General features: G+C 34.5%; 2 protein-coding genes across 2 annotated transcripts; one reads left to right on the top strand and one right to left on the bottom strand.

Moving 5' to 3' along the window:
- Positions 1–32,645: 32,645 nt before the first annotated feature.
- On the bottom strand, positions 32,646–33,263 carry LOC127095096 (uncharacterized). Its single transcript, XM_051033833.1, has one exon. It carries the CDS (start codon positions 33,261–33,263, stop codon positions 32,646–32,648), a length of 618 nt encoding a protein of 205 aa, XP_050889790.1.
- Positions 33,264–37,756: 4,493 nt separating this feature from the next.
- Positions 37,757–39,984, top strand: LOC127093140 (benzyl alcohol O-benzoyltransferase). The gene is made up of 2 exons (XM_051032042.1): positions 37,757–38,289; positions 38,928–39,984. The coding sequence occupies exons 1-2, from the start codon at positions 37,852–37,854 to the stop codon at positions 39,870–39,872; spliced, it is 1,383 nt and encodes a 460-aa protein (XP_050887999.1). The 5' UTR covers positions 37,757–37,851; the 3' UTR covers positions 39,873–39,984.
- The last annotated feature ends 32,105 nt before the right edge of the window (positions 39,985–72,089 follow it).

The following is a 72,089-nucleotide window of genomic DNA, read 5'->3' as shown; positions in this document are numbered from 1 at the left end:
ATATCAATCTGTCGTTTCCGGATCCGTATATTTTTAAGAATGACATATGATACAACAACTGTTTCATAATAATAATAATAATAATAATAATAATAATAATAATAATAATAATAATAATAATAATAATAATAATAATAATAATATCTAAAAATAATAATACTACCATCCAATCTTTATTATTTCTTTTAGTGGAAAATCTTCATAGTTGCATTATATTATTATCTTAGGTTTAGTTACAAAACAAAATATTAGGTTAGATTTAATAGAAGAAAGCTGACTGACTTTTACGGTGACAAATGAATATTCAAATTTTAACTCAAAAAGAGAATGTACACACGAATATTTAATATTCAGCACGTCTCAAGTAAAATTATTTTTAAGAAAAGCTGAAAATTCAAACTAAAATAATTTGAAGCGAGTGGTTAGTAATGACCAGGAAGATTCTTGAGTGACTGTGACTGGTTGTTGAGAGTATTTATTTTTTAGTGATGTGTATATCCATTGACTATGAGTTCTTAATTCTGCAATTATATTGGAATCTATACAATTAAATATATTGTAACAATTACTTGAAAAAAGAATTGTACAATTATGACCATTGACCTCTCACTTAGATGTAAATCGTTATCATCTAAAAAGAAACAAACATTGGTTGGACTCCTTTAAAGAATTTTATATAAAAATATTGTAAAAAATAATAAAGTTTATTATTTCATATAACTACTAATAATCAACTATATATCCATTAAAATAAATTATCATCAAACTTTTTAATATATTTTAAAAAATAATTATAATATCAAAATAGCATATTTATAATTAATAAATATTAAAAAACTTTAAATCGTCTCATTTTGCCACCTCATTCATTTATTTATTTTTAAAGTTTTAAAATTTTAAATTTTTCTCACATTTATTTTTCTCAGTTTTATTTTAATTTTTTCTTTCTTCATTTTTTTTCTATTTTATTTTTTAAATATAAATAATAAAATTTGAACTTCTTTTTAATTTAATGAAGAATAACATATAAAAATCATGAATTTTAAAAACATAAATTTTATTTAAAATAAAAATATAATTATTATATATAAAAAATATTTATAATTTATATGATTATTATTTATTTTATAATTAAGTAACTCATTTAAAATTAACGTGTGTATTTAAATATATTTTATACTATATTAAAATGAATAACATTTAATAACAATACACACAATTAACTTTTTATTTCACGGATTACTATCAGGATAATACCTATTTTATTTTAGTCAATAATTATTTTTATTTGAGACAAATTTTTATTTTTGTAAAAAACAATTCTTTCACCATCTTATGGAATTTTTTACATGATTATTTAATACAATTGAGTTTATATAATTATTATTCATTTTAAAATTAAGTAATACATTATAAATTAACATGTGTATCTAAAAATATTTTATACTATATCAAATTGAATATAACTCAATAATGATACACACCACTAGCTTTTTATTTCACTAATCATTATCCAAATAATATCTATTTTATTTTAACCAATAATTATTAGATATAAAATAAAAAATTCATTAAATTATTTTTAAAATTTTAAATTTATATATATATTTAAATATATTTTATATCACATTAAATAAATTTACCCATGCGGACGTACTGTATCTTACTAGTAATATTATATAAAAGTTGTTACATATTTTAAATACTTTTAACTTAACTTATGTATTTTATAACACCAACAAATACATCAATATATTAATTTAAAATAACTTTAACAATAAAATTCACTAGTAGAGTTATGTTTTTTAAAAAAACAAGCACCCACGCATTCACATATATTGACTAACGGTACAAGAAATGTCTATTTAATTTATTTTGAGTACTTGTGAGCTATCCTCTCTATATCTATACTTTTTTTCTTGTCTTGGTACTATTCTCATTTACGTCCCCTAAGTTGAGATAGGTGTATGGATAAATTAAAATAAGTGTGTTTTTTTAAGCTACTTTTCTACAACACATGCTCTTGACCCAGAACCTGTGTGTTTCAAAAGTTGTTTCGGAGAATTTGCCCGACCACCCTTTGCTCATACTTGGTGCCTCCAAATGCTGTGTTTTTAATATATTGTCTTTATATATTAAAAATATATGTTACTATTTATTTATAATATTCTGAATTTTTTAAAAAGTTGTGCGTTTTATTAGATTTTTCGACAAAGCTATCAAATTTTTTCAAGTAGGTATATAACTTTATTTACAATTTAAGTTTAATACTCGATTTTTCGAAGAAAAAAAATATGCATTATTACTAGCATTTTAAATTTTTTATGATTTTTTATCGGATATTTTGAAAATTTAGATATAAAGTCATGTTTTTCGTGCAGTTTGACAGAATATTTTGAAAAATTCGATAAAAATACATATATTTCTATCGGTTACTTTGAAAAGTTAGATAAAATTGCATACATTCATACCAAAGTAAAAAAATTGTAGAAGAAAATGTTGAGATGGCTAACCAAATATGATTTCCAAATTTTTAAAAATTTTTTTCCAGTGAGGACTATAGGATTGAACTCGACAATTGCTTTTATGCAACGTGACAGAGCTGCAATAAGGCTCGTGACAGAGTTGCAATGTAACATAACTTAACACATGAATGTTAACATAACTTAACACAGATAATTAAATAATTTAACAAAACAATAATATATATAACAAAGTGCACTTAAGTAAACAATAAGCTACGTTTTTTCACGCCACCCCTTTTCAGTTTCCGCGTCAAGAAAAGAACATGACGAAACACTTCAATGATGGAAATATATTTAATGCTCGTGTTCCATGTAACCCTCCAAACTGCTTTCAGGATAATCGGCTGACCCCACAAACTAACACGGGTCTTTTCAGTATGCTTTTGTCCTCACTCACACGCTTTCTGGAAAACTTCTCATAAGGTCACTCATCCAAATACTACTCCAAATCAAACATGCTTAACTATGTAGTTCTTATTTGTTAGGCTATCGGAAAAAAAAGGCGTATCTTGTTGGTATATATAGTACCAATCAATCTTTATAAGCTTTCCTTCAACCATGAAGTCTCATACCTTCACAACCTCAAGATCCCTCTCATTATGATATGAATTCAGGTTTTGCCTAGAAGCTGCCAAGAGTCACTCATTGTCATGCCTTGTACAATCCTTATCGACCTCGGGTGTTACATGCCCACTAGCTTGTGCTGGTTTCGTCTGTGAACCACATTGTACTAGAAAAGGTTTGCTCTAATACCATTTATAACGCATCATAATGCTTTCAGGATAACCGAATGACCCCACAATCCAACATGAGTCTTTCTCAACATGATTTTGTCCCCACTCACACTCTTTCTGAGAAACTCCCAAAAGACCACCCATCCAAATACTACTCCAAGTCAAGCACGCTTAACTATGGAGTTATTATTCGTATGGCTACCGAAAAGAAGATGCATCTTATTGGTATAGGTAATACCAATTAATCCTTATAAGTATTCATTCAACCATGCAGTCTCATACCTTCACAACCTCAAGATCCCTCTCATTCCGATGTGAATTCAAGTTTTGCCTAGAAGCTGCCAGGAGTCGCTCGTTGTCTTGCCTTATACACCGGGGAACACTCCTCGGCCTCATCGGCCTCAGGTGTTACATGTCCACCAGATTCTACTTGGTTCGTCCCCAAACCACATCGTATTGGGTGAGCTTTACTATGATATCATTTGTAACACCTCAGACTGCTTTCAAGATAAATAACTTACCCCACAATCCAACACAGATATTTTTAGTATGCTTTTGTCCTCACTCACACGCTTTTTGAGAAACTTCCCAAAAGGTCACTCATCCAAATACTACTCCAAGTTAAGAACACTTAACTATGAAGTTCTTATTTGTTAGGCTACCAAAAAAACGATGCATCTTGTTGGTATAGGTAATATCAATCAATCATTATAAGTCTTCTTTCAACCATGCAGTCCCATACTGCACAGCCTCAAGATCCATCTCATTCCGATGTGAATTCGAAAGCTGGAAGGAGTCCCTAATTGTTGTGCATTGTGCACTGGTAACCACTCCCCGCACTCATCGGCCTTGGGTGTTACATTCCTTATTACTCTTTGAAAAAACCAAAGCAGTACATGTAAGCCGACACATGTGCAACTATTCTCAAGGGTCGGTCATGACTACTATAGACTCCCCCGACATCAAGAGTGTCCGACGAATAATGGGGGAAACTGTTCCGTGCTAACCAAAGGCCTATGATTCAACTCCCCGCACCGACCAAAGGCCCAATAATGCTAGGTCCACTTGTTCAACATGCTCCACCAAATCCAATATATAAATATCTTCACAAATGGCTTTGAAGTACACAATTTATAATTTCCACTACCATTACGGTTATCTAAAACCATAAACTGACTTAGGCGTTAGAGTGCTAACCATGTCGGTACCCCTCCCCCCTGAACGACCGTATCAGAGATTAGCAACGCCTATTCAGGATCGACATCGATCAACGACTTCAGGATCGACATCGATCAACGACGTTGATTCAAGAACAACACTTCAAATCAAAGAAGCATTGTGATTGTAACTTCCAAGGTATCATATCGCAAAATCATTTACGAAGTTTCGTTCCACCGTAGTTTCCGTGATCTCCTCCATGTCTGGCTCCACAACCGAATAATAATCATTTTAAGATCTTTAATTATTCTAAAGTAGAATTGATTCTACCTCAAAAATTATTTCTACTTAAAATTATAATTTATAGATTTTTAATTTAAACATGACTTTTATATTAAAATTTATTGTTGAATTCAATTTTACTCCCTTTTAATCAAAATCAAATTTACATAAAAGATTTCAATACAAATAACTCTACATTCAATCCCTTTTAACCAAAATCAATGTTACAACGTCAATTCCTTAAAAAAATCATTTTTTTTTTACGTAGAACTATAAACATATACTAAATTGATTAACTCTCCAAAAACAATTTTAAGCCAGTATCTTCTCCGTTAACTAAATTCGATTCTCAACATTTTTATTCACACATATAAGTAATATTTATTTTATTGTGCTATCAAGTCTATACGCCAATGTTTTTATAGTTTTTTAATAAGTTGATTTTGAATTTTCAACCATCAAATTTTAGATGAAAATAATTGTATACACATTTTATTTTAAAAATATTGATAATCTTTCAAAATTTTAATGTAATATTTCAACATAAATTAAAATTTAAGTAATATCTATAATAAAAATAATATTTAATTTTCAATACATATATTAAAATATATTTTGATAATCATAGGTATTAAAAGCAATTTTAATCCAAATTGTTCAATCAATTTAAATTGTTAAAAAATACCATTTAATTCACTTTTAATCAAAATTAATTTATTGAAGATCAATTATGTAAGAATTAATTGTTATTATCATAGAACCAAACTCACGCATATTATATGTTTGATTTCCATTTTAGAAGAGTCAAAAAAAATTTTAAAGGTTTAAAATTTATTTTGACTTATTTAATAATCTAAAATAGAATTGATTATGCTTCAATAATTAACTTTACTTGAAGATATAATTTTTAATTTCTAAAATATAAATGTAACTTTTCTATTAAAATTTATAATTAAAGTTATTTTTACATAAATATATTTAAACACAAATAATTTTACCTCTAATTCATTTTTAACCGAAATCAATTATCAGCGCAAATAGTTGATAACTTCCCTAAACAAAACAAAATGTGTTATGATATAATATTAGATTGAAGACAATTGGTTTGCTAACAAATTCAAAAATTATCATGTTCAGTTCATTTAAAAAATTGCTTTGTTATGGAACCAAATTATTCATTGAACAGTGAAATGGAATCTTGGTGTGGCATGACAAGTTTTGAATGTGACAAGGAGCGACTAACTTACCTACAAGATTAATACTTCAATGATAAAATTAGTGGAAGAATGAAAAATGATACGAGAGAGAGAATGTATTTGAATACTTAAATGATGCTGCGCTTTAAAGTTGTTCTATCCATCTAAGATTTTGGTTTTGTTACTTGTCCCCATGAGTATCTTTCATGATTTATTCTTTTATTAATTGAGTTTCCTCTAAATTAGATTGATGTACATATCTTGGAATTAAGTACACAATTCATTAGGTTGTGTTTTGCATGCATTAAATCAAACTCTTAGATAAAAGTTGATGCAAGTTGATTCAAGACAAATTTGTCAAATATTTGAATCAAGATATGCATAAATGAATTATTAATATCATACTAGTTTTAGATTCAATCAAACACTTTATTCTTCTTAAAATATCAACATTTTAAAGTGTTATTCAAATCATAATTATGCATGATTTGAATCAATGATTTTTTTAAAACAAATGAAAATAGTATATATATATATATATATATATATATATATATATATATATATATATATATATATATATATATATATATATATATATATATATATATATATATATATATATATATAATCAAGAGTATACATAAATAGCAGGCAAATAGGCAATAAGCTGCCACGCTACCCTTTTTTGGATGGAAAACTCAATCCTCTTATTTATTTGAAGCGTCTTTGAGAGCTTCCTACTCCATAGTAAAACCTCAGGTTCTTTGTCCTTAGTCCTCAATCATCAATGAATGTAAAAAATATGATTTATCATTGCTAGTGTAATTCGAATCACAAGTTTCCCGGATTCGAATCAAACTAAAGGTTTAAGGTTTATTTAGATCAAAATATCATTTCAAAATCTAGGTTTTAATTTTGTCGGCCTAATGTGAATCGCATGATTCATTGACTCGAATAACTGATTCAAATCAATGATTCAATCAAATGGACAAATTTCGAGTTGTAAGTTCGTGATTCAAATAATTTCCTCATTTGACTTGAATCATACCCATTGCTCTTGACTCAAATCAAAATGGCATTTTTACTCATTTTTAGTGTTATATCTCAAGCGCACACATAAATCATTTGTGTCATTTTTCCACAAGAATGATGATATCATAATATCATAACTTAGAAAGTTGTTTAAAACTAGTTTTAGCTTCTAAAATACATCTTTTCACAATTTTAGATTGTATCTAAATTTATCTTCAACCTATAAAATGATTACCATGAGTTGGTTGCTTCTTATTTCTTAGGAGTGTGAGATACATCATATAGGAGGTTTATTCGTAGTTAATTTTTGTGAAGCTTTTGAGTTGCCGACAACGATTCATATTGTATAGTGTTACTGGGATTGACGATCCAACAGGAGCAACAAGAAATGATTTCTTCTGGACTTAAGACTTTGATAGAACTGATAAAAGGTTGTTGTGGAATGAAGTTAGGATTTTATATTCCTTTAGATATGTGAAGAGCTCTTGTGAAAAAGAGTCTTTCCTTGAACTTGGCTAGGGTTTTGATGAACACAAATACATCAATAAAAGAAGAAAAATATAAAGTTAATAATATCCTTAAGTATTTAAGAAGGACTAAGGACTCATTCTTGATATATGGAGGTCAGAAAAAGCTTGCTGTAATTAGATACACCGATGCTAGCTTCTAGACAGATAAGGATGACTTTAGATTGCAATCTGGTTATGTATTCTGCTTAAACGGTGGTGATGTGAGCTAGAAAAGTTCAAAGCAAAATACAGTTGTTGATTTTACAACCGAGGTCGAATATATTGTTGCCTCAAGTGCATCAAAGGAAGCTATTTGGATCAAAAAGTTCATTAGTGAACTTTGCATAGTTCCTAGCATTGTGGATCCCATTGATCTCTATTATGATAACAATGGTGTTATCGCACAAGCTAAGGAGCCTTGATCTCACCAACGATCCAAACACATACTTAGGCGTTATCACCTCATTCGCGGGATAATAGATAGAGGAGATGTGAAAATATGCAGAGTACCTACACTTGACAATATTGTTGACCCACTGACAAAGCCTCTTGCGCAGCAGAAGCGTGATGACCATACTAGACCTATGGGTATTAGGGGTATGCCTAATTGGCTCTAGTGCTAGTGGGAGATTGTTGGTGTAATCCCTAGAGGCCAATATTTTTGGTACTTGTATCGAATTATTTATTAATAATAAAAGACTTTTTCTTTATTATGTTTGTTTAATAAAGTCTCTGGAATAGTTAGTCCATTTAATGTAATAAGTGTGACTTAATCATGAGATCCCATTAAACATAAACACATTATTCTTAAAGTATCCATAGTCGAGCTTTGTTATGAAGTGGGATAATATTAGAGCATTAAGACTATTATGTATATAGACTGATGATCACATCTCATGGATCATGGATAAGGAGTTATCAAGTCTTAAACATAGGTATGAATATTAGGAGTAATATTTATACTAGATTGACCCGCTATGAGAATACTACATAGAATGTTATGCAAAGTGTCATAAGTTATTCTCATGGTGATAGTGGTGTATACCACCCTTCGACCTGAAACCACTATGGATCCTAGATGTAGAGTCGGGTGTTTTATTGTTGATCAAACATTATCGTAATTGGATGACCAGAAAGACAGTTGATGGGTACTCCATGAAGCATGTTGAGGGACATGAGTGACCTAGATGGAGTTTTCTCATCCTGTGTAACAAGATAAATATCTAAAGGCCCAATATTGAAATGGACAAGGATGACACGGTCTATGCCTTGTGTTCAATATAGACATAAGGGCAAAAAGGATAATTGTACACACAAGTATTATCACAAAAAAGGGATTTGTCAGATCACATGACATTTTCGTGTCTTGGGTAGCAGTGATGTGTTGCTAGATACCGCTCACTGTTTATCATGTTAAATTCGTGATTTAATATAATTACTAATATCGTAAAAACCTATAGGGTGACACACAAAGGACGAATTGATGAGAGACAGAGTAAATAAGGAACACCGTAAGATACTGTGCACTTAAGTGAATTATAGAACATCGTAAGGTACGGTGCACTTAAGTAGAATACGAAATGTGGTAAGGTACCACGCGCTTAAGTGATTTTCGGTATGCCATAAAATATGGGCCACATACACTTAAGTGGTCTTTTTAGCTTGCAACCCACACGAGTGGTTCTACAAATAAAACCCTTGTGCAGAAGCATTTCACTTGATGAAATTTCATTTCTCTTTCTCTCTCTCTCTCTCTCTCTCTCTCTCTCTCTCTCACACACACACACACACACACACACACACTCAAAGTCTTCATTCGTAGCAGCTAACACTGAGACTGAAGGAATCCGTTCATGTGGATTGAGTAAAGGCATTGTCACCATTCAACACTCGTGATCACTCCTTAGATCTGCACCAAAGGTTTCAATTGCCACAAGAGGTAACAATTTCTATCACTGATCATGTCCATTCGTAAGGATCACTAAAGGATTTTTTTTAATTTCCGTTGCGTCTTGGATCACAATTTTCCTTCATCTACACCAGTGTTACTGTCAATCCACTTGCACTTAAATAAATGCACTTTAAAAGAAACATATTCAATCAGCAAAATCTCTTCAATGACCCCAAATTATGCTCTAGATGCTAGTACAAGATTATTATCTTTGGAACTACAAAAGTACATGGATTCAACCTCAACCATAACCCCACTATTTTGAACGGTGCTACGATCATCCTTTGATTTTGTATAGAATGAATACTTAGAAATTTCGCATGAACTTCAACTAATTACATTAAACTTAGGCATATGTGACAACCATTTGCAAAGATATAATGCACTACGCTCTTTAGAAATACTTTCACTAAACCAATTTAGGAAAGTTTCATTATGCTCTATTAACAACCAATTTTCATTCATCTGGGGGAATTTTTCCTTTAAAAGACTTTTGTGGGTGGTCAAGTAAGGTTGATCTTCAGTAAGGTTATTCAATATATGCAAATGTTCTTGAAGAACTACTTCTCGGGAAAATGTCTTAACATTTAAATCTTGAATACCTCTACCATCATAAAATCTATCATGACGAGACTTAGGAATTCCTATAAAGCAAGCTTCTGGACGGTGATGATTCTTTGTATACCCTTTAAAAATATTCATGTAACGCTCTACCGGATACATCCACCGTAAATAAACTAGACCACAAATTCTAATCTCCCTTACTAGATGAAAAACTAAGTTAACCATAATGTCAAAGAATGATGGAGGGAAAAACATCTCTAATTGGCACAAGATAACTGTAACTTTGTGTTTCAAGTCATCTAAATTTCTAGGATCAATAACTTTACTACATATAAAATTGAAGAATAAGTACAATTTAGTTATAGTTACCCTTACATTTCTTGGTAAAATGCCACAGATAGCCACTGGTAGAAGTTGTTGCATCAAGACATGACAATCATGGGATTTCAAATCAACTAATTTGTGATCGTTCTCTGACACAAGTTTCTTCACATTTGATGAATATCATTGGGGAACTTTGATACCCTGCAAACAATCGCAAAAACTTTTTTTCTTTTTTAGAAAGAATGTGACATGCTGGGAGAAAATAGGTTCCATTTCCTACTTCTTTTGGGGCTAACTCTTGATGTATACCCATCACATCCATATCTTTGCGGGATTTCTTAGTATCTTTTGTCTTGCCTTTAATGTTGAGAAGTGTTCCAATCAGACTATTACATACATTTTTCTCCACATGCATCACATCAAGACAATATTTTACATCAAGACTAGACAAGTATGGAAGATCAAATAATACCGACCTCGTTTTCCAAATATTTTTCTCCACGGACTTTTTTGTTTCTTTCCAAAGACAACCTTAATGTGTTGTTTTTTCTATAAACTTCCTTCCCAGTTAAGGGCTTTAGAGCGATATCAACATCCTGCTCTCCATTAAAAGCCTTCCAGAATCTACGATATGGATGATTATGTCTTAAATATTTTTTATGCCCAAGATAAACTGTTTTTTTTTCATTTTTTAATTGGTGGTAACATGTATCAACTTCACATATAGAACACGCTTTATGTCTTTTGACGTTGTATCCAGAAAAATTATCGTATGCAAGAAAGTCATTGATTGTACAAAACAACATGACACACAACTTAAAGTTGTCACTTATATACACATCATAAACATCAATACCTTTCTCCCACAAAAGTCTTAAATCTTCAATCAATGGCATTAAATAAACTTCATTTTTATTCTCTGGTTGTTTTGGACCCGAAATCATCACCGATAGCATTATATACTTGCACTTCATGCACATCCATCGAGATAGGTTGTAAAGTTTGAGAAGAACATGTCATGACGTATGGTTAGTACTCAAATTACAAAAAGGGTTCATTCCGTTGGTGGAAAGTCCAAACCTAAGGTTCCTCGGTTCAAGGGGAAAATATGGATATACAAGGAATCAATTTTCTTCCATTGCAATAAATCAGCTACTGGAGAACTTTTCCATCACACACTCTTTCATCTGCATGCCATCTAGTATTCTTTGTGTGACTAACATTAGCAAACAATCTCTTGAACCTTGGAATTATTTGTAGGTAGCACATCACCTTGGAAGGAACTCCCTTGCTAGTTACACCATCATCGCCACTAACATCATTGTCCTTCTTCTTGTAGCATGACACCCCGCACCTCGGGCACTCCTTCAAGTTTTCAAAATATTTCCTATAAATATGCAATCATTACAGCATGCATGTATTTTGACACAGTCCAAACCCATTGGTACAATATCTTCTTGGATTTATAAGTACGATTCAACAGCGTGTTACCTTCGGGAAGCATTTCTTTTAATAATTCAAGAAATTCAGTGAAAATTTTATCCGTCCATCCATCTATTTTCTTAAGATTAAATAGTCTTAACACAATTGACTATCTTGTAAAAAATTTACATCCCGGATACAACGAATCTTCCATGTTTCTTTGCAATGTATCTACCACATTAGCATTCTTGAAAATATCAACTCCAATATCACGAGTGATGTCTTCTAGAGTATCATTCATAACTTTATCATCTTCAACTGTATGTGAAAAAAGGTCTATTTTTTGTCGCTTCACCATGCCATACTCATTTCGTGTATTTTTGAATAATTCCATCATAATCATAATGATTGAATATAACATCCCTATGATATTTTTTCGTATTAAAGCAGTATTTACAAGGACACCAAAAAATCTCATTATTGTCAGGAAGGGTTTTTTCCGCGAAATCAAGATATTGTTTCACTCCATTCTCATACTCTTGACTTAATCTATTGGCTTTCATCAAACTATGATCCATAATCACATAAAACTTCTGGAAAATAAAAATAAAAATAATACACAACCAACAAAAATAAAGTTTCTCAACAACAACAACAGTAATGGAGAATAACAAGAACAACAATAATGGACCAAAGCAACAACAATAATAACATACCAAAATATAATGGTGAGCGAGTCTTTTTGTTCGCTAGGGCTCAATGTTCTTTCATTGATTGGAGAAGAAGTGTTCTTTCGCTAGTGCTCGAGAAGTGAATGAGGTAGACACTAAGGGAATAAAAAATATAAAGAGAATAAAAAAAACAGTGATGGAGAATAACAAGAACAATAGTAATTGACCAAAGCAACAACAAGAACAACAACAATAATAATAACATACCGGAGAATAATGGTGAGAGAGTTTTTTCGTTCACTAGGTCTCCTTGAAAAATAAATGTTCTTTCGTTGGCTGAAGAAGAAGTGTTCTTTCGCTAGAGCTCGAGAAGTGAATGAGGTAGACACTGAGGAAATAAAAAATATAAAGAGAATAACAAAAAACAACGGTACTGGAGAATAACAAGAACAACAGTAAGGACCAAAGCAACAACAAGAACAACAACAACAATAATAAACATATCCGAGAATAATTGTGAGAGAGTTTTTTGGTTCGCTAGGACTCCTTAAAGAATAAGTGTTCTTTCGCTGGTTGGAGAAGAAGTGTATTTTCGCTAGAGCTCGAGAAGTGAATGAGATAGACACTAAGTGAATAAAAAATCTAAAGAAATATATTTATCGCAGTTATACTAAAAACTAAGGTAACATATCCGACGTAAAATCTATAAAAAATAAATGCATCTTTTTTGTTCCAAAGAGAATAAGAATTAAAGAGTATTTATCTAGGTTTTAATGAAAACTGAGGTAACATATCTAACGTAAAATCTATAAAAATTAAATACGTCTTTTTAATTCCATATAAAACATAAAACTGCAGGAGTTGAGAATTCAATCTCAAATCTTAAACATAAAATATCGGTTTTTTCATGAAACCGAGATAATAGATTAATTATTATTTTTTAAATAAAATAAGACGCTCTCATTATATAATTTTATTTTGTTTATGGTCAAAACCTCGCCGTAATCAATGTTATTTGTTGTACTGTTATTTCTTGTGGTGTATGCACAGGAAGAAACGTTCTTAATAGTTTTAGAAATGTTAAGCACAAAGAGACCATAATCACAATATCATTTCCCAACAGAATTATTTTTATTTATCTGTCATTATAGTCTGGTTAGATTCAAATTACACTTTATTCCCGTTCTTTCTCAATAAAGACATTGAAATAAAATTTGATCTTATACTAGGTACATAAAGTACATCATCGAGAGTACGGGACTTTTCCAATGTAAACTTTAGAAGAACTTTTCATTAAAATTGTTGTTACCGTAATACCTCAAACCACCACGTGAGAACCATCATAAACAATCATGAACGTGCAAATTAATTATGAAAGCACCTGCAAAATAATAAATTGTAGAATAATATTGTCTCACATTGTTCTTAAGAATATATATTTAGATAATATAAAATAATTTTATATTTGGCAAACGAGCATGTCCTCAATTTAAATCTACTCTGCAAAATCTCGTAAATAAGTAAGACGGAGCAGGACGAACATAGTTGAGAATTCAGACCTAAAATCTAGATCAGTTTTATGTATGACTGAATGGAAAAAGGTCATAGACACTGTATCATTTAAGCTTAGGATCATGAACTGATAGGACTTCCGACAACCAAAAAATCAACAAGAATGGTGAAGAATTGAGGGAGAATCGAAGAGATGAAAATTCTGAAAAATCACCTTCAATGGAGCTTCAGATTGGCATGATCTTGCTTTCAATTATGCCTGGCCTTGTTTCAGATGCTTGATGGAAGTGAAATAGATCAAAGAAAAGGATGGACTCTTGGAGTTTCAATCTCAAAACAGATGGAGAATTGAAACTCGATTTACAAAGAAAATCCTCAAGTTTATCCTTCAATGGTGAGGGTTTGGGTTTGTTGATTCAAAGCTTAGGCATGAGGTCCTTAATTCTGAGCAATGAGGGTCTTATTTATAGGCCATGAGATTGATTTTTGCACACTTCCAAATTTGGCAAATTTTGAAATTCTCATTTTCATGGTTGCATGGGCGTGTGTTAAGCCCATAAGATGATGTAATCTGATCCAAAGTTGAATGTGCACCATGCTAAAATCATGTTAGAAGTCTGTAGCGGTGAATTCATGACCATTAAGCTATGGATAAGTTAGACGTCAATAAAACTAGAGTCGTCACCGCGCTTTTATTGTTCCCAAGGGAAAAGGAAAAAGTACGAACAAAACCCAAAAAGATAAGAAGTTTTCAAATCAAAACTAATAAAATGCCAGAGATTACAGGTAAGGGGGTTGGTTACACAGAGGGAAAGTGTTAGCATCCAAAGTATCTTAGGTACTCCTAGTGAGCCCTTTTTTGTGTGCATATGTGTTTTTGTATAAAATGATGTTTGCAATAAATAGAGTGGAGGGATGAGAAAAGAATTCAGTAATTATATTTTTTGTGTTTGACAAGACCTTCGGACTTGTGCCTACGTACCAACATAAAATGAGGGATCAAAACCTCGTAGTTCGTGGTAACAATTTCAAAGTGAGTGCGTTGCTTTTAACAAAATTTTAAGTTTAACAATGGCACAAGAGTCCTAAAATGGTTTGAATGAGTGTTTGTTCTTTTCGGCTTTTGAAAATTTTAAGTCAAGTATAGTTAAGTTTATTTACAAGTTTATTTAAAAAAAGAAGTTTGAAAATGCAATTGCATAAGACCAAAGTTTCTAATTTGCAATATGGTTAAAGTTTAGAAAACAAACACAAGCAAAGAAGATTTTTAAAAATGGGGGAGATATTTTGAAATTAAAGAAGTGCGGGAGGAGATGAAGAGACTAATCCTAAGCATAAATTTAAAAGTTGAGAGTTGAAAAGATCTTACCAATGGGTTGCAATCCAATAGACAAGAATGTCATATAGAAACCTAAAATTCCCTTGGACTTTAGAATCAAGCAACAAACAATATACCAATAACAAGTTGGAGAACAAGGCATCAAATAAAGATAGCCACATCCAAGCTTATCAACTCCATGATCTTCTTCAAAAATTGCCCATATATCAGATGACTTCAAAAGATGGCATTAGACATAAGTTCAAGATAACAGCTTCACAATGATCATGTTGCAGATGAACTCAAATGAATCTTCAATTTTGTATCAGATAAAGGTTCACTTCACAAGTACTTGGTTTCATGAAAGTTGGCATTGGCCAAGTCCTTTGCATAGGGAGTGTTGCCTAAATTCTAAGTCCTATAGTCTCAAATCAAACCAACAGTCTACACAAAATGTTTTTTAGGGTTTTTGTTCTTATTATGTACATTAAGCATAAAAGACCACACAAACAAGCAAGTATATAAAAACACAATATATCACAAAATATGGTCCAAGTGGACAAAGGGAAAATGACATTAAAGTAAACAACTTGAATGGTATGAATAATGGAAAATGGATAAATCTTAAAAATTAAAGTGATTTGAAAGTAAATAACTTGAAATTAAATGTTAGTTGTTAGTTGATTAGAAGTTAGTATTGCTTTTGCTTTGTCTTTGTTTAAGTCATTCTTTGGAGAACACTCAGCCCACTTATCATAAGCATGGATCCTTGAACCAAGACATCTTCCAAAGGAAGGAAAAAAGACTAAGTTTCCATACAATACCATGAAAGAGGGGAGACTTACAATCTCACTAACTAGAATGCTATGCCTTTTGTGTCACAAATTTAGCGCTATGTTAAGCAATCGTAATTGGACTTATGCATAAGTCACAACTTTTTGAGGTCGGGGAATATAATTTTGGTGTTAATACATGTTAGAGACATAGTCTGATGAACTATGCTCTTGAAACATGCGACAAACAAAAATAATATGCAAAATGGGGAACCTGATCCAACCCATACTTACGTTGATTTTGCAATAAACTAGCCTTAAGACATAGAGATATCATAGGTCCATGACATGAATGGATAAAGAAGGGGAATGAGATGAAGAGGGAGGGGGAATGGATTGAACACAAATTGGTCAAAGGAGTATTTTTACCAAATTAAGATCATTCATTCATTTTGTGAGATGAAATATACATTCCATCAATCCCCTAAATCTAATTATCTTAACCTATCAAAGTCAAATCAACCTTGACCAAGTCCCAACAACACAAGTCAAACTCACAAAGTCAATTAAAATGGCTCTACACAATTGATTTGGCATTTAAACAATTAAAAATAATAAAAATATGCAGTAAATTAAATTATGGTTGGTCAATTTCCTAAAACCTCATCAAAACACCAAATAAATAGCCATGAGATTTATCATAGGTCAAACAAGGTCAAAGGACCTTGGAGAAAAAATTTCATAATTTTTGGAAACTTAAAAGTATTTTTAAACAATTAAAAATATTCACAAAATCAATTAAATCATGAAAAATATTAATAACGATCCAAAAAATAATTTTAATTCATAAAATGAAAGAGTATTTTATTTAAAAAAATTGGTGAAACTCTCATATTTTTTGGATCAATATTAAATTTAATATGAATTAATGAAAATAAAAAAATAAAATGAAAATCAATTAATTTGAAAAAATGTGGACCACTTGATCTCCCTCATTAATTGAGGTGGCAGATCAAGTGGACCAAAACACGCATTTCATCGTGCACTTGAGTCAGCGCGCCACCCGGTTGGTATTCAAAAGGAACGCTCACGATTAAAATAAAATAACTTGATCTTGTGGCTCAAAACCTATCCAGCTCATCACCGGAGCAAACCTACGGTCGTCTTCTCAAGCGACCTTGGCCGGACTGGTTCTCTCATCGCCATCACAAAAATGAAAAAGAAGGACACGATCTTAAAGTAGAAATGACACTGATCACGAATCTGGCATCAGTTCATCCTAACTCCAAGTATATTGAGAGATACATGGAGTTGAAATTTGAGGTACATGAACTGAGTTGCTTTGATTTGACCTCAAAGCAACTCAATCTTCTTGCCTACAAAGGTAGGACTTTAGACAACCAAGGATCCAAGAGAATTGATGAGAATTGAGACAGAATCAAAGAGAAGAAAAAATTGGAAAATACCTTCAATGTTGTGCAGAACTCGATCTCTCTTACTTCAATTCTTGCTTGATCTCACTCAGGAAGCTTGCAGGAGTGGCTTAGGATTGAAACAAATCTTTGGATCCCTGGAGTTTTTAATCTCCAAATAGTGAGATTCAAACTCAATTTTCAAAAGAAAATTCTCAGGTTTTCCTTTCAATGGTGAGGGTTTGAAGTGTTGGGGCAAAGCTGGCGCGCAAGGGCCTTAATTCTGATGCAAGGGACTCTTATTTATAGCTGAAGCAAGTGATATTTGCACCTTCAAAGTTGTTTCCAAATTTGGCAATCAAGTGATGCATGCTTGCATGGATGTGTACAGGCCCATGAAGCTACTCAATTAAGTGCATAATCACATGTAATTGAATCTGAAAGTGAATTGAAATGCAAGGAAAAAGTGTGCAGTTGTTTTAAGTTGATCATTGCCAAATGATGATGTCATGTTCAAACCATGCGCAGATCAATCAAACCTTGTCCAAAATGGATGAATTTGGACTCTTTGGAAAGGTGAGATCAAGAGGAGTAACTCTTATGTTGAACACTTTTTCATTTGAAGCTTGTATCATGATGAATTTTGAGGTGGAAGTTTGGAAATTTCAACATGTCAAAAAAAATTCTAAGTTTTAAGCCATATGTTCACTTATTCCACCTTGGCTAACTTTTTATGTGAGATTCAAATGAGAAAAGTGTCTTCATCAAAGTTGTAGCTCTTTCAAAATCCTTCAAAATGGTCACAAAAGTCGACCTCATTTGGATTTGTTATGAATGAAATATGAATTTTTGAAGTTGAGGAAAATCACTTGTTCAATGGTATTGGTCCAAAATGACCTATAACGTATCCTCATATCACATGCTCATAAAAGTTGAATTAGCTCTTCCTTTAAACATCAAAGTTGAATTAGACACCTTGGATTTGATTGTGCAACTTGGAAATCTTTCATATCATAAATATTGAGCAAGCTATGGCCTTGGGAAGTTGACCTCCAAATTAGGGTTTAGACAAAATTACCTATAATCTTTCAACATAAAAACTGACTTTCCAAGCAATATTAGCTCTAGACCTCAACATGAAAGTTGTTTGGAATGTCATTTAGACTGACGTTTCTCTTGGAATCATTTTCATATGATGCAAAGTGTAGGAGGTAGGGTCTATAGGACCCCAATTTTGATCAGATGAATTCCTCTGGTCAACTACCATTAACCACCTTGCAAACTTGCAATTCTCTTGACTTTTGGGGGTCATGGGAGATCATATATGTATAAGATGATGAAATTTGAAGTGTCCCTTGAAATATTTGATCAATTGGTGAATAAGTTTTTTGAAGAAGTTACTCAAGATACCTAGATGAACTAGGGTTTCCAAGGCAAACCAAATCCAAACTCTTGAATAATTCTTGATCAAAATAACATGCAAAGATCATGGGGACTCCTATATGATTCCTAGAGCCATTGTGGATCATTTATTGATTGAGCTCCATGCATTAAGGGTCTTAAACCCTAGATATTAACTTGATGAATCAAAGGTGATCATGCACCCTACCTACAAAAGAGTTAGACAAATGCAAAGACATACTTTTGGTATTTTAGTTAGTAAAAATGATAAAATACAAAGTATGATACAATCATATGGTGCTTGGTGATCTCTCCCAATACAAACCCAATGAATAAAGAGTAAGGAGGATGCCAAGATGTGATCCCAATGCCAATTCATATGATAAGATAGCATGAGGAATCTTAGGGTCAAAATTGGGGTCTTACAGCTGCCCCTATTTAAGGACGTTCTAACTGAGGAGATGAAAGTTAAAAATTTTGTATCGACTCAGTAGACTGGGCTTAAATAACAACATATAGAAACAAATTTTGGTCCCTAAGAGACCTCATGATGCATATGATATGAATGCTAAAATAAACTCTCCGTGGGGAAATATTGCTACAAAGGAAAAGAATTGAGAGACCCTGAAAGTTCACGAGAGTGTAATGCATTCCGTAAGGAAAACTCACTGGGGAACAGAGACTCTGGAGGGAATAAAAGGTTATGCGTAGGCCAGGCTACGACTTAAAAATTGTTGGGCGGACACGAGGGGTTCCATGAAAATAGAAAGACTTAGCCGGGGGGAAAGAACATCTACAAGGGAAACTGATAGGTCAGAACAGAGCTGAAATACTCGAACCATGCAGGAAAAGCGATTCCACTAAGGAAATGCACACTCAACTCAACTGGGGAAGAAAAGATCTTCAACACAGTAGGAGCAGAAATGTATTATCCACTACCAGTTATTGGGTACAGAGATAATAAAATCTGACAAGGAGGACATCCGTTACCGGTTAGAGTAAACATATCAAGGATGACCCACTAAGGGCCGCCAGGAGGTGTATTCATTACCGGTTACTAGGTAGGAATAGCCTTGCTGGGGAAAAGCTAAAAGTAGGATTTACAACTACCGTTTACTGGGCAGAAGACCAAAAAGGAGAGAATATTTGTCACTGGTTAAAGTGAACATATCAAGGATAGACTCAAAGGAAAGAAAATCGTCATCGGTTAAGATGAACATATCAAGGATAGACTTGCCTGAGGATGTCAAGGAGGATACCCGTCATCGGTTAGGATGAACATATCAAGGATAAACCACCTGAATAACAAGAATAGGAATTACATCTATCGAATGCTGGATAGAATACCATCAAAGAGAATATCTGTCACCGGTTAGGATGATCATATCAAGGATAGACTCTAAGGGAAAGAAAAATCAGGATGTACAAATACCGGTTACTAGGCAGAAGACTGCAAATAGAAGGAAACCTGTCATCGGTTAGGATGAACATATCAAGGATTAACTCTCTGAGAAACAAATAGGGATTACAACTACCTTTTTACTGGGTAGAATACCAAAAAGAGGATATTCGTCATCGGTTAGGATGAACATATCAAGGATAAACTCAAAGCAGGGGGAAGAAAATATCCGTCATCGGTTAGGATGATCATATCAAGGATATACTTCATGGGGAAACGTGAAAACGAATCCGGTGTGGAGGAAAGAGAGGGTTACTTTTGCCGGGTATTGGGCGAGAAGTAACAAACTGCAAACTAAGAAGAATACTACCAGTTATTGGGTAATAGACTCTTAAGGGACCAAAATATCTATCTAGGTAAGATCTAGAAAGAAATGGTCAATCAAGACTCAACCCAATGAGGATGTAAATCAAGGGGAGTGGTTCCATCTAGATAATCAACTGGAGAGGAAGCTGAAATAATAATTATCCACGAGGAAATAACTCAGTGGGGAAAGGAGAAAGGTTAAAGTCTTTCTACTTAAGGGGGGCTAACACTCTATAATTGAAGGAGGACAAACGCACTGACCCTGAATGGGGATAAAGTGTCACCATAGTAGGGGATAAGAGTCTCAAAAATGAATCAACAGGTGTAATGATGCAATAATGAGGTTATATGAGTGTATATGTATATATGACGATGTGCTCAAGAGAGTCTTCAGAACTGAAGATCAACAGGATGCAATTACTTGCCATAATCCCTAATTTTTGCATAAATTGCCCCAAGGTGGGGTACTCAATTTATCGGGATAATTCTTTCTATTTTACGTCTCTAACTTTTGCCTGGACCGCCCTTTCGGGTTTTCAATCCACCGAGACGCTCATTTTTGCTTAAGCCGCGCTTTCGAGTTTTCAACTTAGCGAGTTGTTCTTTTATTTTTAGGCGAAGTATTTATTGATTGCATCCGCGTTCACAGGACGAGTGAACTTTTTACCATCCATAGTTGTAAGAATCAAAGCACTGCCTGAAAAGGCTCTCTTAACAACATATGAGCCTTCATAATTAGGAGTCAATTTGCCCCTAGAATCTGGTTTGAAAGATAGGATCTTCTTGAGCACATGGTCACCTTCTCTAAACACGCGAGGTTTGAACTTCTTATCAAAAGCTTTCTTCATTCTCTGCTGATATAACTGACCATGACACATGGCAGTCAACCTCTTCTCTTCAATTAAATTCAGCTGATCATACCTGGTTTAACATCATTCAGCCTCAGTCAACTTGGCTTCCATGAGCACACGCAATGATGGGATCTCAACTTCTACGGGGAGCACAACTTCCATACCATAAACAAGTGAGAAAGGGGTTGCCCCTGTTGAAGTGCGGATGGATGTACGATACCCGTGCAAAGCAAATGGGAGCATCTCATTACAATCCTTATACGTTACAACCATCTTCTGAATGATCTTCTTGATGTTCTTGTTTGCAGCTTCAACAGCCCCATCCATCTTAGGCCTGTAGGGAGAAGAATTATGGTGTGCAATCTTGAAGTATTTGCAAAGAGCTTCCACCATAATGTTATTCAAGTTTGATCCATTATCAGTAATGATCTTACTTGGTACACAATAACGGCATATAATCTGATTCTTTATAAACCTCACAACAACTTGCTTAGTTACATTTGCATATGATGCCGCTTCAACCCATTTTATGAAGTAGTCAATAGCCACCAAAATGAAACGATGCCCGTTTGAATCTTTGGGCTTAATCATGCCAATCATGTCAATTCCCCACATGGAGAAGGGCCTTGGAGAGGAAATCACGTTCAACAGTGTCGGAGGAACATGAATCTTATCTGCATAAATTTGACACTTGTGGCATTTCTTCACAAACTTGCAACAATCATATTCCATTGTTAGCCAATAGTAACCTGCTTGCAACATCTTCTTCGCCATTGCATGTCCATTGAAATGAGTACCAAAGGAGCCTTCATGCACTTCAGTCATCAACAAGTCTGCTTCGTGTCTATCCATGCATCTGAGCAGAACCATGTCAAAGTTTCTCTTGTACAAAACATCACCATTCAGGTAGAAATTGCCGACTAATCTTCTCAAAGTCTTCTTATCTTTCAAAGATGCCCCAGGCGGGTAAATCTGACTTTGGAGGAAGCACTTGATGTCAAAATACCACGGCTTCTCATCTTTGGCTTCTTCTACAACAAACAAATAAGTTGGCCTATCAAGACGCATCACAGTCAAGTTAGGAACTTTATTCCAATATTTCACTACAATCATTGAAGCCAACGTTGCAAGGGCATCTGCCATCTGGTTTTCATCTCGAGGGATATGATGAAACTCAACCTTTGTAAAGAAAGTTGAAATCCTCCTCGCATAGTCTCTATATGGTATCAAACCGGGTTGACTCGTCTCCCATTCACCTTTGATTTGATTCACAACCAAAGTTGAATCTCCATAGACATCCAAATACTTGATTCTGAGATCAATGGCCTCTTCAAGCCCCATAATGCAAGCTTCACACTCTTCCATATTATTTGTACACTTGAAAGTTAATCTAGCTGTAAATGGAAAATGCATGCTTTGAGGAGTAATAATTACTTCCCCAATGCCATTACCATACTGATTAATAGCTCCATCAAATACCATGCCCCAAAGGGAACCAGGTTCTGGCCCTTCTTCAAGCAATGGTTCATCACAGTCTTTCATTTTCAAGTACAAGATATCTTCATCAGGAAATCATACTGCACTGGCTAGTAATCTTCAATTGGTTGGTGAGCCAGATGGTCAGCCAAGACACTACCTTTGATCGCTTTCTGAGATCGGTATTCAATATCATACTCTGATAACAACATCTGCCAACGGGCAATCCTCCCAGTTAAAGCAGGCTTCTAAAAAATATACTTGATTGGATCCATTTTGGATATTAACCAAGTGGTATGATTCAACATATAATGGCGCACACGCTTAGCAGCCCAAGCCAATGCGCAACAAGTCTTCTCAAGCAGAGAATACCGAGTCTCACAATCGGTGAATTTCTTACTGAGGTAGTAAATTGCATATTCTTTCCTTCCAGTCTCATCTTGCTGACCTAGAACACAATCCATATTATCTTTAAGCACAGTCAAATACATGATTAACGGCCTTCCTTCAACAGGTGGAGACAAAATCGAAGGCTCAAGCAGATAGTCCTTGATACTATCAAAAGCTTTCTGGCAGTCTTCGATCCAATCACAAGACTGATCTTTCCAAAGAGGCTTATATATAGGTGCACACGTGGCAGTCATGTGTGAAATGAATCTTGAGATATAATTCAAGCGGCCGAGAAAACCTCTGACTTGCTTCTCAGTTTTGGGCACATACATTTCTTATATTGCTTTGACCTTGGCAGGATCAACTTCAATACCCTTCTCGCTGACAATAAAGTCCAACAACTTACCAGAACGAACACCAAAAGTACACTTATTGGGATTCAAGCGGAGTTTATACTTCCTCAAACGCTGGAATAGCTTCAACAAGTGCTTGGCATGTTCTTCTTCATCAATGGACTTAGCAATCATATCATCAACATAGACTTCGATCTCTTTATGCATCATATCATGAAGAAGAGTAGTCATTACCCTCTAGTAAGTTGCACAAGAATTCTTTAAACTGAAAGGTATCACTCTATAACAGAATGTTCCCCAAGGTGTAATGAATGTGGTCTTCTCCATATCTTCGGGTGCCATCTTGATTTGATTATATCCAGAAAAATCGTTCATAAACAAAAAGACTTTGAACTTAGCTGTGTTATCTACTAACATATCAATGTGTGGCAAAGGGAAATCATCTTTCGGATTGGCTTTATTCAAATCTCTATAATCAACACACATGCAGACTTTTCCATCCTTCTTCGGAACGGGCACAATATTGGCCACCCACTACGGATATTCAGCGGTAACAAGGAAACCGGCATCAATCTGCTTCTGCACATCTTCTTTGATCTTCACTTCCATATCAGGATGAGTTCTCCTCAACTTATGCTTGACTGGCGGGTATTCTGGCTTCAACGACAATCTATGCTCCACAATCTCAGAATCCAACCTAGGCATATCTTGATAGGACCAAGCAAACACATTTGAATATTCTCGGAGAAGATCAATCAACCCTTTCTTAACTTCTGGACACAGTTGAGACCCAATCTTGACCTTCTTCACATCATCCCCGGAATCCAAGTTGACTAACTCAATTTGCTATTCAAATGGCTGAATGGCTTTTTCCTCGTGCTCAAGTAGACGAGACAATTCATCACTTACTTCTCCATCACTTTCCTCCTCATCCTCAAACACATGGAATTCAAAATTTGGAGTAGGAGAAGGATCATTGTATTCAATGGGGTTAGAAACCAACCTACATAATGATTTGATATTTTGATTTTAGAGAAGTGAATTGTGACCAAATATTATGCAGATGGACAATTATATTGTTTATTTATGTTTTTTGTGATTATCATTTTCAGAATAAAGCAAAAAAAGTAAAAATAAAACATTATAGATGTGGATGAATAGAATTATATTTTATTAATGATCAAATTTGAAAATGCCCAAACAATGCTCACTTCTCCCTTAGGCATAAGAGAAGGATTTTCAAAAACAAATAAAAGCAATTACTTAGATCGATGCATAATAACAGGAGTGTCAACAACAGTCCAATTGTTGCAAGCTTTTCCATGCGTCACAAAATTGGTGCAGTCTTCATCTTCATCATCCTCTAGCACCACAGCTAAGTGTTGTTCATTACCATGAATGAACCCTCCGCTACGGAAACTGGGTTGCACATCTTCAGATCTAACCACAGATGAACCTTGTTGGAAACCCAAACCGGCTTTGCTCTTGTTGTCAGAGACCTCTACCATCTGTCCCCACTGATCAGACTGACCCTCTTCAATAATCTTCTTTGCATCTTTGAATGAGGACATGGGTGCCTCAACTCTCTTTTCTTCAGCAATAGATAAGGCTTGGAACGGAGTTCCAACCTCATCCTCAGCTTCTACATAAGAGAAAGATAACAGGTGGCTGGCCAACAATGCCTTCTCCCCTCCAACAATAACAAGCTTTCCACTTTTAACAAATTTCAGTTTCTGATGCAACGTTGAAGTAACGACTCCTGCCTCATGAATCCATGGCCTTCCCAATAAGCAGCTATAGGTCGGGTGGATATTCATTACTTGAAAAGTAATGTGGAAGTTACTCAGACCTATCTTCACCGGAAGATCCACTTCACCGATCACAGTTTTGCGAGAACCGTCAAATGCCTTGACGATCACACCGCTATATCTCATAAGAGCTCCTTGGTATGACAGCCTAGACAAAGTTGACTTCAGAAGTACATTCAATGAAGAACCGGTGTCTACCAATACATTGGACAAAGCGTCATCTTTGCAGTTCATTGAGATGTGCAGAGCCAAATTATGATTTCTACCCTCCTCAGAGAGTTCTTCATCACAAAAACTGAGATTATTGCAGGAAGTGATGTTTGCCACAATATGATCGAACTGATCCACCGTAACATCATGTTCCACGTAAGCTTGCTCTCGAACTTTCTGCAGTACTTCTCTGTGCGCTTATGAATTCTTTAACAGAGACAATACTGAAATCTTGAAGGGGGTTTGGAGCAACTGCTCCACCACATTGAACTCACTCTTCTTGATCAATCTGAGCACTTCATCGTCATCGTTAGGCTTCAAGCCGCTGGATTCACCATACTGACACCTTGGAGCGCTAACAGACTCTACTACTGGTACATCAACCTTCTTGCTAACAGACAAATCTTCCACATTCTTTGGAAACACCGACCCAAAAACACGACCACTGTGGGTCACCTTAGTAACATGATGATTATATATCGATTAAACTCTTAGTCCAAGTGTTCGCAAATTCACATAATGATTAAATATCTTTTATTTACACTTGTTTTAGAAAAAAGTTATATTACTTATTCTTCTTTTCATTTCCACACCCTTTTATTTAATGAATTTCTTGGAAATGAAGTCAGGCTACCGTCTATTAATAAAATATAAAAAAAGGAGAGTTAAGTCATCGTCTAAGTTTCTGAGAATCTCACATGTGGAAGATGAACTGACTCATTAGTAGTATATTTCAATTATTCCAACTTAGTTATTGTTGTCTTTTAAGGATGTTTTTTTTAGTAATAAAAGTGAGCATATTTTTCTTCTTAGTTAGGATGATCTCTATTTACTGAATAGTGCTGGTAAGAGAGAAAATGATACAATAAATATAGTAATCATTTCTTTCTTAACTTTTGGGTCAGTCATAATATCAAGGAACAATAATTCCAGTGCAGGAATCCTATTTAAAAATCAAGAGTCCTGCCAACAAATTTCTGAAGTCACTGTAACTTAGAAAAGTACAGTATTTTTAGACATGTTTTTTAATGGCTCGGTGATGGTTTGTATTCAGAATTGATCTTTATAGAATTAAACTCATAAAATTGATTTTATTTGAATTTAATTTAACTGAATTAATTTATATTTAAATATATTTATGTAAAAATGAATTAAACTAAATTTTAATGTGGAATTTTTTTTTAAATTTAAAAACTATAAATTTTAGTTTTAAGTATAATTAATTCTAAAAGCAAAATAAATTACTGTATATTTTAGAAGAGTCAATCATCTCAAAGTTACTTCAAATCAATTTTATATTTTAAGAATTTCTTTGCTTTTTCAAAAGCTTAATCAAACGTAGACTTGATTATAATTTTGTTTCCATTTTTGTTGTTTTTAAGATAATTAAATAGTTTTAATTTTTAATATATTTTATTTAAATGTAAAAGTAAATATAATTTTAAATAACGTGTCATTATGAACTGACAAATCATTTAAGAATGAAACAATAAAATAAAATTAAAATTATTTGAAACTTTGAATTTAAAATAAATGAAACAAAACTATAATTAAACTATTACTAATTTACATAAATTAATAAACAAATGTCTTTGGTTTTGATGTGAGAACATTTTTTACAATTATATAAATACCTATATAAGCCTTATTTGATATTTGAAATTTGGTCTAACTCTGTGATGTTTAATAATAAAAAAATAAATATTCTTTGTATCGTAACATAGAGACCGAAGCAATATCAATGTCGTTCAACGGTTAATCTGATTTTAAGTGAAGGGCTTTCAGAATATTTGAATGCGTAAATTAAAGCAATACAAAAACGGTAAGATTACGAAAAGAATAAATAGATAAATTTGTCGGGATTATATTTCATTAACTTATTTCGCATATATTTTACTGATCAGTTATATATTTTACTGATCAGTTATATGAGCCCTAATTATCAATTGTTATTATCACGTATCATTCACCACATCGTTTATGTCTAAACAATGGCGAGGATTCTACCGTATTGTTTAATAGACGATTTCTCAACTTGTTAATTAATACAATAGCATTAAGAATTGATACAAGAGTGAATATCAAATCCAAATCTATGTCTAAAATTTAGCTTTGATATATGACATTCTTAAGTCAGGATTCGAAAAGTGTTTCTCAACAGCGATTCAATTCCTTAAATTAACATGTTATAGAAGAAAACATCAATATTGATTCATAACTGGTTGATACAACATTAATCAAAAGCAATACATACGATTACGATTAACTACGTCTAATCCCAACAAGGAAATAATTAGCTACTCATGGTAGCTTGATACACGCGAGAAGAGATGAATGAATCGACATCAATCTTGATCTCTCGATGATTTATGTGTATCCACCTACGATTTCTTCAACCACTACCTTTTCCTCACAAGTACTGATGGAGTTTCTTTCATTGAAGTGAGAATAGATCAAAAAGGCCCTTTGAATTAAGTTTTGAGTAGTATTTATACTATTTTTCATTTTCACTAGCGCTATGCCTCATATAGTAGTTGTGCTATGTGCCACACCTTTCTTCACCTCGAAGCAATTTCCCACGTTAGCCTCTAAAACCTCTTTATGGCATTATGCCCCCAAGAAGTTAGGCTATGAGCGTTTGCATTATGCCTAGGATGACCGGGTTATGCACCACAACACTATGCCCTAGGAAGTTGGGCTATACGCCACAACTGGTGAAGACTTGGAGAATTTTTTCTTCTTTTGTGCTACCAGCGTAAGTTTATGTTTTTTTCTCATTTCCTCGCACTACAAGTCTGAGTTTCTGGATTTTTTTTCCTCTTCTTTTCTTGCTAACTTGTCTTGACTTTCTATTTTCTATTCCATTCCATTACTTTGCATCAATACCTATAAAATGTGTCATAATTAAGTATATTATTCACATACCAAATGATACTCCTTTAAAACTCAAATTGGGACTATAGTAAGAGTTTTGAAATGAAAAAATTGTGAAATAATTCATTAAGTGCCATCAATGTGAACTTTTACTATATTTTGAAAATTCATTAAGTAAATGAAAACAAGAAAACGCACAAGTAAATGATTCCCTCTCCCACACTTAAGACACACATTATCTTCAATGAAAGAACATAAATATAAAACAAGAGAGAGAGAGAGAGAGAGAGAGAGAGAGAGAGAGAGAGTACACAAGGATTTGTTTAGGTAGTTCTCTAATCGACTTCACTATGGGTACATCTGCCCTCAATTTGAATTTGAATTGAGATATTGTTATAATAAATCTTACTTTGAAAACGTATGTATACAAGAGATGAGAGATAAAATCCCATAAACCCTACGTTTGTTCTTGACTCAAGCACCTCCAAAGCCCTTGATCAAGACACATACAATGCGACTTCCATTCACCTGTTATTGCTACGTCCTTGAACGACCTCCTTATCCCAAGGCTTTCACCTGGCTGAAATAATCCCAATCACACACTTGTGAGTGCATAACTCTTTCAGACATTTTTCATATTTGGGAACCTACTTAATAACATCAAAAAGTGGAATGTTCACTACCATTTTTTTAAATATGTGCAATATATCTTTATCCTTATCTTCCTCATCCAAATTTTTATTTTTCGCTACTCTCTGAGGGAAAGGAATTGTTGGTACATACTCTTTCTCTTTTTCAGCTTCAACCACAACATCATAATCAGGTTTAGATATGGGCTCAATAACTTTGTTAATTTTTTTCTTGTGTTAGGGATGATTCAAAACTCTTTCCGGATCTCAAAGAAATTTCACTCACATTAGGGTCTTTTGGATTCACTACTGTTTGGGCAGGTAGTTAGTTTGATCCTTGAGCTTGCTGCATGGAATTTATTGAAGTGGCAAGTTATCCAATATGTGTCTGCATGTTCAGAATACTAGAATTTGCAAGGTGCATGGGTGGTTACTTATAAGGTATTTTATGGTGATGGCAGCGGTATCATACATTGTTGTTGACTAGGTTGTTGCGTGGATGGATTCCCATACCGAAGGTTTGGATGGCTTCTCTAGTTCGGATGGTACCTATTAGTGGATAGGTCATGAGTGTTGTTGTACCTGTACTAGTTATTACTTTAAGGGTTGTAGATGTTTGTTGCACATGCTTGAGGAAAATCAGAATTTACACCCTTTTGCAAGGTAGGAAAAGTATATGTTGGGTGTTCATGAGAGGTGAAAATGCCACATAATCTTTTAGATTGATTTTTTCCCACTAATAATTTTCTAACAAATGAAGTAAGCTCATCAATTACGTTTTATAAAGCATTATTAAAAGAAGAAGCTTGAATTTCATGCACTCTTTTTGTTAGAACCACATAGTTGCTTCTAGTTGTGAATTATTGTGAGTTGAGTGACGTGTTTTCGATTACAGTCTTAGCTTTAGTTAAGGTCTTATCAGTAAAGGATCCTCCACTAGCACCATCCAAGATATTTTTGTCCATAGGTAACAACCCTTCATAAAAGTACTAAATTAGCAATTGTTCAGAAATCTGGTGTTGAGGACAACTCGACACTAACTGCTTGAATCTCCCTAAATATTTGGCCAATGACTCCATATCAACTTATCTAATACCACATATATCTTTTTTGATTGATGAAACTCTTGAGGCAGGGAAAAATCTTTCTAGGAACACTCTTTTCATATCATTCCAACTTGTAACAAAATTTAGCTCAAGATAGTATAGCCAATCTTTTACAGCGCCCTGTAGTGAGAACGAGAATGCTCAACTTGATGTGATCCTCTGTGACTCCTTCAGGTCTCAAAGGTTTAGAACACTTAATATGAAATTCCTTCAAATGCTTATGCAGATCCTCACATGTAAGACCATTAAACCTTGGCAACAAGTGTATTAAACCATATTTCAATTCGAAAGGTACAACATCAACATGATATTCAATACATAAAACATTATAATTAACATCAGGAGCAACAATTTCTCTCATTGTTCTTTGATTAACCATGTTAAACTCTCTAGGAAAAAAATCAACAAAGAATGAGAGAACATATAACTAATTCAACAATGCAGCAACAAATAGGAAAATACCGACAATATCCCTATTAAGCAAAAACAATTGAAATACGGAAAAATGATTAAAATAAAAGAAAAAAAATACAAAAACACAAAAATTATTCTAATAAATCAATTAGGAATTTTGAGAGTTTTTTCGGAATTTTTTGAAACTAAGAAAACTGGAAGAAAAAAATATCATAAAAAATAGAAAAATAAGGAATTTCAGATTTTTAGGGGGACATTCTCTATTTTGTTACTAAATAAGGCTTTTGATCCCTGATTGTTTTCTAATGAATTGACAAACAATCAAACAAATATGAGACAGTTTTCCTAAAAATTGATTTTTTTACGCTAAAATGCGAAAAGGACAACGCAAGAACACTGAAATGCAACACTTATGACTCTAATATTGGTAAAATTTGACAAGAGTCCCCGACAACAGTACCAATTTGATCCGCTATCACGCACATGTAAAAAACGAGTAGTTAAAACTATAGTTTAGGGAAACGACACTCGAATGTCGAATCACAAGGACTCTTGTATTGGATTTTACCAACTGAAAGCGATGGAGTTTTAAAGTTTAGGTTTCAAATAGAATAACAGTAAAAAGGATTTGATTACAACTAAGCTAAAACTGCTAATCCTACTGGTATGGGTTCCGACTTATCACTGGCTATTGTAAATCCAATCCCCTAAGCGACTTTGATTCTATTCGATTACTAGATCAATTAGACCAGAACTATAAATATCCTATGAATTATGTTCCTGTTTACCACATTAAGCATGGAAATTTAAAGATTATGCGTAGTTAACAAATAAGTTAAGTTAACACGTGATTACAATTAGGAAGATGCATACAATCGAATTTAATCAATTATATCATATGAGTAGTGATCAAATTAAGCAAACGAAAGCAACCGAATTAAGCAAACGAATTTATAGGTGAAATTAAAGATAAATCGAAATTAAATTGGAATTAAAATAACCTCAAAGCAGTGGAACCCATAATCAACAGAACTTTCCTTCAAGATTAGTTCTCCATGAAAATTGCATAAAGCAAGGAATTTTGTGAATAGTGAATTGGCGAATAAACATTACCACGACTGTTTTAGGTTATATGAAACAAGGAATTATGGTTTTAATCCTAACCGGGTTGGAAAACATAAAAATTGGCCCAAAACTAATTATTTTCTAAAGTCTGAAACTAAAATTATTTATTCGAGTCTTCTACACTCTGAATCTGCTTCTAACTTCAATATGAAACTTTTATCTTATCCTCTCATATTTCCAACGCCTATTAGAACGCGTCAATATGGTTCTCGTAGCCCAAGTTATGACCTGTGAAGTGAGAGGGTGTAAATAGTTGTTTATTCAGAAAATACCATACGAAATTAAAATAAATGTAATAATAAACTAAGTAAAAAAAAACTAAAATAGTAGAAATAACAAAAGACACTATAGAACTGTTGCAACATAATAGTGAAAGAATGTGCATGAAAATGTACTGATCACGCAATCATGTTATGCATATCACACAAATCAGTAAAAAAATTGTTTACAACCATACTTGTTCTTGTTCAAGCCATGCCAAGATGCAAAAAGTGACTAAATACAATAAATAAACATAAACACTTAAAATATTGGGTTTTCTCCCAACAAGCGTTTGTTTAACGTCGTTAACTCGATGCCTGTTCTTAATTGGAATCAAGGTGGCCTTTGTGAAATGATCCAATCATTCTCACTGGTTTGGCCTTATTGACATCATCTTGGATGACTTTCTAGTTGGATTTGGCTTTTTCACGAATACTTTTGATTCCTCTAATAATATGTGGTAATATAAGTTTTCCATTTGCTTCATCAATATCATCCATTATGCAACATACTCCTTTGTTGGTTGGGTGCTTGATTGCTTTAAACAAACTAAATTGACTTCTTCATCCTAAACCCTGACTTTCATCACCCCTTCATCAACATTTATCATCATTCTTGTCATCTTCATGAATGGTCGGCCCCAAAATTAGAAGAACATCATCATTTGTTTCAATATCCATTACTACAAAATCTATAGGGAATAGAAATTTGTCGACTTTAACCAACACGTCTTCAGCTATCCCTGATGGTCGGGTGATGAATTTATCTGCTAGTTGCAGTGTCATCTTTGTGTTTTTCAAATTAATATCGCTAATCCGATTGACTACTGATAGCGATATCAGATTTATGTTAGAGCTGAGATCAATCAATGATTTTCCAACATTTACGTTTCCTATAGTAATAGGTAACGTAACACCTTCAGGATCTATTTCTTTATGCAAAAGGGTTTTCTGAATGATGACATTGCAACTAGCATCCACTTGAATTGTTTCCTCTTCAGTGATTCTCTTTTTCTTTGTCAGAATCTCTTTCATAAACTTGGCATGTGTAGGCATCTGTTCTAAAGCTTCATCAAATGGAAGATTGATCTGAAGCCGTTTGAAAATATCAAAAAACCTGACATACCATCTTTCTTTGTCTTTCTTGGTGGGAGCATAAGGATACGGTAAATGTTGCACCGACAGACTCTTCATCTTACCTTTCTCTTTACTCATTTTCTGATTTTTTTTCATCTGATCAATATTCATTTCTCTCTCACTCTTTTCTTTTTCATTTTTTTCATTTCCGACTAATGCTCCCTCAAAAATAGTACTTTCTTTTTCCAAGTGATCATTAATGCCATTACTAGTCACTTTAACGCTCCGAGTTGTAATTGCATTGCAGTGCTCCCTTGAATTGGTTTGTGTTTTGGTAGTAAATGTTCCTTGCTGCTGATCTCCTAGTTGCTTTGCTATCTGACTGACTTACATTTCCATATTCTTGATTGATGTATCAGTATTTTTATGGTTAGCAATAAACATTTGCATGAATTGTGTCAAAGTATCCTCCAAATTTGAAATTCTATCAAGTTAGGGAGATTTCTAGTTGACATTCTGCTATGGATTTTTCCTATTTGATGGTCTTGTATCTTGCCTCCACCCCTGGCCACAATTTGCGTTGTTTTCGTGTTGATAACCTTATTACCTTGGTATGGTGCTTGCCTTTGGTGCTGGTTTCCCATATAATCCACTTATTTGTTAGCTAAAGGGAAAAACCAGTTGGATGATCACTTGTGCGAAGTTTGTAAAAAGTGACCTAATGACATTTACTCGGTGTTTCTTGCATTTGTTTGAGTTGTTGTGGGAGTTTTGACAGCTGCTTGGTGAGTTCCTTTACTGTTTGAGTAAGCAACTTATTTTGCGCTAATATTGCATCATTTGTATCTAATTCAAAAATTCCAGGTTTCCTTTGTGTTATACATATGTTATATTTAACTTGGTTATCGTTGAGTTCCATACGATCAACAATAGATATTGCCTTTTCTACACTCTTGGCCATTAATGATCCACCTGCTATTGCATTTAATAGAAGTTTAGGTTGAGGCTGGAGTCTATTTCAAAAGAACTTAATTTGTGATAATTCATCAAATCCATGATTCAAACATTTCCTTAGCATTGATTATATCATTCCCACGCTTCACGAAGCGTCTTTGTTGCACCTTGAGTAAATGAAGTGATTGCAGTTTTAGCATCCATGAATCTGTTGTGCGGGAAAAACCAATTAAGAAACTTTTATTCAAGAATGTTCCAGTTGGTCATAATTTAAACCGGTTGATCAAATTACCAATCTTTTTCTTTCCTAATCAAAGAATGAGGACAAAGTCTCATAAATACGATTTCTTCTTCTATTTCTTATGCTCCTAACATACCAGATAGCTCATAGAGTTTGGTTAGTTGAGTGTAGGTATCTTCATGATCAAGACCTGCGAAAGGATACACACAAATAATCTGAAGAAATCATGTCTTCATATCTATTTATCGAGCATTTGTTCGAGTTTTCACCATATGAGCCAATCTCCTTGGACTATGATGACAAGGCATTCTACCAACTTCAGGATCAACTTGGTAATTGTTGTGGTTGTTATTGTTGACATTGTTATTGTTCTCCTCATGTTCAGCCATGATTTATGGTTTTGGAGATTCCGAAGAAACTGAAGTAGAAGTTCCTTCTTGTTGTTCTCTTTTCTTGGCTAGTAACTTCCTTTTTTTGGTTTTCCTATTATTTCTTCTAGCTATCCTCTCGATCTCAGGATAAAAAAGCAATGGTTATTTTGATTTTCTACCCTGAATAAATAGATTTTAAAAACCTAGCCAACAAGTGAGAAACATGAGGGGTAAAGAATACATGTATATACAATATTAACAAGTGCAAAATTGCTTAAAGCGATAGAAACTGACACTATGCTTGTAATATCTAAACGCTAGTCTCCGACAATGGCACCATTTTGATGTTCAGTAATAAAAAATAAGTAGTATTTGTATCGTATCCACAAGGACTTAAGCGATATCACTGTCATTCAACAATTAATATGGTTTTAAGTGAAGGGTTTTCAGAATATTTGATTGCGTAAATTAAAGCAATACAAAAACGGTAAAAATTATGAAAAGCACAAATAGATAAACTTGTCAAGATTAGATTTCATTAACCTATTTCGCATATATTCTACTGATCAGTTATATGAACCTTGGTTATCAATCGTTATTATCCCGTATCACTCACCGACATCGTTTATGTCTAAACAATGGCGAGGATTCTACCGTATTGTTCAATCGACGATTTCTCAGCCTATTAATCAATATCGTAGCATTAAGAATTGATACAAGAGAGAGTATGAAATCCATATCAATGTCTAAAATTTAGCATTGATAAATGATATTCTTAAGTCGGGATTCGAAAAGTATTTCTCAACAGCGATTCAATTCCATAAATAAACATGTAAACAAAGAAAACATCAATATTTATTCATAACTTGTTCATACAACATTAATCAGAAGAAATACATACAATTACGCTTAACTATGTCTAATCCCAGCAAGAAAAGAGTTAACTACTCTGATAGCTTGATACAAGTGAGAAGAGATGAGATGAATCGACATCAATCTTGATTTCTCGATGATTTATTCGTATCCACCTTCGATTTCTTCAACCACCACCTTCTCCTCACATGTACTGATGGAGTTTATTTCACTGAAGTGCAAACAAATCGAAAAGTCCTTTTGAATTAAGTTTTAAGTGGTATTTATACTATTTTTCATTTTCATTGGCGGTATGCCCCATATAACCATGCTATGCGCCACACCTTTCTTCACCTCGAAGCAACTTTCCACGCCAGCCTCTGAAACCGCCTTATGGCGCTATTCCCCAGGAAGTTGGGTATGCGCGCTTACGTTACACCCAAGATGGTTGCATTATGCGCCACAACGCTATGCCCCAGGAAGTTGGGTTATGCGCCACAGTTGGTGAAGACTTGGAGAACTTTTTCTTCTTTTGCGCTATAGGCACAAGTTAATGTTTTTTTCTTCATTTCCTCGCACTACAAGCATGCTACAAGCCTGCGTTTTTGGATTTTTTTCTCTTCTTTTCTTGCTAACTTGTCTTGACTTCCAATTTTTGCTTTCCACTCCATTACTTTACATCAATACCTACAAAATATGCCACAATTAGGTATATTATTCATAAGCCAAATGATACTCCTGAAAAACTCAAATTGACACAACAATTGAAGTCTTAAAATGGAAAATTTGTGAAACAATTCAATAAGTGCCAATGTTCAATGTGAATTTTTACTATATTTTGGCACTTATCACTCTTGATGAATTCCCGGAGTCAAACTCACATGTACTCCCTCCGTTCCTTTTTAAGTGTCTCTTTTGTATAATTTTTTTGTTTCATTTTAAGTGTTATTTTCAAAATTCAAGATAACATCAATTGTCATTTTGTCAAAATTGCCCCTAATTATTTATTAAAGAGAGAGAAAAAGTTAAATGTATAAATAAATATATAGGGGTATTATAGGTAAAAAAAACAATTATTACTTGAAAAGTAATAAACTTGATTAGTTTCATTGATATTGATATGCGTAAAAAGTCAAATAAATACAATTAAAAAGGAGCTGGGAGACTAACTCATATGACAAGACATTAAGGCAGTTTTTGGCAAAGACATATTTTAACCTTATAGTTTATAGCTTATAAGTTCATATGACAATAAAAGATATGTTTGATAATAGTATTTTTATCACGAGTTTATAATTTATTTCACTAGTTTATAGTTTATTTTTGAGACACTATTTTAAGTAGCATTTTAACTTATAGCTTATAACTTATCATTTTTTCTTCCACTTTTATCCTTATTATTTTAACTAAAATCAACTATTTTCATTTATAAATTTTTATAAATTTAAAATAAAATAATTATAAATTAAATATCCTTTATATCATTTTAATTTATCAACTAATTGAACCGCTAATTTTACCAAACACTTCTATTAATTTATTAAATATAAATCATGTGTCATCAATGATAAGTCATCAACTATCAACTAACTCTTATTTTTTACCAAACATAACATAGTCTAAGTCAAAATTATTATATCAAATGACACCTAATAAGTCTTAAATTTTTTTCATTAAGTATAACTCTCGACTTAACAGTATTATAATTAAATCATAACCACATAAAGTTACAAGAATCGAATTAAAAAAATAATCACACAAAATTAAAATGCTTCACTACACATCACAACAACTTAAAAGGAAAAAAATTGCGATGATCATTAAAATTGTTCCAATTCAAAATTCAATAAAAATCCATTGTGTGGTCCTGGACCATTCATTAATTTTTATGGGCCCACTTAGGTTTTAAAAATTGGTCGTGATCGCGTCGAGTTTTCTTGATTTTAATCGGTATAATATTATAATACTGATTACGGTATTCGCAATGTAAATTAATTATAATTTACTTTTTAATATAAACAACAGTGATAACAATCTCGCTATCGCCCTCAATCAAAACCGTTATGTCGTAGCCGTTTTCGCAAAACCATTATGTCATAACCGTTTTCGTAGTTGCGGACCGACTTTAAAACCCGGGGTCCATATTTACGAATGTGAATGTATTAGGACAGACAATAAATTAATGCAGTAGCACCAATGTGGGACATACTATTGCATCTTGCGATTATAAATACACCACACTCTCAACATTCGGTAATTCCATATACAAATTAAGCACTCTTTCTTTCCTCTTTTGTTCATAATAGCTATGGCCGAACCTTTGTTATTCACAGTGAAGAGACAAGCCCCTGAATTCGTAACTCCGTCAAAACCAACACCTCATGAAATCAAACTTCTCTCAGACATTGATGACCAAGACGGGTTACGTTTTCAAATTCCGGTGATTCAATTTTACAAGTATGATCCAAATATGGCAGGGAAAGACCCTGTTGATGTTGTTCGAAAAGCGCTTGCGAAAACGCTTGTGTTTTATTATCCTTTTGCAGGTAGATTGAGAGAAGGTGTTGGGAGGAAACTTATGGTGGATTGTAATGAAGAAGGTGTTTTGTTCATTGAAGCTGATGCTGATGTTGGTTTGAAGGATTTTGGTGATGCTCTTCAGCCTCCGTTTCCTTGTTTGGAAGAGCTTCTTTTTGATGTTCCTGGTTCTTCAGAAGTGCTTAATACTCCATTGATGGTTATTCAGGTATTGTAATTTGTAGTATTTTTTTTATCTGATTTTGATTTTGGTGAAACAGAGGTGGAATCTAAATCAGAATTTGGCAAAAAAAAAAAAAGCAAACTTTTATACATCATTTGTTTTGAAATGAATAAGAAGTAGACAAAAAGTTTTATCATGCATGGGACTTATCCATTGTAAGAATTACACAAAAACTTATCCATTGTAAGAATTTTGAATCAATCTGATAATTTAAAAAGTTTGTATTATATTTTATATATAATTTAAGAAATTAACTACAACTTGACTGTATTTTTTAATTACTATAAATATAATTAAATTTTTTAATAAAAAAATAAAAAGAGAGAATGTACATCTAACTCTAACAATTTTTTAAATAAATTGTGGTTGCAATAATCAAGTTTTAGAAGAAGACCTCAATGATACATACAAGTCACTAAAAAACATGGACATTGGGACCACATCTATATTAGGAAAAATCCAAATATGTTTCCTTAAAAATACCTAATTTAATTTTAATCACAATCACAAGTATTTGGTTATAGTCCAATTTTAACTAATTTATCAAAAAAGTTTGTCTAAAATATAATTATCATGAATTAGTTATTCATCCATTCACTTACTAAAATCGTAATTACGCGCAGGTAACAAGATTAAATTGCGGCGGTTTCATTTTCGCGCTTCGGCTAAACCATACAATGGGCGACGCAGCGGGTTTAACTCAATTCATGAGCGCCCTAGGCGAAATATCTCGAGGAATGAAAGAACCGTCAATTCCACCATTATGGTGCAGAGAGCTTCTCAACGCAAGAAACCCACCAAAAGTAACATGTACTCATCGCGAATACGAACAAATAGCTGACCCTAAAGGAACCATTATCCCCTTAGACGACATGGCTCACCGCTCTTTCTTCTTCGGTCCCACTGAACTAGCCGCAATCCGCGCTCTTCTTCCGCATCACCAACAAAAACGCTCCGATTTCGAAACACTAACCGCATGCCTTTGGCGTTGTCGCACAATTGCTTTACAGCCAGACGCAGACGAAGAAGTTCGTATAATCTGCATCGTTAATTCACGAAGCAGATTTAATCCACCTTTACCAAAAGGTTTCTACGGTAATGCTTTTGCGTTTCCCGTCGCTGTTACAACGGCGGGAAAGCTAATAAAAAATCCAATGGGATACGCATTGGAGTTAGTTCAAAAAGCAAAAGGTGATGTCACTCAAGAGTATATGCATTCGGTTGCGGATCTAATGGTTCTCAAGGGTCGACCTCACTTTACCGTAGTGAGGTCGTTTCTTGTGTCAGACGTGACACGTGCTGGGTTTGGAGATGTTGATTTTGGTTGGGGAAAAGCTGTTTATGGAGGACCAGCAAAAGGAGGAGTAGGTGCTGTTCCTGGTGTTGCTAGCTTTTATATACCTTTTGTAAATGGTAAGGGAGAGAAAGGTTTGGTTATTCCGGTTTGTTTGCCAGCTCAAGCTATGGAGAGGTTTGTTGAAGAGTTGGATAGTGTGGTTAATAATAGCAATGTTACAAAACCTACTAAGAGTGGTCCAGGATCTGGTTTCATTACTTCTTCTTTGTAGACTTTAAGAAAAGTCTTTGTTTGAGTTTCCTTTGTCGTGTTTGGTGTGAGAATATGTACTTAGCGTGTTGCAAGAGAATAATCAAGATGATCAATCTTTTTGTAGAGTTAAATTTTAGTAAGTTGGTGGTTATGTAAAGTTTTCAGAGTTTGATCTATAAAACTTCTTAATAAAATTCATCATGTGATATAACAAAATAGAACATAGAAATCAAGAATTTTAAAAAACTAGTCTCATGAAAATACTTCTATGGAAGTTCAAATTAATCGATTATTTAAATTATTCATATTCAAATCCGATTATTTAAAAATTAATTAATTATTAATATGATTTTTAACTAAATCCATATTTTAGATATGTTATTAATATGGTTTTAACCAAATATATATTTTGAATATCAATATCTAAAATAAAAATCAAATTAGTAAATTTTTTTAAAAAAATTGAAAAAAAACTTTTTTTCCGTTTCAAAATAAAAAAATATATTTATTTTTAATTTTTTAATTTTGAAAAAAAATTAATTTTTTTTTCCGGTAAACAAAAGAATATTTATTTTTTTTAAAAAGAAAAAATGATCATTCTTTTAAAAAAAAGTTTTTTTCCTGAAAATAAAAACATATTTTTTTCAAAAATTAAAAAAAAAAAATACAGTTTTCAATTTTTGAAAATAAAAAAAAGTTTTTTTTTAATAAAAAAGTTTAAATCAGAATTAATTATAAAATTGATTATGAATATAATCGATTAATAACTGATTTATAATTATTTTAAAAAATAAAATCCATTTATAACAATTGAGTTTAATAGTCGATTATAATATATAGATTATTTATGATTATAAATTGATTAAAAAAATTAACCGTCCATAAACATCTAAATAGCTAAATTCTCCCCAAAACGATCTGAAACAACTTTTTAAATGGTATAATCCATTTTTCACCATTATAATTAGCATAGTCCATACAAAAAAAAAGTCACACATTCAGCGAGTTTGGTAAATTTAACAACACTTAAGACAAATTCTCTTTTTTATCTTTTTCTTCTTTTCGTTGAATCTTGTTGGAAATCCACCACAAACTATGAATAATTTCAATCAATCTTGATGAACAAGATTGTTATTCACCCACACAATAACAATGAAAAGAGAAGAACAATGAAGAAAGAAAGTAAAGAACGATGAATGAGAAGAGTAATAAAATTCTGAAGAGTTTCTTTCTGCCCATAAACTGTGAAAAACTTCTTATTCACTTTGCAACTGCAAAATACTGTGAATTACAATGTTATGAATACTCTATTCACTTTATTACAAGAATAAGGGTTACTCCCTCTATTAGTAGATTTAGGTTAACTTGCACCCCAAGCAAAAGCCCAAAATAGTTAACACTACTAAAAATATGCCTAAGTCGAAATTCTATGTGAAGCAACATGCTTCGACACTTCGACATACTAACACAACTCAACACACTAGGTGAATTGACAGTTTCTTGTTTCTGTCGAGTAAACCTAATTCATTGTGTCTAAGCTATCTACATGCATCATATCTCTTAGTCTTCTGAATACTTCGACCTGCACCCTTCGTCATGATGTATGCAATCTGATTCTCAGTTTTGCAGTGTTCCACATTCATATTCCTATCTGCTACCCGCTCTCGAAGATAATGGAACCTCATTTCGATGTGTTTGCTTCGACCATGTGCTATCGGATTCTTTGCTAGATTGATAGCTGAAATGTTGTATATCTTCATGGTAATTGCTCCATGACTCTTCGTTATTATCTCTTCGACCAGATTCACCATCCACGTTGCTTGACATGCACAAAGAGAAGCAACTATGTATTCTGCTTCGCACGACGATAATGCCATTACTGGCTCCTTTCTCGAACTCCAAGCAACTGGTGCACCACCTAGCATAAACACATAGCCAATTGTGAATTTCCGATCCTCAGTATCACTACACCAACTTGATTCGGTGTACCCCACTAATTTGCATTCTTTTCCTTCATCAGCTGTAGGAAATAAAATTCCATAGTCGAGAGTTCCTTTCAGATACGTTAGTATCCTCTTCGTCGCTGCTAGATGTGATACCTTTGGCTTCTGCATGGATCTACTCACCATACCTACACTATATGCTAAGTCAGGCCTTGTATGACAAAGGTATCAAAGTGACTAAATAAGTCTTCTATATTGGATTGGGTCGACATCATCTTCATATGAATCTTTCGACAGTTGTAATCTGGGCTTAGCTGGAGTCGAAGTTGGGTTGCAATCTTGCATCTTAAATCTCTTGAGTATTTCGCATGCATACCTTATTTGATGAATTATCAAACCTCTAGCAATCTTGTAGAATTCGATGCTAAGGAAATATGAAATGTCACCCAGATCTGACATTTCGAATTCCTTGGTGAGATCACCTTTGAAGTCTTCGATCTCCTTCTTCCAGCTACCTGTTATCAACAGATCATTGACATAAAGACATAGTATAAACAATTCACTCTTGCTTTTTCTTATATATACTCCATGTTCATATTTACACTTCACAAATTCCTTCTCCCTTAGAAAGCCTCTATCTTTTTGTTCCAAGCTCTTAGAGCTTGTTTAAGTCCGTATAGTGCTTTATGCAGCCTGTACACCTTTCTTTCTTCGCCTTGTTTCATTAAACCAGATGGTTGTGCAACATAAACTTATTTTTTTAAGGGGTCATTCAGGAATGCATATTTCACATCCATCTGACGCATCTGCCAGTTGTTCATGTTTGCTAGACCAACAACCAACCTGGTTGTTTCAATCCTAGCAATAGATGCAAAAACTTCATTGAAGTCGATTCCTTCTTTCTAAAGAAATACTTTCGCCACAAGCCTCGCCTTGTGTCGAGTCACTTATCCTTTGGGATTCAACTTCACCTTATATAACCACTTCACATCGATTGCCTTCTTGTCTTGGATAAAATAGACAAGTGACCACGTGTTGTTGACTTTGATTGACTTAAGCTCTTCGTTCATTGCTTTCATCCATTTCAAATCTTTCAACGTCTCAGCTGCATTGACTGGTTCGACATTTATGTAGAAAGTACAGTGTACCAGCTCACCTTCTTCATTGACCACATCATCTGATGTAATCATACATTCTTGCAACCTTGCAGGCATGTGTCTTGTTCTTTAAGGTATGCTTGGGCCTGCTTCACCTCTGACTTCTTCCTGTCCAAGTTATCTTTCGACTTCAATTGATGGTTCTTCACATATGATTCTCACTAAATCTTTCTTGATATTCTCAGTCCAATCCCATTCCTTAAGCCCATTTATGATCACGTCTCGGTTGATCACCACTTGCTTAATCACTCGATTGAATAACTTGTATCCTCCAGTCGAATGATATCCTATCAGGATCATCCGACTCGACTTGTCATCAAGTTTTCTTCTCAACTGATTTGGCACATTTCTATGTTCTACAGATCCAAACACCTTCAGATGACTCAAGCTATGCTTGACACCAGACCAACATTCTTCTGGTGTGATTCCGTCTAGCTTCTTCGTCGGACATCTGTTCAGGATATATGTCGCAGTCGGCACAACTTCTCCCAATAATTCTTTGGATGGATGCTTTCCTTTTAACATACTTCTCACCATATTCAAGATGGTTATATTCTTCCTTTCTATGAGTCCATTCTGATGTGTAGTGTAGGGTGGCACCACCTCATGCGTAATCCCTTCTTTCACACATAATGCATCGAAGTCTTCGACACATATTCTCCATCACCACCAGTCCTCAGAATCTTGATCTTTCGAACGATTTGTCTTTCGACCATAGATTTAAACTTGGCAAATACCTAGATCACTTCACTTTTCTTCTTGATCAGGTAAGACCATAATTTTTGAATGAAATCATCTACAAATATAACAAAGTATTTGTTACCTCTAATCGAATCCACCTGGAGAGGACCACATACATCAGAGTATATGACTTCAAGAATTGCCTTCGACCTGCTTCTTGCATCTTTACTGAAGTTTTTCTTATGTTACTTCGCCTGCACACATTCTTCACATTCTTCGTTTGGAATGTCGATTTCTAGTAATCCTGAAACCATATTTCTTCTCTTCAAATCTCTGATGTCTTTGAAATTGAGATGACCAAGTCTATAATTCCATATCCATTGATCTCTGCTGGATGCTATTGCAAGGCACTTATGCTCCATCACATTAAGCTCAACCTTGAAGGTTCTATTATGAGACATTATAGCCTTCAAGATCAACCTTCCATTTGAGTCGAGAACTCTCATCATCTTGTCTTTGATTGACACCTTATAGTTCTTTTCGACTAACTGCCCTATGCTGAGCAAATTGCTCTTCATGCCTGGTATGTATAACATATTTGAAATTACTTACCTCTTGCTATCTTTCCTCATAATCAGAACATCACCAACACCTTCAACTGCTAGAGTGTTGTCATTTGCAAATTTCACCATGTTCTTCATTGAGGTCTTTATGTTGACAAACCAATCTTTCCTTCCAGACATGTGTGATGAGCATCCCGAGTCCAAGTACCACTGGTCCTTTAGTCTCTCTTCATGTCTTGTTGTAACCATCAGCAACATCTCTTCTTCATCATGTTTCACTAGCTTTTCATAAGTTTCTTGATTCTTCTTCTTTTTTGGACAATCACTAGAATAATGACCATACTTCTGACAATTGTAACACCGAATGTGACTCTTGTATGTATTTTGACCACCACCTCTTCCTCTACCTACATCACCACCTCTTTGGTTGCCTTGGTTCCAGGGTTTTCTCTGATTCGACTAGTTTCATTATTGCTGATTTCGACCAGTCGAATTGTTGTAACCTCCTCTGTCTTTGTTGCCATTCTAACTTCCTTTGCCTTTTTTTTATTGCGCCTGCAAAGCCATATCACTCTTCGACTTTCCTGCAACTCTTTCATCCATTCTTTGTTCGTGAGATTCAAGCGTCCCTTGAAGCTCTTCCTTTGTCAGTTTTGACAAATCCTCCGACTCTTCTATGGCTACTACCACGTGGTCGAACTTTGGAGCCAACAACCTCAAGATCTTTCCAACAACAGATCTTGATGTCAACGCTTCTCCAATTCTTTATGTGCAACATTTCTTGATCCGTCGCGTTTTCTGCAAGCGTTGTTACTCCTTCCTTCACAAGATTCCAAAGATCTTGATAACAGAATGCAACATTTATCTACTTGCACCAATTATCATAACTGTTGTTCTTGAGAATCAGAAGATTCACTGGAAAATACCCGTTTGGATGATTCATTGTCATGGTGATTTTCTTCCCACGAATCGTTTAAACCGGAGCTCTTGATACCAGATGTTGGAAATCCACCACAAACTATGGAAAATTTCAATCAATTTTGATGAATAAGATTGTTATCACTCACACAATAACAATAAAAAGAGAAGAACAATGGAGAAAAAAAGTAAAGAACGATGAAAGAGAAGAGTAATAAAATTCTGCAGAGTTTCTCTCTGCCCACAAACTATGAAAAACTTCTTATTCACTTTCCAACTGCAAAATACTGTGAATTACAATGTTATGAATAATATATTCGCTTTATTACAAGAATAAGAGTTACTCCCTCTATTTATAGATTTAGGTTAACTTGCACCTCAAGGTAAAGTCCAAAACTATAAAAGTCCAAAATAGTTAACACTACTAAAAATAGGCTTAAATCGAAATCCTGTGTGAAGCAACATGTTTCGATATTTCGACATACTAACACAACTCAACACACTAGGTGATCGATACTTCTTTACTTCTATCGAACAACCTGCTTCGACACAAGAAATTACAATTCAACGAATCTATTATTTCTTCTCATTGAATACTTCCGTAGTTTAAAAAAAGAAATTCAATTTGTTTAAATTTATAATTTTGTTGAATTTTTACTTTTTATTGTCAATATCAATTTTTCATGGACGTGTCACTATTCTAAAAATTTTCATTTCTCTTTAATTTTCTTCAATCATGATTTCTATGTTATGAACGACTTGTTTTTCTTATTGACACATAAATTTCTCAACTCGCACATGTGATCTATTTATCATCTCAAAGTTGGATAACCATTAGTTTTTCTCTTTATAAATTTTAATATTTTGTTTGTTTTTTTAAATTTCAATCCTTTTTTTTATATATATATATATTTTTTATTCGAATTGTTCCACCTTTGAGAATTTTGGAAATTGAAAGGTTTTCATGTTTTATATGATTTATTTTGCTTGATCAAATATCTTTTATTAGATAGTTTCAAAGAAAGTTTTTGTCTTTCAAGTATGATCATTAAAATGATGAAGTATTAGTAGAAGAGTACTTTCCGTACAAGTTAGAGACGCACTTGTAATACTCCATATTTTTTCCTCATTTTTTTGTTTCTGTTGAAATTTGTTATTTTCATATATTAATATGACATATTAATGTACTTTCGTTTTTTTAAATGTTGTATCTTGTATCGATAATCGTACTGGTGCTTGGTATTATTTGGTTGTCTATATATGAATCATATATTTTGTCTTGGCAAATAGTTAATATGATATTTAAATGGAGAATTAAATCCTAAGCTACTTCAAGAAGATATATTAGTTGAGAAAAATAGCAGAAGTGATTTGTTTGATGCAAACTATTATAATTTTATAAATGTAATTAAATTATTTTTGTTTTATAAATAATTTAGTTTTTCATATTTAAGTTGATATTATTTTAAATTATAAAAATGTATAAGCATTGACTTTTATAATGTCTATTTTGGATTCTGACATTATTGTTGAAATTTGAAGGAGATCGACTCTATAATTTTATGGAAACAAGCAAAATGTAATATGTATTAATTAATATATATTACATTTTGCCTGTGATATCCAATTATTGTTATTTTATTACACCAATAATTAATAATAAATTATATAATTTTACATAAAAAATATCTATTATATAATTCCATCGAGATGAAATAATAACCTACAAAATTATTATTTAAGATGAATCATTTATATAAGATATCAAATATCAACAATAGAAAAAAAAGAGGGGATTCTAAACCCAACTTGAACACTTTTGTAAATTTGTTTTAACACTTATTTACTTCTCACATTGCAAACTCGAAACCCTCTGCACACATTATATCTTTTCAAAGAGCAGTTGTAGATTCAATATTTTATTACTACGACATTATCAGTATACTTGTCGAGAAGTCACCAAATTTTTGACGCCGTTGTCGATGACTGTTGATAATTTCAACAAGGCGACGCTCGTGCAATATTTAGGGTTTTTATTTTATTTTCAATAGTAAATATTTTCATTTGTAAATATTTTATCTTTGTTTCATCTTAATTTTTCTTTTCTATTCCTTTCTATTTTTAGTTTTATTTTTGTTTAATCTTTTTATCTAGTGCAGTGCTACTAAGATTTTTTTTTTGTATGTGAGGTTAAGACAGTTGTGCAAAAGGACATATATTCTACCTTGACAAAGTTTGAAGCTTATCCAAAGGAACTTGCAATAAAAACTCTAATTCAAAAAAATGAGAGAAATTATTCAGAGCAAGAGCCTTACATTGATCATTCATGGATGAGGATTCATCATCTCAACTTAAAGAAACCTTTAATTTCGAGAAAATGAAAAGGCATCAAGAAATCGTGCGACGTAACATAGAAACATCCTTCAAGAATTTAGAGATGCAACTTGGTCAAATATTCAGTCAATTAACATTAAAACTGAGATCTAGTTGAGATTTCTATGAAAATATATTTGATAGTACTAAAGATATGGAATTTGAAAGAGAAGTTAAACAAAAATGTGAGGCATTCGATGAAGGAGGAGTTGAAGAAACCTTGACTCAGTTCATAAATATTACTCAAATCAATTTTGGGAAAATCAACAAGCAGAAAGAAACCTTACAAAGGGACATGGAAGCATCATTCAAGAACTTAGCTATGCAACTTGGTCTAGTATCTAGCCAATTAGCATTAAAATTGAGCTCTAGTGGGGAGTTGAATGGGAAAATTTTAGATAGTCTCAGAGATAAGGAAATTGAAAGAGAATTCAAACAAGAATGTGAGATCGTCGATGAAGGTGGAATTGCAAAAGAGAAAGAAGAAGAAAAGTGCACACCATCTGATAAAGAAATAGAAGCAAGAATAGAAGAAGTGGAGGTGAAAATTATATGTGAGAAAATAATAAGAATGCAATATGAAGATTATATATTTTTGGATGAAGCTCCAAATCCAATAATTCGTTTAGACGTAGATGTCCAACTACAAGATCTTCAACAAAAGAATAGCCCTACACCTAGCAACAAGGCGGATAAAAGAGGAGAAATAGATGAAGTATTGTATGAGATTTATGCCTTGTTCGATATTATCAAACTAAAGAGAATATGGATGAAAAATCTTCAATTCCTAAAAGTAATGAAATTTATACCAAACAAAAGGAAGAATAAGGATGATGTGTTTTTCGTATCATATATGCAGCCCTAACACAAAAATCAAAAGATCAAACTTAGGACCTTAAAGAAGAAGTTAATGGGAGGAAGCCCATCAGATAAGTTTTTATTTCATTTTATTTCAATTAATTATTTTTATTTTGTAGCATGTCACATTTTAGAGTAGTAGGACAAAGACTTGAGGAAAGGATTGAAAGAAGAAAGAGAGACTAAAAACTCTCTCCAATTCTCTTTTTTTTTCTAATCTCTTTTCACTTTCTAGTGTTGTTGTTGTTGTTTCAGGGAATGGGTCCAAATTGCAGTCATTCCTCTCGAGCATCAACATCAATCAGATGAGGGCAAAATGGACCAAATAGAACAAAGACTTCAACAACACCATGCAAGACGTAAAAAAAAAATCCGCTCCAATGACATGTTAATTTGGAGTTTTCTGAATTTGTATTAATTTTTGTGATTCCCTTTTACGTCCAACAAGTTAATTTAGAGTATTAACTACAATACTTGGTTCCCTTTTGTACCAATAAATTGATGTTTGTCTTTAATAAACAAGTTTGTTGTTGTTGTTTCTTTCAAATTTACAATATTATAATTTTAGCAGTGTAAAGTAAACCATAAGCATCATAAAAAACAAAGGTGATCACCAGGAAAGTTTCTTGCGGATTGAGAGTTGAGGAAGAAAGGAATAACCAACTATTTTGTACTCAATCTCCAGATACCTCAACTACTAAGGTTTGAGCTAAATATTCCATTATTTACTTTTCCTTCTTATGAGAGTATCCATACAATTGCTATTTTCTAGAATTTATATTATTTCTGATTTAATCTATTGGTTTGATAAATACACATTGAGGAAATTGTTTGTGGTAAAATCTGAGCATTTTCAAACTAACTCGTATATCATGTTTATAGACTTTGCTAACCACTTTGAGCCTAAGCCCTTTCTTTCAGTGACATAGCCACATCTATTAGCTTATTGACTTGAAAGATTAAATCTTACGATCCTCTCTTTGGAGTTAGGTAGAGAATTTAGTTCCTTGGTCATATGCAAAAGAATAAATTTGAGATTGCTCTTGGAAGTGAGCAAAGTTCAAGTTTGGGGTTGGTGTACTAGAGATATTGATCAAAAATTCAAAAAAAAAAAGAAGAGAAAAATCAAGAAGTCAAAGCAACTTCTTCAAATAAAAAAGATAAAAGCAATGTTTAGGACTATAAAAGAGTGCAACCACGTGAAAAATCACACACAGCATCGCGCGCTAGTGACATAAAGGTTGCATCGCGCGTGCGACGCAAATAATCACGCGTGCGATGGCTTCTTTTTATGGGTTTTTTCTGACGCGTCTGATCCATTATGAGCTCTTTTTAACGGGAAATTATGCACTTTTGCAAGGGTTACAAAATTTGAAGAACAAAGCACGATTTTGACGGTATCAAAGGTAATTTTGAGGGCATTTGAGTCCATTACTTCAAAGGAATTCACAGGTTATTCTCATCTATTGTTTTTAGTATTGTAATATGAATTATGAGTTGCTAAATTACTCTAGGTTAGATTGTGTTATGATGAACTTATTTCACTATTGTTGGGTAATATGTTTATTTGACTTTGTATGAACCTTTTGATCTACAATCCTATTCAATTGCTTATTGTTTTTAATTCCTTTTATGTAAGATACTCTTTTAAATTTATTTTGGGCACATAGGGAATACTGACCATTAGTCTATATATTGGACCTAGGGTAGTTGTTGTACTTACGCTAGCTTAATAGGAATAGGAGACCCTGGATAGTGGCATAGGGAATTAATGTTATGTGCATTGCCTAATCCTGCTTACACTGGTGGACTAGGGATAGGAAGCTCCAAGTAGTGATTATTGAGTTATTTTTGAGGGGTCGGTTATGGCAACTTTATTAATTCCTCGTGGGGGGTTATAGTGATAAGATTATTCATATAAGGCATCAAAAATCAACAATAGAGAAATAGGGGATTCTAAACACAACCTGACCTCTTTTGTAATTCTATTTAATCACTTATTTACTTTTCGTATTGCAAACTCGAAAACCCCCTCCGTTTTACTATTTTCTATATATTGCACACATTTTGTCTTGTTAAAAAAAAGTCCCTGTGGATTTAATATTTTATTACTGTGACATTATCGACACACTTGCTGAGAAGTCACCAACAAGCTTCAATGATACACCAGACCAGTCCTCTTCCGGTACTATCTATCCTATTTCTATTTTTATTTCTATTCTAATCTTTCTCCTTCTCATTGTCGTTTTAGTATATTCCTTCCCACACAAACTGAACCCAAAACCTTTAATGATGCATCTAAGTTTGAATGTTAGAATCAAGTTATGAAAGTTAAGCTTGATGCCCTAGTCGTGGTCTTCTTTTATCTAGATCTTCAAACCAATGTGAAACCAGTAGGTTGTAGATGGGTCTATAAAATCAAACACAAATCAGATTGCAACATAGAAAGGTTTAACGCACAATTGGTTAAAAATTGGTATAATCAGATTGAAGGCTTGGATTATTTTGATACATTCTCACTAGTTGCAAAGCTCACCACAATCAGACTTATTTTAGCTTTAGCCTCTATCAAAAATTGGCATTTACATCAACTTGATGTAAACAATGCCTTCCTACATGTTGAACTGCATGAAGATGGTTACTCTTGGTATTAAATCATCTAAATCTAACCAGGTTTGCAAGCTGAGTATGTCCCTTTATGGCTTGAAACATGCAATCCGCCAATGGTATGAAAACCTAGCCTCGCTTTTCCTTCACCATGGCTATAAACAAACTCCTCAGATCATTCATTGTTTGTTAAGAAGACACCTTCCTCATTCATAATTCTTCTTGTTTTTGTTGATGATGTGATTCTAGCAGGTGACTCAATGGCCGAGTTTTAACACATGAAGAATGTCCTACATCAAGCCTTCAAAACCAAAGATCTTGACACTCTTAAATATTTCTTAAGATTGGAGGTTTCATACTCGAAACAAGGAATCACCATATGCCAAAGAATTTACTGTCTTGACCTACTAACTGATTCAGGTTTTCTTGGATCTAAACCTGTTAACGCACCTTCTGACCCTATAATAAAATTTTGCAATGATGATTACTCTGCATTTGAAGATATTCCAGCATACCGAAGACTCATTGGAATATCAATATATCTCAATACCACCAGGCCAGACATCTGTAAGATCCCAATTTTGACCCTAAGATCCCTCATGCAATTTCATCATAAGCATTAGCATTGGGATCATACCTTGGCATCCTCCTTACCCCTCTTTGATTGGCTTTATTTTGGGAGAGATCACCAAGCACTTTGTGATTATATCATACTTGTATTTTATCATTTCACTAACCAAAATACCAAAAATATGTCTTTGTATTTGCCTAACTCTTTTGTAGGTAGAGCATGATCTCATTGATTCATCAAGATCACATCTAGGGCTTGAGACCCTCATGAATAAAGAGCACAACCAAGAATTGGTTCAATAATGGTTATGAACATCATATATGAGTCTCAATTATCTCTACATGTTATTGTAAGACCCTAATTTTGACCCTAAGATCTCTCATGGCATCATGTCATTGCACAAGTGCATTGCCTCAAGGATCATAGCATGTTTGGCTCCTTAACCCTAGGGTTGAGATTTGTTTGAGTGTTTTGAGACCACCAAGCATGCTTGTATTGTATATTATTTCTTTTCTTATTTTTATTACTAACCAAAATCACAAAAATATGTCACTAACTCTTTTTGTTTTGAAGCTCAAGTGATTATGTGCTCCAATGCTCCTAGGAGGCTCCTAAGCCTAATGAAATGGCTAGATGAAGATGAGAAAAAGCATGAAAATGGTCCAAAAAGCTCCTAATCATCATATATGTCTCCCAATTATCTCAATTTGCCAATTTGATCAAGATAACCCAAAGGGCTTGAAGATTGTCTCCCAAGGAAACCCTAATTCCACTATGCTTTGATTGTGCCTTGCCCATGAAACAATCTCAACCTCTGATCAAATTTAATCAAGGTAAGTTATTTAATTCATAATTTTATGCATATATGATCCTATGTGAGGCCCCTCAATCATTTATTCATCAAGATTGGAAGTTTGGACTTGAAAAGTTGACCAGTCAAGTCATCTGATTAAGTTGAGCACCATTGAGATATAACATTTGATGTGTTTGTCAAATGAAGATGACCCCGAGAGAAAAAATGTTCTTAAGAACACATGAACAAATGTTATGTTCATAAAAAATCCATTTGAAACTTGGAAGGTCATCATTCATTTCAAAACATTATAGGTCATTTTGACTGAAACCCTAATTTTGGGTCACCTTACCAAGGGCATAATTTCCTTAATTTTTGTGATTTTGAGATGAGACAAAATGAATTGGAAATCTTGAGATGTATAATTCAAATGTTATGTTGGACAAAATTTCATAATCCTAAAAGAAATACATGTGATAATGCAAAACATCATAGGTCATCTTGGACCTAATTCATTGAATTTGAAAAAGTACCCAACTTCAAATGCCCATAACTTTGTCATAGAAAATCCAAATGATGCAAAATTTGAGTCTAGATTGACTATCTTAAAAGTATATACAACTTGGATGTTGGAGGGTTTTTCATTTGAAGCTTGTATCATGAAAACAGAGGGGTTTGTTTAAGCTTATTTTTGGTGAACTTTTTCAAAGTGACTTGAATATGTTTTGTACCTGAATTTTCACAGCCAGTTTTCATCAATTTCCAAATTCCAAATGATTTTTCCCAACATGACTTTTTTTCCTTATTTCAAGGGCTTTCCAACCATTACTCACATTACTCTTTTGGATTCACCATTTGTGAGTTTCTAATTCATTTTTATTCATGTGCATTTTGGTATTTTATGATGAAACTTGAAAATGCAAGCTAGTTCCCTCCAAAGTGCACGACCAAATGCTCTTCATGTGAGCTCAGCAAATTTCTGAAATCATCATTGGGCCTTCCACACGCATACACAGACCCATGCATCCAATTTTCAATTTGCCATGCACATGAAAGAAGCGTGTGATCTGATATCTTCAGCTATAAATAACCACTTCATGAGCTTCATTCATCAACCTTTTGGAGATCCAAATTGCTGCAGAAGTGAAACCATAGCCATACCAAAGGAATTATTCAAAAATTATTCTTACTTTCGAGCTTGAAATTCAGCATCATTAGCTGAGTTTTAAAGCCTAATTCCTTAGCCTTTCACTTCTATTACACTCAAGGATCAAACAAGAGCAAGGATCTTGAAGGATTCATGGCCAGAAGTTCTTTAATTCAGAGGTATAATCTCAAACTTTTTGGATCTAGAACTCTTAATTCAATGTAGTATCCTTGTGTTTCTGTGGTTTTCTGAAGTCCTCACACTTGAGGCAAGCCATTGGTGCTTTCAATTCATCATTTCATGAACTTTCAGTTTGAACACCATGATCTTCTCCTTCACATTTCTCTTAATATAGGAAGAGTGAGGGAGATCCATTAGTACAATGATGATCTCCATCACACGAGCTTCATTTCCATGGCTTTGTTTTTAATTTTTATTAAGTTTCATTTTTCTGCAACTGGTGGCCGGAAGTTGTTGACTGGCCGGAGAAGATGGTGGTTTCCACCACCATCACCATGTGTGCGCTCTTGTAGCCATTGGATCTAGTTGCCACATTTTAATCTTGTTCATTCATTTTGAATACTTCATTTAATGCTGGATGTGGCACACTTGACTCATGAGTAGCATGTTCCCTCAGATCTAAGCCATCCATTGATGCCACGTCAATTAATGAAGCGCATCGTGTGGCTGTGGCTTTTTCCATTTATTCCATTTTCTTTTATTTTCAGTTAATTCATTTGATTTTCAAAAATTCATAAAAAATTTATTTGAAGTCAAAAAAATATGAGACTAATTCCAAAAAAATTCTTGAAAAATCTAGTTTCATATTATGATTTTTAATTATTTTTGTGACTTCATTTGATATTCTTTTTTTATGAATTACTTGTTTTTTAATAGTTTTAATTCATTTTAAATTACTTTCTGACTTTTAAAAAATCCAAAAATATTTTCATAGCATTTATGGATCATGATAAGTCAATGAAAAATGGTCTCAACAATTTCTTGATTGTTTTGAGATTATTTGAGATTTTAATTCATATTATGCTATTTTTTTTATTGTTTTTAATTGCTTTCTGATTTCAAAAATTTGTGAGAAAATTAGTCAAAGCTTGTTTGACTATGTTGAACCTATGACAATTTAATTGGACTCATTGAAGTTGTATTGACTTGAATTTGAGGTTTGACCTTATTTGTTTATTTTTTATTTGCATTTTATTTTAATTCAAAAAATACAAAAAAATACCATTGACTCTTTGACTTGTTATCTTTATTTGTCTTCTGTTTAGTGTTGGTTGATGTTGATTTGATTCACATTTGATTAATTGGATTTGGTTGTGATCTTCTTTTTCCCTCCCTTTCATCTTCATCCCTTTCTTTCCAATAATGGCCAATGAGTTAAAGTCTTGAAGTTGGTCTTGACAAATGAGAAGTTCAACCTTCTTTGATCCAAACCAAACTCAACTTGATCCATGATCAAGTGAGTTGTTTTGTGTCCAAGATAGGTTGCTTCTTGGTCAAGCAAATAACTAAAAGTCAATACAAGGCCCTTCCCCTTTTGTTTTGGCATGGCAAGTTTATGGAGCTTGGCTTACTAGTCATGATCTCTAACTTGTGTTCTTTGCCTATATTTTTATTGACCGACCTCAGATAGGTGTGACTACTACATTAATCCACTTACGATTGCTTAACATAGTGTTACATTATCCCACGACAAGCTAACATAACCTTACTAATTACTAAGTTTAATTTGAGCATTTAATTTATTGCCATTTACTTTTAATGTCATTTATTTCTTGCTCATTATTCATATTGATTTTTACTTTGCTGACTTGAGCACATATTTTATGTTTATGTCATTTTTTCTTTTGCTCATTTGAGCCCATTATTGTGTATAAATATATTGCTATCTTGTGTTTGTTTTGTGTGAACCAAATGCAAAAGGAGAAAGGACTTAGAATTAGGACTTACCCATGCTTAAAGGAGTTCAAGAGCAACTAGGCCTCATGCCTTTAGAATGCAAAATTTGTTGAAGAGCAACTAGGCCTCAAGCCTTTAGAATGCTAAAATTCAAAGTGGATCTCAAAGGACTTCTCTTCTAAACTTATTCTTTGTCCATTCCCCTTATTGTGTTGTGAACTTTTTGATGTTTGCTTTTGTGTGATTTGGATCCCACCTTGAGATTGTGAAAAGAGGACAATTGTCATGAGTAGCCAAGTTAAGAGCCAAGCCAAATGGAGATCCTAGGAGCTTTAATTCAAATTTTTTGATTGCTTGTTTTATTGCTAAGTCCAAAGGAAAGGAGCATCTTGAATCATCTCTATGATTCCAAGAAAAGGGACTTCAAGGGTTTTTCTTTCCCCTCTTATCTTTGTTTTCTTTAGGACTAGCCCTTCTCTTCTTCTCCCCACTCTAACCAAGCCAAAAACCATTTTTAAAACTTTGACTTTGTTTCAAACTAGAAACCTAGGCCTTAAGTCTTTGACTTTTCAAAACTCTTTTCATAAATACTCATTGTAAATAATCATAATTCAACTTTGACTTCATTTTGTAAATAAATATAACTTGTAAATATAACTCATTTCAAGTTGTTTTGTGGTTCCAATAGCCAATTGTTAAAACCTTTTCAAAAACATTATTCATAGGTTTGAGTTATCATAGTGGTTGATGTAAATCTCACCTCATCCTTAGTGTTGAATTATAAGCCTTCCATGCTTATTATAGGGTTAATCCCTCACTAGCATGTTGAAGCCTTCCTCACATGGTGGATTGTTGGTTTAGGTTGAGTTTTATCCCTTTGATAAGAAAAGACCTTAAGGCTTTTGATCAAATCAATTCACCAATCTTTGAGATTTTTACCCCGAACTACGAGGCTTTGATGCTCCTTTGTGATGGTACGTAGGCAATGGGTTCATCCATTCAAACAACAAAACTTGTAAATATAACCTATTCTCTTCTCATCCCTCCCATCTTTTGTTCAAATCTTTTCACAAATACCAACCTACAACACATATTTGTAAAAAGGGTTCCCTTAGAGGACTGAGGATATTTTGGGTGCATAAAACCTTCCCATTTCATAACCAACCCCCTTACCAAGATCTCTGACATTTTTATTAGTTTTTGATTTAAAAAACTTCTTACTTGGCTTTTATTCGCTTTTTAGCCTTTCCTTTGGACAAATAAAAGTGCGGTGGTGACTCGAATTGTATGTTTACTTTTGGTTTAGTCAATAAACCTAAAGGTAACAAAAAACCCCTACAGTTATATTGATCAAGTTTGCTTCAAGAGTTTGAGGGTGATTTGCCTTGGAAACCCTAGTTTGACTGGGTATCTTGAGTAACTTCTACAACAAGCTATCTCACCAATTGATCAAATTTCTCAAGGGACACTTAAAAATTCATTATCTTATGCATATATGATCTACCATGAGCCAAGAAAGTCAAGAGAATTGGAAATTAGCAAGTTGGTTGATGGTGGTTGGCCAGATGAATTCATCTGATCAAAACTGAGTCTCCCTAGACCATATCTCTTACAATTTTCACCATATGAAAATGACCCCAAGAGAAAACTTACTCTAAAAGACATTATAAATAAATTTCATGTTGAGACCTAGAGCTAGTTTGTCATGGAAAATCATTTTCTATGTTGAAACATTATAGGTCATTTTGTCTAAACCCTAATTTGAAAGTCAACTTCCCAAGGCCATAACTTGCTCAATTTTTATGAGATGAAAGATTTCCAAGTTGCACAATCAAATTAAATGTGTCTACTTTAACTTTGATGCTTGGAGTGGGAGCTAATTCAACTTATTTGAACATGTGACATGAGGCTACATTATAGGTCACTTTTGACCTATACCATTGATCAAGTGATTTTTCCAAACTTCAAAAATGCATAAATCTATCATTTAAAATCCAAATGACATGAAATTGGTGACGATTTTGAGGGTCTTTGAAAGAGATACAACTTTGATGAATACACTTTTCTCATTTGAAGCTCCCATAAAAAGTTAAATAAGGTGGAATATTGAGACATATGGCTTGACACTTAGAAATTTTTTGATATGTCAAATTTTTTAAAACTTCCACCTCAAATATCTCCAAGTTCCAAGCTCCAAATGAAAAAATGTTCAACAACAAACTTGTTCCTATTGATCTCTCCTTTCCAAAGATCTTAAATTCATTTGTTTTGGACTTGAAATGTATAGGTTGCACATGGCTTAAACAAACTGATATCATTTGGCATGGATCAATCTTCAAGTGACAATGCACATGTACCTTGCAATTCAATACATCTTCAAAGCATCTGATCTTCAATTTGGACTTTCAAACCATCATTCCATGGGCCTATGCGCGCGCCCATGCAGCATGGCATCATCATTTTACCAAATTTGGAAAGTGGAGAGAGTGTGCAAATATCATTTGATTTCCCTATAAATTGAGGCCCTTATGCTCAGAATTAAGACACACATTGCGCCAACTTTGAATCTCCATTGAAAACCCTTCACTCTAAGAGGATAACCCTGATAAATTCATTTGAGTTTGAGCTTGAATCTCCACTGTTTTGGAATTCAATTCTCCAGGAATCCATTACTTCTAAGCCTTTCCATTCCTCTCCTGCAAGCAATTGAAGTGAAGTTAAGCACAATTGAGATCAAGATCTAACAAGTTCAGACCTCCATTGAAGGTAATTTGCAGAAATTTAAAACTCTTTGATTCTCTTAAATTGTTGCTCAATTCTATTGATTCTTGAGTTGTCTGAAGTCCTACCAATGTAGGCAAGAAGATTGAGTTTCTTAGAGGCCAAATCGAAGCAACTCAGATCATGAACCTCATTTTTCAATTCCATATATATCTCATTATAGTTGGAATTGGATGAATTGGAGGCGATATTCGTGCTCAGTGATGTTTTCTCTTTAAAATCATGTCCCTGTTTTGAATTTTAGTGATGGTTCATCTTGACCGGTCCGGTGGAGCTCACCGGGGAAGATGACCGGAGCTCTGGCTCCGGCGATGATGTGGCTTGCATCTGGACCATGGGATCTAATCCTCACGTTTTAATCTTGATTGTGCCTTTTGATTACTCATGTTACAGCGCGTTTGACTAGGACATTACTGGAACACGTGTTTTGGATCATCAGATCTGCCACCTCAATTAATGAGGGAGATCTGATGGTCCACGTATTTTTGGATTTTTTGAATTTCTTTTTAATTCCATTTTCTTTAATAATTCATAATAAATTTAATAGGGATTAATTACTATGCACTGTCAGTGTAAAAAGATTTATACTGTCGATTCATCACCATCACCCGTTTGCATTACTTTATAGGTTTTTAAAATAAAAGTCAAACTTATTTTAATATCCAACGTATAGGATTAACTGACGGTATAAAATCATTTTACGCTGTTAGTGTATTTCAATTAAATCCAATTTAATATTGATCCAAAAAAATATGGGACTTTCACCAAAAAAAATTAAATACTTTTCTCTTTTATATTCTGAATTAAAATTATTTTTTTGGATCATTCTTAATATTTTTCATGAATTAATTGATTTTAAATTTGTTTTTAATTGTTTAAAAATATTTTTAAGTGTCCAAAAATTATGAAATTTTTTCTTCAAGGTCCTTTGACCTTGTTTGACCTATGATAAATCTCATGGCCATTTATTTGGTGTTTTGATGAGATTTTAGGATTTGGGCAAAACATATTTGAATTTAATGCATTATTTTACTATTTTTAATTGAATAAATGTCATTTTAATTGTGTTGACCATTTGTATTGACTTAATTGAGTTTCTTATTTGTTGTTGCGCCTTGGTCAAGGTTGATTTGACTTTGTCAAGTTAATATTATTGGATTTCGGGGATTGATGGAATGTACATTCCATCTCCCAAAATGAATGAATAATATTAATTTGATAAAAGTCCTCCTTTGACCAATTTGTGATCTCATTCATCCATTTCCCTCTTCATCTAATTCCCCTTCTTCATCCATTCATTTCCATTTTGGCCAATGACATCTCAAGGTCCTAATGCTAGTTGATTGAAAGATTAACCTGAGTATGGATGAGATTCGGCCACGCCTTTTACATATTTTTTGTGTGTGGTATGTTTAATGAGCATAGTTCATAATACTATGTCTCCAACATGCATTAACACCAAAAGTTTATTGGCCGGCCTCAAATAGTTGTGACTTCTATATAAGTCCAATTACGATTGCTTAACATAGCGCTAAATTTGTGACATAAAAGGCATAAGCATTCTAGTTAGTGAGATTGTAAGTCTCCCATCTTCCATGGTATTGTGTGGAAACTTGACCTTCTTTCCTTCCTTTGGAAGATGTTTTGGTTCAAGGATTCATGCTTGTGGCAAGTGGGTTGAGTGTTCTCCAAAGAATGTCTTGAAACAAAAAGCAAAACAAAACTAACTACTAACTTACTAACTAGTGACTTTTAATTTCAAGCTTTTACTTTTAATGTGATTTACTTTTAGTATTCTATTATCATTTGCCATTATACATATCATTCTAATTGTTTATGTTAATGTAATTTTCACTTTGTCCATTTGGACCATAGTGTGTGATATTGTTTTGTTTGTATATACTTTGTTTGTTTCTATGGTGTTTGACCATTAATGCACATAATAATAATAAAAACCCTAAAAGACTTTTAAGTAGACTGTTGGTTTGATCTTGCCCAATTGGACTTAGAACTTAGGCAACATTCATTTGCTAATGGACATGGCCAATTCCAATTTGTTGAAGAACCAAGTGCTTGCAATTTTGAAATTCATCTGATACATCATTCAAGATCTCTCCAGTTCATCTGCAATATTGATCATTGTTAAGCTGTTATGTTGAACCTGTGACTTATGGAATTTATCTACTACATGGGCTATTTTGAAGAAGATCGTGAAGTGGATAAGCTTGGATGAGGCCATCTTTATTTGATGCCTTTGCTCTTCAAGATTGATATAATTGTGCATTTGTGTGTTGCTTGATTCTAAAAAGTCCAAGGGAATTCTGGGTTTCTAATGACATACTTGTCTATCGGATTGCTCCCATTTGGTCAGATCTTTTCAACTTTAAACTTTTAAACTTTTATGCATAGGGTAGTCTCTTCATCTTCTCCCCATTTCTTTAATTTCAAAATCTCTCCCTCCATTTTCAAAAACCTTCTTTGTGTGAACTAATTTTATCCTAAACTTTGACCACTTTCAAAAAAAGATAGAAACTTTGGCCTTATGCCATTGCATTTTCAAACTTATTTTCTTAAATCAAACTTGTAAATGGACTTAACTATACTTGACTTAAACTTATAAAAATCCAAAAAGAACTAACTCATTCAAACCATTTTTAGGCCCTTGTGCCTTTTAAACTTAAATTTTGTTAAAACCAACACACCCATTTTGAAATTTATAGCACGAACTACGAGGTTTTGATCTCTCATTTATATGTTGGTACGTAGGCACAAGACCAAAGGTCTTGTCAAACACAAAAATATAATGAATGAATTTTTTTCTCATCCCTCCACTCTATTTGTTTGTAAACATCACTTTATACCAAGTACATGTGCACACAAAAAGGGCTCCCTAGGAGTACCTAGGACACTTTGGGTGCTAATACCTTCCCTCTGTGTAACCAACTCCCTTACCTGTGATCTCTGATTTTTATTAGTTTTTACTGGAAAACTTCTTACTATTTTGGTTTTGTTCGTACTTTTTCCCTTTTCCCTTGGAAACAATAAAAGCGCGGTGGCGAATCTTGTTAATTGATCTCTAGCTTGTCAATAGCTTGATGATTATGAATTTCCCGCTACAGAAATTAAGTGGCGACTCTGGTGGGGAGTAGTCTCCAGTGGGTTTAGCCTACTTTTTGTGTGAATATATTTGTATATATGTGATGTTTGTATATATGTATGTGTGATATAATTTTCTTGTTGTGCTTGGTGATCTCTGAGTGGTGAGATAAGTTCTAACCCGAACTTGAGCGCAATTAAGATAGGAGGATCGTATAGTCATGTCTGACTTGTGTGGAGTAGTCCTTAACAAGTTGGCTTGAGATCCATCTGCTTAGTGGAAACTCCTTTGGATTTGGAAATGTCACACAAGTATTTGTGGTTAGGCATTACTATTTCTAATTGGGTCTGAGAAGCTGAGGACCTTAGAACACCTAACCCATCTTGGCCTATTTAAGACGTAGTGCGGAAGCTGTTCAGGTGTAGACTTGATAACAGTTGTCATGCGATACTACACTCAGACGAGTTTCTCTTCAGAATATTATGGGTCGATGAGTCAGTCATCTTAACTTATAATATTCGATAGATGGAATTAAGACTCTGGGAACTTTTTAGAACGTGATCTACAGGTTTTTATCCTTAGTTCACTCCTTTGGGATGGTTCTTACCCAGACTCCATGCTCGTGACTTGCAAAAAACCCTTGATTCTTGGTTGATCTAATCAAGTCTTGTCAATATCAATGGAACTTGGGTGTTGATAAGTTGTAAACCATAATCCTTCAAAATGGATGATTGATCTTGACAATGACTTGATTCATCCCTTGACCTTTGTTTGCCTTGTGTGTGATCCCTTATTTGTGATTGTTGCATTCATGCATTTCATGTGCATCATAACATTCATCACACAAAATTTCAAGGAACTAAGGTGTCATTTGCAAATATTTTCAGACCATGGATTATGGACGAAGGAACACTAAGAACTACAGTTTCAGATGTCCCGATTTGAAAGAGTTAAAGAAGCTAGCATCCTTTGTATCAGATCCCTTGGACTTCAAACAACGTCATGGGAAGATTCTGTCCATCTTGTCTGCTGATGTGGTTGAAAAACTCTTAAGTGTATTGGTGAAGTTCTATGATCCTCTCTACCATTGTTTCACTTTCCCAGATTTTCAGCTTGTGCCTACCTTGGAGGAGTATTCTTATCTTTTGGGGATACCTGTATCTAGTAGAGTACCTTTTAGTGGATTGGAGGAGATTCCCCGATCTAGTATTATTGTTGAAGCTCTTCACTTGAAGAAGTCTGAGATAGAGGCTCATTGGGTGAAGAAAGGAGGGTTATTTGGGTTGCCATCTTTTTTCCTCATCAAGGAAGCTACCACTTTTGCTCAAGCTGGTAGTGTGGATGTTTTTGAAACTATCTTTGTGTTGCTCATCTATGGATTAGCTTTGTTCCCTAACATTGACAGTTTTGTTGATGTTAACGCCATTAGACTTTTCTTGATTGGGAATCCTGTGCCTACTTTGTTGGGTGATATGTATTTCTCTTTGCATTTAAGGAATTATAAGGGTGGTGGAACTATTGTCTGTTTCATTCCTCTTCTGTACAAGTGGTTTATTTCGCACTTGCCTCAAACACCTGCTTTTGTGGAGAATAAACAATGTCTAAGGTGGTCTCAGAGACTTATGTCTCTCACTAATGATGATATAGTTTGGTATGATCCGTCCTTAAGCAGTTTGGAGATTATTGATAGTTGTGGTGAATTCTCTAATGTACCTCTTATTGGTACACAAGGAGGAATTAACTACAACCCTGCTTTGGCTCGTCGTCAACTTGGGTTCCCCTTGAGAGACAAACCTAATAACATATTGTTAGAAGGTCTTTTCTATCAAGAGGGTAAAGATCCCCCAACATTTGAAGTAGAAGATTGTGCATGCTTGGAATAATGTGCATAGGAAAGGAAGATCCGAGCTTGGTCCGTGCAATTGCGTAGTTTTGGAAGCTTACACTCTTTGGGTGAAGAAGAGAGCTATGGAATTGAAGATGCCTTATCCTTGTGAAAGACCTATGTCTATGGTTGTGGTTGAGGCATTAACTCTCCCTAACCAAGATGTAGAGGAGTTGGAAGACGCGCTCATCAAGATGAAGCAAGAGAGAGAGATATGGGAAGAGCGTTTTCATGCTCTGAGCAAGAAGCATGAAGAGTTGCAGTTGGAGTCTATGGACAAAGATGCACCGATTAAGATACTTGAAGACCGAGTGACGAAGAGACAGAGAGAGCCAAAGGTTTCATCTTCTAGCATGCCTTAGCCTTCCGTTGCTTGGAAGAAGATTGTTGACCAACTTGTCCTCGAGAAGACTCAGATGAAGGCTTCTTTTGAGACCGATATTCGTCGCATTCGAAGGAAGTACGCGCCTTCAACTAGATCTTCTGACACTGTTGTTAGGGATCCTTAGGATGTCTAGTCTCCTTTGCTCTTGTATCTTTTACTTTGGTTTCTGAAATTGTACTCAGTGTAATCCTTCCAATTTATATAAATAAAAAGAGATTTTTGGTCATATCAAATTGTTGCAATTGCTATTTAAATTTTATATTTGCAAATGATATAGTAAGTCCATTGGAAGAAAAAATAATCAAGCATTGCATTTCATGCATCATTTGCATAAGAAGGTTTTTGCCAGGTGTCTGATTGGTGTTCTTCTATGCTTTAGCCAAGCTGACTTACCGGTAAAACACCAGAGCTAATCATTAAAAGATCATGGAACACCTTGAGTAAGAGAACCGAGATTTGAAGGAGGAGATTGCCCGACTGACTGCCATGATGGAGTCAGTTCTTGCTGCTCAAAGCCAAGCTTCTCCAACACCTGCAACTCCTTCTGCAAGGACTGTCATTTCTGTAGTGGTTACCTCTACTGTGCCTGCTGCCACCGCCCACTTTGCTCCCAACTTGCCTGCTGGATTCCCGTGGGGAATGCCACCCAATTTTGTGCTAGAAGGTTTCGCTCCCACTTTTTCTTCCATGCCGGCATCTAGCCCGGTCATGTCTGTGTCACCTCCAGTTGTGCATAGTTTGCCTCGTGTAATGGACACCATCTATCACTCTGAGCCGTCTGAGGGCCCGAATGTCTATGAGAAGATGGATGAGATAAAGGACCAATTTCTTGAGTTGCGCAAGGAATTGAAAACGCTGAGAGGCAAAGATCTGTTTGGGAATAGTGTTGCTGAACTGTGCTTAGCACCCAATGTGAAAATCCCAGTGAAATTCAAAGTGCCTGACTTTGAGAAGTATAAAGGGAACTCTTGTCCGCTTAGTCATCTTGTGATGTATGCCCGCAAGATGTCAACCCAAACAGATAATGACCAGTTGCTGATTCACTATTTCCAAGATAGCCTGACAGGTGCTGCACTCCGTTGGTATATGGGGTTAGAAATTGCAAGCATCCACACTTTCAATGATCTAGGTGAGGCTTTCGTGAAACAGTACAAGTACAACATGGATATGACACCGGATAGGGACCAACTGAGGTCCATGTCTCAGAAAGATAAGGAAACATTCAAGGAGTATGCCCAGTGTTAGAGGGAGTTGGCTGCCCAGATCACTCCTCCAAAGGAGGAGAAGGAGATGACGAAAATCTTTCTCAAAACCCTGATTTCATTTTACTATGAACACATGATCGCCAGTGCCCCCAGTGATTTTACCGAAATGGTAAATATGGGGATGAGACTTGAAGAAGGGGTCTGTGAAGGACGAATGTTGAAAGATGATGCGTCGACAAGCAAGAAGTATGGGAGTAGTTTCAGCAAGAGGAAAGATAATGAGACAAATGCAATTTCCAGTGGGAGGCAGATGAGGCCTTAAGTAAGAAGAAATCTACCACCCCGTCAACATCATCATCATCAAGTATCTTTCGTCATTCCAGTATTTTCAAATCAGCAAACAACACCAATTCAACAACAACAACATCAACGTCAACATCAACAACCGCAACAAAGAACAAACACCTACAACAATAATAATTCCAACAACAATCATCACCAGCAACAGAACTTTGAGAGGAAGAAGGTCTCTTTTGACCTGATTCCTATGTCATATGCAGAACTATACCCATCATTAGTCCTTAAAAACTTGATTCAACCGAGGAATCCACCGCAGATCCCAGAACCACTTCCTTGGTGGTATAAACCCGAACTTCGTTGTGCTTTTCGCTAGGGTGCACCTGGGCACGATATTGAGAACTGTTATCCACTAAAGTACAAGGTGCAAAAGCTTATGAAGAGTGGCATGGTGTCTTTTGAAGACTGCGCGCCGAATGTGAAATCTAACACTTTGCCCGCTCATGGGAATTCTTCAGTGAACATGGTGGACGGCTGTCCAGGTGAATTCAAGGTTTTTGATGTCCGGTTTATCCGAAGATCTTTGGTGTAAATGCATAAAGATATCTGTTTGGTGAGTGACTGTGAACATGATCACGATGGTTATGATATTTGTAGCGTGAACCCAATGGGGTGTGTTGTTGTGAAAAGGGACATCCAGCGTCTGATGGATGAAGGCATGATCCAAATTGTTCAATCCCGTCATGTAGATGACGATGTTAATGTCATTGTGCCCGTTTTCAAATAACCAGAGCGGTTGGTGATTCACTACGATAACAACAGTAACCAGAATGTCAGTAATAGATCAGTTTCGCCGTTGGTAATACGGTTAGCGGGCCGAGTCCTGTATGCATCTGATAAGGCTGTACCGTATCAATACAATGCTACAATGTTAGAGAATAGCCAAGAGGTCCCGTTACCTACGACCAGTTCAGGGGTGAGCGTTGCAGATGTTACGAAGGTGACCCGCAATGGTCAAGTTTTTAGATCGGTGTTTCCGGAGAATAAGGAAGAAACAGTTGTTGGTAAGAAGGCAGAGGTGCCTATTGTAGATCCTGTTGGTTGTTCGAAAGATAAGTCTGGTGAATCCAACAGTTTGAAAGCCAATAATGATGATGATGAGGTACTCCGACTGATTAAGAGGAGTGAATTTAATGTGGTTGAGCAGTTGCTCCAGACCCCCTCCAATATTTCCGTGTTGTCTCTGCTTTTGAATTCTGAAGCGCACAAAGAAGCACTCCAAAGAGTTCTCGAACAGGCATACGGGGAGCAAGATGTTACTGTGGATCAATTTGATCACATTGTGGCTAACATCACTTCATGCAATAATTTGAGCTTTTGCGATGAAGAACTCCCTGAGGAGGGAAGAAATCACAATCTAGCTTTGCACATTTCTATGAATTGCAAGGAAGATGCTTTGTCAAACGTGCTAGTTGACACTGGGTCGTCACTCAATGTACTTCCAAAGATAACATTGTCAAAGTTATCTTACCAATGAGCTCCCATGAGGTATAATGGAGTAATTGTCAAAGCCTTTGATGGCTCACGCAAGAATGTTATTGGAGAAGTGGACCTTCCAGTCAAGATAGGTCCGAGTGATTTTCATATTACTTTCCAGGTAATGGATATTCACCCGGCCTACAACTGTTTGTTGGGAAGGCCATGGATTCATGAGGCAGGGGCTGTTACTTCAACTCTGCATCAGAAGCTCAAATTTGTCAAGAATGGCAAGTTGGTGATTGTGGGAGGTGAGAAAGCGTTGTTGGTTAGCCATCTGTCATCTTTCTCGTATGTGGAAGCTGAGAATGAGGTTGGAACTCCGTTCCAAGCCTTATCTATTGCTGTTGAGAAGAGAGTTGGGGAACCTATGTCCTCTCTGAAAGATGCTAAGAATATTTTTAAGGAAGGTCCTGTTGATCAGTGGGGGCGTGTGGTAGAGGTCGCCGACAACAAGGGAAGAACTGGTTTGGGGTTCTAGAAGGGCTCGTCAACCGTTAGATCTGAAGAGATGCAACTCAGCTTCCGTAGCGGAGGGTTCATTCATGGGAATGAACAACACTTAGTTGTTGTGCTAGAGGACAATGAAGAGGAAGACTGCACCAACTTTGTGACGCATGGACAGACATGCAACAATTGGACTGCTATTGATATTCCTGTTATTTTGCATCGATCTTAGTAATTGCTTTTATATTTTAAAATCCTTCTCCTATGCCTAAGGGAGAAGTGAACATTGTTTGGGCATTTTCAATTGATCATCAATAAAATTAATTCTATTCATCCACATCTTTGATGTTTTGTTTTTACTTTTTGCTTTATTCTGAAAATGGTAATCACAAAAAACATAAATAAATAATATAATTGTCCATCTGCATAATATTTGGTCACAAATTCTAAAATCAAAATATCAAATCATTATGCAGGTTGGTTCCTAGCCCCATTGAATACAATGATCCTTCTCCTTCTCCAAATTTTGAATTCCATGTGTTTGAAGTCGAGGAGGAAAGCGATGTAGAGGTGAGTGATGAACTGTCTCGTCTTCTTGAGGAAGATGAGACGATTATTCAACGGTTTGAAGAGCAGATTGAGCTAGTCAACTTGGGTTCCGAAGATGATGTGAAGGAAGTCAAGATTGGGTCTCGACTACGTCCAGATGCTAAGAAGGGGTTGATTGATCTTCTTCGAGAGTATTCAGATGTGTTTGCTTAGTCCTATCAAGACATGCCTGGTTAGGATTCTGATATTGTGGAGCATAGATTGCCGTCGAAGCCAGAATGCCCGCCAGTCAAGCAGAAATTGAGAAGAATACATCCTGATATGGCTGTGAAGATCAAAGAGGAAGTTCAAAAGCAGATTGATACCAGTTTCCTTGTGACTGCTGAGTATCCGCAATGGGTGGCCAATATTGTGCTAGTGCCGAAGAAAGATGGAAAAGTCCGCATGTGTGTCGACTATAGAGATTTGAATAAAGCCAGTTTGAAAGATGATTTCCCTCTGTCACACATTGACATGTTGGTACACAATACTACTAAATTCAAAGTCATTTCGTTTATGGATAGATTTTTCGGATATAATCAAATCAGATGGCACCCGAGGATATGGAGATGACCATATTCATTACACCCTGGGGAACATTCTGTTATAGAGTTATGCCTTTCGGTCTAAAGAATGCTGGTGCAACTTACTAGAGAGCAATGTTTACTCTTTTCCATGATATGATGCATAAAGAGATTGAAGTATATGTCGATGACATGATTGCTAAACCAATTGATAAAGAGGAACATGTTGATAATTTGTTGAAGCTATTCCAGCATTTGAGGAAGTATAAACTCCGCTTGAATCCCAATAAGTGTACTTTTGGTGTTCGTTCTGGTAAGTTGTTGGGCATTATTGTTAGCGAGAAGGGTATTGAAGTTGATCCTGCCAAGGTCAAAGCAATACAAGAGATGCCTGCGCCCAAAACTGAGAAGCAAGTCAGAGGTTTTCTCGGCCGCTTGAATTATATTTCCATATTCATTTCCCACATGACTTCCACATGTGCGCTTATATTCAAGCTTCTTCGGAAAGATCAGTCTTGTGATTGTACCGAAGATTGCCAGAAAGCTTTTGATAGTATCAAAGAATATTTGCTTGAACCTCCAATTTTGTCTCCACCTGTTGAAGGAAGACTGTTAATCATGTATTTGACTGTGCTTGAAGATAGTATGGATTGTGTTCTGGGTCAGCAAGATGAGACTGGGAAGAAAGAGTTTGTAATTTACTACCTCAATAAGAAGTTCACCGACTGTGAGACTCGATATTCAATGCTTGAGAAGATTCGTTGCGCATTGGCTTTGGCTGCTAAGCGTCTGCGTTAGTATATGTTGAATCATACCACTGTGTTGATACACAAAATGGATACAATCAAGTATATATTTGAGAAGCCTGCTTTAACTAGGAGGATGGCCCGTTGGCAGATGTTGTTATCAGAGTATGATATCGAATACCGATCTTAGAAAGCAATCAAAGGTAGTATCTTGGCTGATAATTTGGCTCACAAACCAATTGAAGATTATCAGTCAGTACAGTATTATTTTCCTGATGAAGAGATTTTGTACTTGAAAATGAAAGATTGTGATGAACCATTGCTAGAAGAAGGGCCAGAACCTGGTTCCCGTTGGGGCATGGTATTTGATGGAGCTATTAATCAATATGGAAATGGCATTGAGGCAGTGATTATTACTCTTCAAGGCACACATCTACCATTTACAGCTAGATTGACTTTCAAGTGTACAAACAACATGGCAGAATATGAAGCTTGCATTATGGGGCTTGAAGAGGCCATGAATCTCAGAAGCAAGTATTTGGATGTCTTCGGTGATTCGGCTTTGGTTGTGAATCAGATCAAAGGAGAATGGGAGACAAATCAACCCGGTTTAATACCATATAGAGATTATGCGAGGAGGATTTCAACTTTCTTTACAAATGTTGAATTTCATCATATCCCTTGAGATGAGAACCGGATGGCAGATGCTCTTGCAACGTTGGCGTCAATGATTGTAGTGAAGTATTGGAATGAAGTTCCCAATTTATCTGTGATGCGTCTTGATAGGCCATCTCATGTGTTTGCTGTTGAAGAAATCAAAGACGAGAAGTTGTGGTATTACGACATCAAAAGTTTCCTCCAAAGTCAGATTTACCCGCTTGGGGCATCTTTGAAAGATAAGAAGACTTTGAGAAGATTAGTCGATAATTTCTACTTGAATGGTGATATATTGTACAAGAGAAACTTCAACATGGTTTTGCTCAGATGCGTGGATAGACACAAAGCATACTTGTTGATGACCGAAGTGCATGAAGGTTCCTTTGGTACTCATTCCAATGGACATGCAATGGCGAAGAAGATGTTGCGAGCAGGTTACTATTGGCTGACAATGGAATCTGACTATTGCAAGTTTGTGAAGAAATGCCACAAGCGTCAAATTTGTGCTGATAAGATTCACGTTCCTCTGACACTATTGAATGTTATCTCTTCCCCATGGCCCTTCTCCATGTGGGGAATTGATATGATTGGGATGATTGAGCCCAAAGCTTCGAATGGACATCTTTTCATTTTGGTAGCAATTGATTACTTCACAAAATGGGTCGAAGCGGCATCGTATGCAAATGTAACCAAGCAAATTGTTGTAAGGTTTATCAAGAATCATATCATATATCGTTATGGTGTGCCAAGCAAGATCGTTACTGACAATGGATCGAACTTGAATAACAATATGGTGGAAGCTCTTTGCAAAGACTTCAAGATTTCACATCATAATTCTTCTCCCTACAGACCTAAGATGAATGAGGCTGTTGAAGCTGCGAATAAGAATATCAAGAAGATTACCCAGAAGATGGTTGTCACATATAAGGATTGGCATGAGATGCTCCCATTTGCTTTGCATGGGTATCGTACATCCATCCGCACTTCAACAGGGGCAACCCCCTTCTCTCTTGTTTATGGTATGGAAGCAGTGCTCCCCGTAGAGGTTGAGATTCCTTAATTGCGTGTGCTCGTGGAAGCCAAGTTGGCTGAAGCTGAATGGTGTCAGACCAGGTTTGACCAGTTGAATTTAATTGAAGAGAAGAGATTGACTGCCATGTGTCATGGTCAGTTATATTAACAGAGAATGAAGAAAGCTTTTGATAAGAAGGTCTAGCCTCGAGTGTTCAGAGAAGGTGACCTTGTGCTCAAGAAGATTTTATCATTCAAGCCAGATTCCAGAGGAAAATGGACTCCCAATTATGAAGGCCCATATGTTGTTAAGAGAGCCTTTTCAGGCGGTGCATTGATTCTTACAACTATGGATGGTGAAGAGTTCACTCGTCCTGTGAATGCAGATGCAGTCAAGAAATACTTCGCCTAAAAAAAAGAAAATAACAACTCGCTAAGTTGAAAACCCAAAAGGGTGGCTTAGGCAAAAATGAGCGTCTCGGTGGATTGAAAACTCGAAAGGGCAATCCAGGAAAAAATTAGAGACATAAAAACAGAAAAGAAATTTCCCGATAAGTTGAGTACCCCACCTTGGAGCAACTTATGCAAAAATTAGGGATTATGGCAAGTAACTTCATTCTGCTGATCTTCAGTGATTTTGAAGACTTGTTTGAGCACAAGGGTTGACATTAGTTCATCTCCAGCAGCGGTCAAGAGCACAATGGACATCAAGATTTGGTAGAGGAATTAAGGATCATTTGTATTCAATGTAACCCTTTTCCATGTAAATTACCATTTTCAACTTTGTAAAATCTATGGAGTCCTGTCATTTACAGACTACCATTCCAATAAAGAAAGTTGAGCTTTTATCCAATTGTTTCTACTCTTATTTATTTCAGCCAATAGTTTTAAATTTTATTATGATCATTTTGAAATTAAATTTTTAAATCAGAATCAAGTTTTCTTAAAATATATAAGCAAGAACTTTTCCAAAAGCAAGTAAAAAGAATATCAACAACATTTCAATAAGAAACAAGTTCTTAAGTGCGAAACATCTAAGGTTCCCCAAGCAGTTAACTCTTCAGGTATCCCTAGACGTTTGTGTTAACTCAGTTCCTCGACGGAATGTTTGATCCCCGGTGGAGCCTCTTTCTTTTTCCCAACTAAGTTGGTTGCGGTGTGTCCTTGTCTCCAACAGAGTTTCGGCCCTCCCCAACGGAGTTCGTGTTTCCTCAGTAGGTGGATCGTCATCAGAAGATGTTTTGATTTTCCCCAGTAGATTGCTTTGGTGCCCCCACGAATCGTTGTATCTTTGCTCCTAGTCAGAGTTTCCTCCTGGTTCCTGAGCAGCTTTTTGATTCTTTCCCAGTAGGGTTGTCTCCCATTTTTATGGTGTTGACCTAAAATTCCATACAGTTTGGATCTTTTATCCCCAGCAGATCCCCTTCCCCGGCCAGGGTTGAGCCTTTGGGATGTTGATCTCTCTGTTCTCCGGCAGTTGTCTCCATGATTTGTGGATTGACCGAGGGTTGTACCGGTGATTCAATTTCTTTGCGACACTTTTGTATCC

This window comes from Lathyrus oleraceus, chromosome 6 (assembly GCF_024323335.1).
Source record: "Lathyrus oleraceus cultivar Zhongwan6 chromosome 6, CAAS_Psat_ZW6_1.0, whole genome shotgun sequence".
In the NCBI taxonomy this organism is placed as follows: domain Eukaryota; kingdom Viridiplantae; phylum Streptophyta; class Magnoliopsida; order Fabales; family Fabaceae; genus Lathyrus; species Lathyrus oleraceus.
The sequence above is the reverse complement of the archived record's forward strand: the minus strand, read 5'-3'. Positions and strand labels throughout refer to the sequence as shown.

What these genes read in the sequence shown, in the direction of transcription:
- LOC127095096 (XM_051033833.1), bottom strand. Translation starts at nt 33,263, where the DNA reads ATGAGTAAAGAGAAAGGTAAGATGAAGAGTCTGTCGGTGCAACATTTA.
- LOC127093140 (XM_051032042.1), top strand. Translation starts at nt 37,852, where the DNA reads ATGGCCGAACCTTTGTTATTCACAGTGAAGAGACAAGCCCCTGAATTC. An exon ending in CTCCATTGATGGTTATTCAG is followed by an intron (nt 38,290 to 38,927) that starts GTATTGTAATTT and finishes AATTACGCGCAG; the next exon opens with GTAACAAGATTAAATTGCGG.